The following is a 72,089-nucleotide window of genomic DNA, read 5'->3' as shown; positions in this document are numbered from 1 at the left end:
AAGATCTGGGCGCACGGCCCGCCGCCGTCCTCGAAATCGGACTGCAGGCGGGATGTCGTGAAGATGTCTGCCGATGCTTCTGGCAGCGCGTCGCCGGGCGCTGTCGTGTTTGAGGAGCTCACGTCGTTCCTCGTTGTGCCGGGGCCATACCTCGTTGTTGCATTATCGTCCAAGGAGCTGCGTTTCTACATTCGCATATGCAAGCAGATGTAGCTACTGCTACTTTGCGTAGTTGAAAAAACTATCAATTTGTCATGAGGAATGATAAATTTCGCTGAAAAGTACTTGATTGTTCGTACGGCTGCTATTTTTTTATGGATTCCTCGTTTCATATTTGTGCTGAACTGTTTGTAGTAGTACTTATACTTAATAATAATGCAGCGTGGAAGTGAATACTCCTTTTTTTTGTGAATCGGAAGTGAATACTCCAACTATATGTAATTGTAACCCCTCCATCTGATTTATATAAAACTATGTGCACTTCCAGATCATTTCTCCTGTTTTTTAGATGTCCTTTCACTTACTATAAAAAACAAAGAAGCACTGCTGCTTTGATTCAAAGGAATGTGGAGAGTGTAGAAATAGGAAAGGTGTAGGATTGAAATTTTCCCATAGGAATCAAATCCAACATAATTCCTATGTCAATCCTATGAATCAAAGAAGCCCTAAGTGGTTACCGGTGCTTAATGCACAGTTCCAAAAAGTTCATCCCGCAGTCCAAATAACTAATAATCAGATGATGTCAATTTGTGTGTATGTAGTTGTGCCTATTACCATCACAAATATAGTCTCAAATAGTATGATGGTGGAGATACACATTTTTTAACTACCATGATTTTCGGTAAATGCTTAGTCAATTTTGACATAATTTGACTTTCTAAAAATAATATAAGCCTTAAGCTTTGAGATGGAGGTACTATATTGGGTTTTCCTCGTCTTAAGCAAAATCCCTTCCCATCCCCTTAAATAGAGTACTCCAGCCTCGAGGCTAGGAGATAAGAGAGGTCACCGTTACCCTGAAGATGGACTCCACCGTGCTTCACTGCATTTTCTGCTCCCAGCCCCTCCAGCCCCCCGTCTTCAAGGTCGATCCCTTTCCCTCCCACACTCCATTGATGTTTCTTTTGTGGGTTCACTACTGCAAAAATGGGAATCCACGAACTTTGATTTGTGCAGTGCAAGGGTAATCATTTGGCCTGCGGCCGCTGCCTCAGCGAGCTTCCCGGGAACCGGTGCCATAGGTGCGTGGAACCCCGCGGCGGATTCGAGCAGGACCTGGCAATGGACGCCGTCGTATCAGCGGCGACGGTTGAGTGCCCCCACAGCAGCTGCGGGAGCTTGGTGGCCTACCACCAGGATCACGACCACAAGATTGCATGCCCGCACGCCCCTTGCGCTTGCACGGAGCCCGGCTGCGACTTCGCCGCCCCGCCAACAACGCTCGTCGCCCACTTTGCAGCGGCCCACTCGATCCAAGTGCACAAGCTCCCGCCGTACAACACGACCAAAGTGTTCCAGGTGCCGGTGCCGGTGCCGGGTTCGCCGTGCCTGCGGATCATCGCCGAAGGGGAGGACGGCGCCGTGTTCGCCCTGATCATCGGCGTGCTCGGTTCGACTTCGACCACCATCGTGTCTACCGTGTGCGTTAGGGCGGCCGCGTGCGTGTGGCCTCTGTACACGGCAAAGATGTGGGCGAATGGGCCGGCGTCGTGCTCGTTGGCGCACGCGAGGAGCAGGGCGGACACCGTGAGTGTGTCTTTGGAGGCGTCGAGCTGCGCCTTGCCGGGCGACGTCGCGTTTGATGAACTCACGTCGTTCCTCTCGGTGCCGCCGCTATACCTGGTGCTTGGTGGACCTTCCAAGCTGCTGCGTTTCTACATTCGCATCGAGAAGGAGAACAATTAATCCTCAAAATAAGTACTCAGTACCTTCCAAGCTGCTGCGTTTCTACATTCGCATCGAGTAGTATAGTGCTAATGCGGATGTAACCTCTAGTAAAGTACTAGTACTAACACTGTCTGAGTTGTACTATTATTTCAGTTTCGCTTCTATTGTTGGGTAACATCATCAGGAACATAACTTGAACTTATTGGTTTCAAATATGTGACAACAAAAGAAAAAGAACAAGAAAGGGAGTAACTGTTTTTCGTCCTGCTAATGCAACCTTGAGGTGACCGGGACAACTTTGTACAAAGCATCGTGCTCATATACGTACTCTACAAAATCATCAGCAGTGGAGTACCTCGATAGGTGCCATGTCCATGGATCGACAAGACAAGACACACACATAGACTGGGTCACTGGGAGATGGATATTACTACTGGATAGCTGTCCTGACGTGATAGGATGCCTACCTTCCCAACAAAGGTATCCAGTCCCATCCATTGATTATTTTATTATGGACGGAGAGCATTCTACTAGAAGAGATGTCATGTCTTGGGGCAGAGGTTCGGCTTAATCATGGTTTAGATATGGCCATGACTTTTGTCATTTAAGGCACCACCTATGGGAACCACAAGATTACTGAAACAGCAACTACATTACTTGACTCTAATGTAGATGTATCTAGACATATTGTAGCTATAGATACTTCCATTTTAGCATCAAGTAATGTGGATCGGAGGGAGTAATACTATACAATATACTCAGTATAAGGTTAAGTTTGGCACACGCTGGGACGCACATATTTGTTAGAAGTACACACATGCAAGACAGAGCACAGAGTAAAATAATTACTATTTACTTATGGGCAACCAAAAGCTTGTACGTGTCCACTATATATATGGGCATGGACTACACTTATTGCTTGTGGACGAGGATAGCTGTTGTGGACAACACAGTGGATGCTGTTAGAGTGAAACGGCACACTTATTATGGATCGTAGGGAGTATGCAAGATAAAAAAAAAGATCTACCATACATATTAGTATTATTATCATCAGTTATGTACTCATGACACTGGGAGCATACACACACGATCGTATACATACTAGTACTGTACTACTTTTAAAACTACTTGCAAGATAAAATATAGCTGGATGTACAGAACTACTTATCACTGGGTGCATACACACACGATCGTATACATACTAGTACTGTACTACTTTTAACACTAGGCGGTCTTCCTCTTCAGCTTCCACAGCCTGTACCATGTTGCTCTTCTTCTTCTTCTTCTTCTTCTTCTTCTTCTTCTTCTTACTCCCGCTGTCCTGGAATTCCGCCAATTTTTGTTGACCCTTCTCAAAGTTCACTATTCGCCTGTATACCTCATATGTCGCGTATGCGTCGATGCTTGCATACAGGATATGCTTCATGGACAAGGGCACCTGCTTCCACAGCTTGTGTTCCTCATTCGTAAGTTTTTTCATGATAGATTTGTACTGGCTGTCTATAATGGCCGCAGCATAGTCAGCCAACGAATCCTTATTGTTACTAGTGGAATCGGCAGGCTTCCACCTTTTCTGGATGTCCACGAAGTTCGCCACTGAGAGGTTGCAACGCCCAAGCCTGGTAATGTCGTTGCCGATGTCAACACCTGCAAATGTTATGTTAGGCCGGCCAAGAAAGTCAGCGAGTTTGGGGCAGGGCTGGTCGGCCGAGGAAATCTGGTACAGGAGGCAGTCTGTGCCCATGCACAACTGTATGAGGGCAGCCTTCTGTTCAGGCCCATAGGTGTACTCTACGTCTAGGCCAACAATTTTGTACGAGTCTTCTTTCTCCAGTATCAACTCGATTTTGTTGATGTGTTCCTCCACCTTAGACGCCATATTGGTATAGTTCGCCGTAATGGTGGTTGTTCCATGAGCGAGGAAAGTGTGTCCTTGGTAGAACGCTTCCATGGAGGGTAGCGAGAGAGGGGCACAGGCGAGAGTGTCAGGGAGAAGACGAAATGAGGAAGACGAATGTTAACCGCCACGCCAGGGCCTGCAAACCGCCCGTCGCTAGATGCATGCATTTGGACGGTTTTGAAGATGACGGGCCATAGGGCACGAATGCAGTTTCCCTGTTAAAATAATAATAACCGCCCACGTACTTAATTAATTGTATGCTTATTTGTTTCTCGAGAGGAGCCTAGTTTTTTTCTACGAAACTCTGAAGATCTATTAAAAATCATCAACATTAGTACAAAGAGATTCAAAATTAATATTACCTTCGTCTAAAAGGAGGTGTCTTAGTTTTGTCTAATACGGATGTATATAGACATATCTTAGTTGTAGAAATTACAAATATGTCTTCTTTGCACCACTTAGCTACCACTACAAAGTACAAACACTAACGCAAGGTAGATCAGCATCATGCAATGTAGACATTACAGTATTTTTGTACTACTGTACTTGTCTTCCCTGGTCTATGATTCAATATCTAGTATACTGTACTGCTTATACACCAGGGAGATTCAAAATACGAGTTGAGCGCCAAAACTCCCGCCTCCATACACATATTTCGAATTCCCTTTCGACCCCTATTACCAATGACGCAAAGGCAGACAAGTGAAGCCGGCGTTGGTTGGGGTCTCGTTCGTAATTTACACATCCCCTCTGATATATATAGTCTACCGCCTTCCATTCGTCTTCCCCATTTCCGCAAAAAATCTGTCGCAATACTCCAGGCCCATCATCTCTCACCTGCCGGACCACCGCACCGGAATATCCCAGCCGTACTTAGCCGGCATACCACCTCACCTACCTGAGGCCACCGACTCCCTCGTCCGCAGCACCAGATCCGCTTCACCAACGCCGCCGTGTACTGCATCGGATCTGCTTCACCGGCTGCTACATCCGCAGCACCAGATCCGCTTCACCAACGCCGCCGTGCACTGCACTATCTGAGTTCACCGACTCCCTCGTCTGCCGTACCTGATCCGCTTCACCAACGACGCCGTGCACTGCACCGGATCTGCTTCACCGACTCGCTCGTTTCAGATCTGCTTCCCCGAACCCATCATCGACCGCCCCAGATCTGCTTCCTCGACGCCGACGCCCACCGCAACCGCAGCACCCCCGCCGTCGTCGACGTGACCCGCAAGGATGCCGAGTATGACTACACGAAGCCGCCGTCGAGGTAACCAGACCCCCTCCCCCCTACACGTTTTGGTCTGTTACCATAGAAGGTTCAAGCATGTCTTGGTCAACTAGAATGTGTCTATATACTGATTCGTCCGTCTAAAAAAGCATCGACAGAGAAGTCCCATAGATCCAGCTCCGCCCCGCTCTCAATGCGCGTGGCAGATGGCAGGATCCTGCGCATTTGCCCATGCCACTCCTTGAGCTCTCTGTCTTGATGTGCTTCACACACAGGGCTTATAATACTAGGAAGCTTGTGCCTCACATACACTTACACACAGGGCTACTACTACTAGGAAGCTTTATTGGATATCTCAGTGGTACAAAGCTTACTTACATGGGACGGGTGATACTCTATTTAAACTTTTGTACATGACCCTTTAGATTGTTGCCATGTGCCAGAATCCAAACCCTATACCATACTTCTAGAATACTCTACAAACTCTAGATATTTCATACTACTCGTAAATATCTTACTCTAGAACATTCCCCATTCTACAGTTCTCTCTACATACCTTGGATACTTCATGACTAAGCTAGCTCCTTTACTAGCCAACCACATTGATAAGATTACTAATAACAATCCCCCCCATAATCTTGTCATATAAACTATCTTTACTATTAAATTTAAAATAGGCCGCGGTGGTTGGTGATGGTACGTCAAACGTGTATACAACTCACCCCGAACATAAAAAGTAAGGTCAGCGTGACCGGCTCCATGAGGAGTTCTTATCAGGATTAGTTAGGTCACGACCAAAATCCAATCCGTAGCACTAGGTAGCAAAATCAGCATCCCTTTCCTAATTCTAATCGGTAAGACAAGCATAGATCGGTTCAGCCACACATCTTTTCGTTCGCTCCCCTTTTTATTCTCTAAGGAACCCTCTCCTTAACGAGCGTAGATTGATGGAGATGGTTTTTGTACCGGTCAATCTTTATATCCTTTACGGCATAGTTACGTAAAGATCGGCAGGTGATCCGTCCTTTCTCCTCTGCCGTAGTTCATCAACGCGTGTCCGGCAATCCCGGTTAGATCGACACAATCGGCAAAAAAGAAAAAGGCCAAAAGAGACCCATTGATTAGGCTCCTCTTGCCGTGCTACTTTAAATTTTCTAACTTTTCTTTCATTCGCAAACATACAGTGACAACCTATATGACTCTAGGTTTCTTTTCCTAATTTTTGCACGTGCATGCATTTTCCCTTTAAAATTCGTAGGACATACAAATCTCAACACTTATGCTACTAAAAATCCTTAAAAAAACAAAGCTTTCATACCCTGCAGCTTTTAAGAGGTTAGTGACAAGAATCAACCACATGTTTTGGAGCGCAGTGACATTCTCCCTAAAAAAAACCATGTTTCATGCGTGGGTGTTTCATTAATAAAGAGAAATATCTGTTCAGTTGGGGCCACGTTTCGACGTGTGTTCTCGACAAATCAGTTTCTCAGACAAAGTATCTCGAAGGTGTTCATAGAGATTGCATGTGCATTTGTGCGTTCGTAGGAGCGAGTATGCATTTAGTGAGCATTTATATTGTACAGTGTTTTGTTAAAAAAGATGGTGTAAAACGGGCACCTTTTACGATATACTCCCTCCGTCCCAAAATGTAAGGCGTCTAAGGATTGGTCAAAAGTCAAACCTTACAAACTTTGACCAAATATTTTAAAAAATATTTACATCTACAATATCAAATTGACATATTAAGAAATTATACTTTAGGGTGACTCTATTGATAATGATTTAGTATTGTAAATATTTATATTTTTGTGTGTAAACTTGGTCAAACTTTAAAAACATTGACTTTTAACTAATCCTTAGACGCCTTATTTTTGGCACGGAGGGAGTATCATTCAATAAATACTATGAATTATTCGATCGTTTGTTCAAACATGTTAATTAGATCGGTCGATTGATCAACTCGGATCGGTCGATCGAGCATCAGAGTTGTCTCAGTGATGACAAAAAATAATGCACATTGTATGATACCACAGATTCTAAAGAAAAATGAGGACCATGTGGCCACACATCCTGGACATAGACATTGCGACTATATTCCATTTATTCTATATTTGGAGGGAGCCATCTTTCGTTATTAACCTGTTGCAACACACGGGTATTATGCTAGTATCCCCTAATCCAGATCACATGGACCATGCACTTCATCTTGTGATGGCATCACACCGACTCACGTCAAGCAACGACGCCGCACCCTGCTTGTTAGCCTGACACCGACTTCATTTTAGATATCATGTAGTACATGTCAAGTACCAAATCACTGAGAACCAACTTTGTGTTTGGATGGTTAGGAGGGCGTGGCACCCCAGTTTAACGCTTTGGTGTCTCAAAAATGGAGGAATATTCTTACGTGGGATGCGGCGTTCCCGATGACATTGTGGTGCTAGTGGTGACTTCGTCAATCTCAATACCCGTCGGAGCAGTTTCTTGGATGCGGTTTCTGAAGGTGCTCGAAGGGGTAGTGTGTGTGCTTGAGTGATGAGTGTATGTATGTACGTGTGAGCGTCTATGATTGTACTGTGTGTTGCAAAAAATAGTATTAATTTTGTCTTGTTCATACTAAGACTAGCAAAGCGTTCCCTGCTCTATAAACTCTCAAGAAACACCCCTATAATATCAATCTAGTTCGTCCTAATGTTAGAACAGTAATTGCATGCTATGTAATTCATCTATTTTTGTTAGGAAACCTACATGTTTGTTTGCTTTTCTTATTCTCAGGTGACAGGTTGTGTGCTGGGACCATAGCCGCCGTCTGTTTTGTTCGTTGCAAAATGTTGTTTTATATTCCGCCATTCTGTGCTCTTCTGTGTTCACAAGGTTTTACATTATAATTTCCATCTGTTTTGTTGTAAACAATGACGGTAAATGCCAATTACTATTTCCTTTCTGCTATCCTTTTGCCATCCTGTAGTACATGTGTGAACTCATTGCTCTGGTACATTTAAATTCTTCATTGTTTTTGTTCTTCAAGAGCTGCAACCCTAACTCTTTGCTGTAATTTCATGTTGCACTATCACATGGAACACAGCAAATCGTGGAGTGAATCACCCCTATAATCCGGTAAGTACCTTTCATTTTTGTATTGATATGCTTATCGTGCTGGAACCAGTTTGTGTTTAACACATTTACTCTCCATATAGATAGGATAACTGGTTTGAAATAAATCATGCTATTTGTATGACTGCACGTCTTCGTTCATTTTCCTGCTAGCTTCTCAAACTTGTTCTATTTCCTGTCTAATCTTTTTTTGTTTGATCGTGATTAAACCAATTTAATTGTTCTGCTTAACTTAAATGATCTGGCATTTTATTCCAGCCACATAATGTTTGATTGCTCATGCACTTCCTCATACCGTTATGTCTTCTGGATTTCTTCCATAATGATAAGAATGTTTTGCTTGGTGAATATGAGTCAGATGATGATTCAATTGGTTATTAGTCCTTGATTCATTGAGTTTACTGATGATTAAAACATATAAACCTTGCGACTATCTGGCATGCTTGTTGTGGGATATAATCAGCATATTTGTTTTTTGTAAGACTTTTTTCGGATTTCACTGTTGATTAATCCAATGCCACCTTCTGTAGTAGGAAATCCACCTTTAGTAGGGGTATCATAAATAAGATTTGTTGTTACTTTTTGGCTGACCCATCTTTTATTTTTAGGCACAAAATGGTTCATTTGTTTGTTTCTCCTTCCCTTATATTGCGCTCATGGGTTAAACATTGAAATAATATGTCAGTTTATACGAATCCCAGAATGGTTGCTGTCTAATCTGTCTTAATTGGTCCTGCTCGTTTATATTTGGCACCAAATGGATATATTTCTCTTTTATCTGAGGCATTCCCATGGCTGGCCGATGATTAAAATAATGAAATTTAGGGGGTTGGAGATTCTCCAACTGCACAATGTCTGGCTAGTTTTGTCCACATGACCACTTTTGTGGAACTTAAGGGATCTGAAGCACCCCTTCCAAGTGTCAATTTTAATAGACAGCTGTTATGCAGTTTCCTGACTTATTTTATTAGGCAGACTGTCTAGTTACTTGATTTATTTTGTTCATATTTGCCATCCGGTTGCTCTGCCTGTTGCATTGGGGTTGATAGCTTGCTTTGTTATATTATGCCTTGTGCTTTGTGAAAATCTGCCATCTGTTTTGATGCTTTGCAAAAATCTGTGACAACTAATAATATGGTTGTTTTCTCAAATTGTATGGTTCTGTAACTTGCACTGTCTTGTTTTCAGCCCCTGAATAGAGCAAGGAAGGCAGATGGCAGGGCATGTACATCAAGTGTCCAGGTCTTTCCACAGCACAGCCGTGACAATGCGAATTCATCTGATTGTCAGATGATAGCTACTGTCCCAGCCATTCCAGCGCATACAATCGCTGCCTTTGCACACGAATCAATTGATATAATTCAGCAGCAAAGAGATGAAAGAGATTCAAATATCATCATAACAGTCAATGAGATACATGAATTGAAAAATAGGCAAGCTTGGATTGAGCAGATCCTTAATAATCTACTCTGCAGATCTAATGGAAAGCCAGCTGTTACTTGCACTCCGATGAATTCTACCTAACAGAAATGCAGTTTTGCCGATGATGCCATTTGTATGGCTTGTGTCATTTGAGTTATTTCTACTTGTTGTAATTGAGAATTTTTGCTGTTATTGTAATCCTTGAGCATTTTTTCCTGTTATTGCTATAGTTTGCAATCATTGTAACAAATTTTCAAAGTAATGATTATTTTATCTTGCACTCGGCCTTAAACAGAACTACTAGTATGGTCTCACAATTTTTTATCATTATACTATGCAAGATTTAGCGGTCGCCCCAAATTCAGAGCACCCATAGCGATTTGGGGCCCGGCGTCGTTTTAGGGCTCGCACCGGTGCGCTCCAAACGGCGCCGGCTATTTGTGGAGCCGAGTAGAATCGCCGGCATCCCCGAGCCGGCCCCTTCGCCAGGGGCGCGAATCAGGCGCTCCGGGTGCCTCGCGGAACGACGGTTTTCGCTGGTGGAGGCGCCTTGTTAGCGAGAGGACGCGACGGTTCGCATCGACTGGCCACGACGCGGGAAGGTTGGTCGTCGGCGTTTAAATGGCCTCCCGCGCGGAAACCGAGGCAGCGACTGGCCACGCGGCGTCCAGTCGCCGTAAATGTGGCTAGTTGCCACCGCTAGATATATAGGACGTACGCCGTCCACCACCGCCGCTCCTTTCTCCACTCTCCACATCAAGATGCCGCGCCGTCTGAAGACCACCTACTCGATGCTTGGCCTCAACGGCCGCGCGCTGCCTCCACCACCACGGCAGCCGGAGCCGGAGTCGGAGCCGGAGCTGCAGGCCGACGACGAGCACAGCTCCGACGAGGACGAGGACCCACGGTTCGAGTCCTGGCACGATGTCTACGTAGCAGAAGCGGAAGCAGAGGCGGCGGATCGAGGAGTCAGCGCAGTCCGGCTGCCGCCGCAGGCCCCCGCCGACCTGGAGCAGGCGGCGGATCGAGGAGTCAGCGCAGTCCGACCCGGAGCAGGCGGCGATCCTCGCGTCGCTGAACGCACAACGATACCAGCGGTTGAGGGAGGAGGAGCGCGAGTTCGTCAACGACGCGAACCTCGAGCACGTCCTCGAGATATCGCGCCAGCGAGCGGTCACGGAGGAGGCGGGACGCCGCCTCAAGGAGGCGGAGCGACAAAAGCTCGCAGAGCTCAACGCTCATCGCCACCAGGACGCGTTCGCTCGCCAGCAGGCGAGGCGCGCCGAGATCGAAGCTTCTCGGGAAAGGCTGGAAGCGCGGGGACAGCGCCGCCAGCAAGCCCCTGCGACGCCGGCCGCCATGCTCCAGCGCCAGATGCGCGAAGCAACGGAGGAGAAGCGGCACGGAAGCAGGCGGCAATGGCGAAGAACAACGACGAGGCAGGGCCGTCGAGCGCCCCTACCGACGGCCAGTAGACCAGGATTAAGTTTATGTTTAGTTATGTTTAAATTCGAGCTACTTTGGTATAAATTTTCGTATGAATTTGGGTTTTTAGATATCAATTTAAATTTTAAAATCTATCGGGGCTGCCGTTTTGGGGCCGCCGGTGTAGGAGCAGCGTCCCCAAATAGAGGATGCTGTGCCGGTGGAGATGCTCTTATAGATAGATGATGATCATGGTAACAGAAAAAATCGTCAACGTGATGATGATTTGATGTTGCACTCGACCTTGAACATAAGTACTAGTACGGTCTCACAATTTTTTTAATCATTATACTTTGCAACATTTAGCAGATGCGCCAAATTCAGACATAGATCATGATCATGGTAACAAATTTTCAACATGATGATGATTTGATGTTGCACTCGGGCTTGAACAGAAGTACTAGTACGGTCACTCAAAATTTTAGCATTATACTTTGCAATGGATGCACCAATTTCAGAGATAGATCATGATCAGGGTAACAAATTTTCAACGTGATGATGTTTTGATGTTGCACTCGGCCTTGAACTGAAATACTAGTACGGTCTCACAATTTTTTATCACTATAATTTGCAAGATCTAGCGGATGAGCCAATTTCAGAGATAGATGATGATCATGGTAGTAACCGGTATTTAATGTGATGATGATTTGATTTTGCACTCGGCCTTGAACAGAGGTACTAGTACGGTCTCACATTTTTTAATCATTATAGTTGGACCTTAGCCAAATTCAAAATCTCATAGCGGCAAAACTTCCCGCCCACAAAATACAAAAATTTGACACGCTTCCAAATTCCCATTCTACCCCTGCGGAGATGACAGAAAGGTCGGTTGGTGGTGGGGGGGGCGGTGGGGGGTATGCCCGTCATTTTTTTGGATCACCACCTCCCTAGCCCGGAAACCCTCCCAGAAAAAATTCATTTCCCTCAGACCACCCACCGGAACTTCCCAAGTCCCTCTCTCCCACCTCCACGACCACCGCACCGGAACATCCCCGCCGGACTTCCCTGGCCTACCCGAGCCCTCGCGATCCTCGTCATCCGGCTGCCTGCCGGAGCCGCTTCATCAACGCCGTCATCAACCGGACCGGATCATCCCCGCCGTACCTCGAAACCATATCCTCATCCAGCAGTCTACCGCAGTCGCTTCAGCTTAGCCGCTTCGCCGGATCCGTCTTCCACCGCATCGGATCTTGCTCACCGACACCGCTGTGCATGAACCGGATCTGCTTCACCGGCGCTGTGCATGATCTAAACTCTTCTACTGTCGCTTTTCTATTGCTTGCCTGCAAGTTCTTGTTTAATCTTGGGGGAACCTGTTTGTGCTAACGGCCTTGCAATTACGTTTTTGCAGATGAGATGAGTAACCATGAAGTGTAATGGCCGTCTCTCCAACCCCAAGTAGCACATGTTGCGTACTTCATCACCGGATCTATCAACCCCAGGAAGATCTATTGTGACTCCCACAGAGTGCTTCTCCTAATGTAAGTCCCTTGTTTTAGCGCCATGTTCTATGTTCAGATGCTTGTTTGTCTGAAGCTCTTTTAGTTCATTCCTAGCTATGACCGTAACACGTTGCTATTTTCAACTTCATTGCTAACTTTAAGCGATTGAACATTTTGGTTTGCATTCCCTGCTCTGTAGATGTACCCATCATAACTTCTATCTTGCTTGTGATCGTTGTTACAAAAATTATAGGTATTATAGTAACATCTGCTATTATTTAGTTCATGGCCAATTTTAAGTAATTGCACATGTTGGTTCGCATTCCCTGCTCTATAGCTTTTGGCATCGTAACTTCTATATTTGGTTTACATTCCCTGCTCTGTAGATCTAGCCATCATAACTTTATCTTGCTCAGTCGTTGTTACAAAAATTATGGCCTGCTACTATGTTGTTTGTGCCAATTTTTTACTCCATGAACATGTTGGCTTGCATTCCCTGTACTACAGGTGATGCCATTGTTTTGTATCTAGTTCATTGTAAGCTAACAAAGTAAGGACTTAGTTTGGCATGCTATCACTCTGCTATCTAGCCTGTAGTACAAATAAACTTGTCATACTACTAGATAATAATTTTGTGTTCCATCTTGTTCTTCAAAAGCTGCATTATTGACTTGTTTCTCTGACTTGGCATGACGCTCACATATGGAAAGCTGAACATATTGGTTTGCATTCCCTCTTATACAAGTTCACAGGTGATCCCACTATATTCTGTATCTGGTCCATCCTAAGCTCCAGCATTAACTATCCTCTATGTGTTGCTCATTACAAGTTTATATCCCGAAACATCTTGATTTGCATCCCCTTCACTATAAGTTCAGGAGTATTATTTAGTTCACGGCCAAAATGAAGTAATTGCACTTTGCACATGTTGGTTCACATTCCCTCCTCTTTAGCTTTTGCCATCGTAACTTCTATTTTTGGTTTACATTCCCTGCTCTGTAGATGTAGCCATCATAACTTCATCTTGCTCAGTCGTTGTTACAAAATTTATAGCCTGCTACTATGTTGTTCATGCCAATTTTGTACTCCCTGAACATGTTGGTTTGCATGGGACTCGACAGTAGTAAGTCTATTTGTTTCATTCTAACATGCTCTGTTATATTGGCTGTTGGTATGCGGCATGCACTCTTTGTTTGCTTATTGTGCGCATTACAATGATCTTGTTATAACGACGAAATGATGAGTTCCAAATTCTTTGGCAAACAATATTGTAGTGTCTTTGCCTTTCCATTGTTGCTGTCTTAACTTGTAATGTCTTTGTTTCAGATATAGGTGCTGCATGGACAACTTAAAAGATTTCCGGATCCCTTCATTGTATTGCTAGGTTTAATTACCATTCAATTTCTCTGGGTTCTGTAATATTTTTTCAATGCCTTGCAGCTGATGTAATATTTAGTTAGTTTTTATAGTTCTTTGGCGCATTTTTTCTTTGGTGCTTGTGGTAAGTGAGGCTATCCGACAGAAATCAATGCTGCGTAAATATTCTCAGTATCTAAATCACGAATTCCCATCCCTTAAACGGCCCAATTAAGCGAACTCACATATGTGCCGGCCCGCAAAATCCTAAAGCGCATATTACGCCGGCATATAAACAGCAACTAAACGGGCTGGCCCACTTACTTATTGGGCCAGCCCACTTGATTTACTGTGGATATTGGGCCGGCCCACTTGCTTTAAGGTGGACCCCACCCACTACTGGGCCGGCCCACTAACTAGTTGGGCCAGCCCAATTGCTTTTGTCGTGGACCCCACATACTAAATGGGCCGGCCTTTTAAGACGAAAGTGGGACCCACCTTTGTTTTTGGCCCGGCCCACTACCGTGTTGGGCCGGCCCACTTGCTATATGGTGGACCCCACATACAAAATGGGCCTGCCTTTTAACAGGAAGGTGGGACCCACCTGTGTTTTTGGCCCGGCCCACTAGCATGTTGGGCCGGCCCACTTGCTATATGGTGGACCCCACATACTAAATGGGCCGGCCCTTTAACAGGAAAGTGGGACCCACCATTGTTTTGGCCCGACCCACTATCTTGTTGGCCGGCCCACTTGCTATATGGTGGACCCCACATACTAAATGGGCCAGCCCTTTAACTGGAAAGTGGGACCCACCTGTGTTTTGGCCCGGCCCACTATCTTGTTGGGCCGGCCCACTTGCTATATGGTGGACCCCACATACTAAATGGGCTGGCCTTTTAACAGGAAAGTGGGACCCACCGGTGCTTTAGGCCCGGCCCACTGGCTTGTTGGGCCAGCCCATTTAATCTAATGTGGACCCCACGTACTAAATGGGCCGGCCCGATAGCAGGAGAGTGGGACCCACATGCTAATTGGGCCGGCCCACTAACTTCTTGGGCCGGCCCAGTTGCTTTAATATGGACCCCACTTTGTAAATGGGCCGGCCCGATAACAAGAAAGTGGGTCCCACATGTCTTGTGGGCCGGCCCTTTTGCCTGTTGACCGGTCAAACGAGTGCATTCGGCCCGGCCCACATGCTTAGTGGGCCGGCCCATTAAAATTTTGACCAGCCAACCTTAGAGGTTAGGCCCGGCCCACGTAACTAATGGACCAGCCCAGCTATATAGTTGACCAGTCAAATTAAGTCAGCTGGCCCGGCCCGCAAACTTAATGGGCCGGCCCGCTTAAGACGTGGCAGGCCTCGTGTGGGCCTACCATCTACCACGGGGTTTCAGCCGGTTAACGCCGTTAATCGCGCGATTAACGGCGTCTGCCACGTGTCAGTTTGCATGACGTCAGCAGTCAACGGGCTCCCGGAAACACTTGCGCAACGGTCCGATTTTCCGTGGCGGAAGGGCGCCCAAGCGCGACGGACCGAAAAAAACGTCGTTGGACTTTGCCTGACGCAGTTTCCACAACAGAACCCATATCGTCGGGTTAGGCCCATGGGCGACGAAAAATACCCCTTAGCGGACGATTTTGAGACGTTGTCTATCAGAACTTTTCTTGTAGTGTCACGAGACATCATATGGAACATGATCAGAGGTGATATGATGATGAATAACAATCTGAACATAAACCTTGGTTCAACGGTTTCACTCAATAGCATCAATAACAAGTAGAAATCAATACCGGGAGAGTTTCCCCTATCAAACGATCAAGATCCAACCCAAATTGTTACATCGGTGACGAGGTGCAGCGGTGGAGATGGCGGTGATGATGATGGAGATGATGGTGATGATGATGGAGATGATGTCCAGCTCGATGACGATGACGATGGCGTCGATTTCCCCCTCCGGGAGGGAATTTCCCCGGCGGATTTCAGCCTGCCGGAGAGCTCTTTTATCTCTGGTGTTTTCCACCCCGCAGAGGCGGCTGTGACTCTTCGCGACTACCTTCTGGAGCTTAGGTTTTCGGGACGAAGATGTACGCGAAGGAGAGGAGGCCAGAGGGGGCTATGGGCCCCCTCCTCACAAGGCGGCGCGGCCAGGCCTTGGCCCGCGCCGGCCTATGAGGTGGGCCCATGGCGGCCCTCCTCGGCTCCCCCTTCTGGCTCCCTTCGTCTTCTGGAAAAATAGGATTTTTTATATAATTTCCGTCAATTGTTGATCTTCCGGAATATTGCATTCTGATGGCGCTTTTTTCAGCAGAATCCTGACTCCGGTGCGCGATCCTCCAATAATCATGAAACATGAAAAATAGATGAAATAACATAAGTATCATCCCCAAATATGAAATATATCAATGAATAACAGTAAATTATGATATAAAATAGTGATGCAAAATGGACGTATCAACTCCCCCCAAGCTTAGACTTCGCTTGTCCCCAAGCGAAACTGAACTCGGTAAACAAGACCACATGTTTATGGAGTGAAGTGTCGATAAATAAAATACGGACAAGGAGCATCATATTAACTCACACAAGACATTCTAGTGAACAACTTCCTCATATAATTCAACTTGAAACAAGTAGAAGGTAATCACAAATAAAGGTGCATAAGAAATCATAATTGGTGATGGAAAACTTTGTTCTTGGTCAGAGAACAGTTAACAGATTATACTTATCTATTGAGCGGCGCTCTCATATTAAAGCTTATGATAAACTTGCATACTCAATCATAGTAATCTCCTCATAATCATTGATAACTTTCAAAGCTATATTCATTCAGATAAAACTTGTACTTAAACAAGGAAGAGTAAAAGGCATGATTAAGTAGATCACAATATAGATGGATGGATCACAACAACTCAATTGCTTGCTTAAGATGGAGGGAAATAGGTTTACTAACTCAACATAAAGTAAAAGATAGGCCCTTCGCAGAGGGAAGCATATATCAAATCATGTGCTAGAGCTTTTTGAGTTTTGAAATCATATAGAGAGCATAAAAATAAAGTTTTGAGAGGTGTTTGTTGTTGTCAACGAATGGTAGTGGGTACTCTAACCCCCTTGCCAAACAGACCTCCAAAGAGCGGCTCCCATGAAGGACGTTATCTCTACCAGCAAGGTAGATCATCCCCCTTCTCTTTTGTTTACACATGTACTTTAGTTTATTTAAGGATGACACTCCTCTCAACCTTTGCTTTCTCAAGCCATGGCTAACCGAATCACCGGGTGCCTTCCAACATTTCACATACCATGGAGGAGTGTCTATTGCAAAATTAAGTTGCTTACTGATGAATCAGGGCAAAACATATGAAGAGAATTATTAATGAAGGTTGATTAATTGGGGCTAGGAACCCCGTTGCCAGCTCTTCTTGCAAAATTATAGGATAAGTGGATGAAGCCACTAGTCCATTAATGGAAGCTGCCTATCAAAACTGAAAGATAAAACACCACATACTTCCTCATGAGCTATAAAACATTGACACAAATAAGAGGTAATAATTTTTGAATTGTTTAAAGGTAGCACATGAAGTATTTACTTGGAATGGTAGGGAAATACCACATAATAGGTAGTTATGGTGGACACTGGTGGCATAGGTTTGGTTTAAGGGTTTGGATGCACGAGAAGTATTCCCTCTCGGTACAGGTCTTTGGCTAGCAAGGTTAATTAGCAAGCATAACAGTTGAGGGAAACAAACAAATATACATGTGATAGAAACAATCATGCATCTTCCTTGTAAGCACAAACAAATTTAACTTCAGAATACTAAGCTAGGAACTAGCAAGAAAGATAATAATATATCTACATGTACTTCCTCTTTTCTACTTAAACTCAAGGTGTTGTTGCTATTGACCAATGCTAAGTTTGCCAAAACCAAATAGATTTACTCAATGCTCCCAAAGTGATACCAATACTAACAACAAGATCAATCATATAATAGAGATTGCAAAGTAAAATAAGATGTGCAATATGTAAACGATAAGACTTCTCATTAATATTCCATAACGATAACTCACACCAAGGGATACATAGATAACCAACTAAAGAGAGATACTTCCATACCGCAACACATCTTATATGATAACTTCCCTACTCATGATATGACACTACTTGATAGTAAAAAGGTAAAAGATAGTGATGATGTGATACCGCGGCACTCCCCCAAGCTTGGAACAAACCAAGGGGGTGCCAATACCGATGATGAATTACTCCTTCGGCGGTGGTGATGATGAATTCCTGATAAGCTTCTCAACAAGCTCTTTTAGCTCGTCAATCCTGTACGTGAGGTTGCGGATCATCTCCGAATTGTGCTCGACGCGGTTAAGAAGTATGTCCAACGGCGAGTCCCAACTCTTAGAGTTGTTTCCCCACTCTTCAGCTTCAGGCTTCATTCTTCCTGCAGTGTTAGAACGATCTATATCCCAGTTGCTGGGCAGCACTGCTTTGGGGACCCTTTCAGTTTGACTATTATGAATTAGAATGTGGAAGGGGTGGTAAGTGCCTGGAGGAGATGTCCTTGGAGCTAGGTAGTGACGTGGGACTCTTCCTCCGATGCTAATCCGTGCGCTTTTCTTGGCGTTGAACGGATTTGACACCACTCCGATGCTTGTGACGGTGGCACGCGGGTATACTCGCGGAACTTCCTCAAATTCTTCTTCATTCTCCTTGAATTCTCCTTTCAACTAGGGATCTTGAATATCTTCCTCCGAAGGCTCCTTGTCCTTGTTGTTGAAGACCATGGTGCTTCTAGATTAAAGACAGATCCTGACAGAAACAGCTCGAAACAAAACACGACGAGAAAACAATACACGGACCTCCAGGGGTCCGGGGGATTATATAGCAAAAAATTTCACGACAAAAGGAAAGTACCAGGTCGAACCAGAGTCGGAGAGGGGCAACGAGGGGCCCTCCTCACAGGGCGGCGCGGCCAGGCTGGGGCCCGCGCCGGCCTGTGGGGGCACGCCCTCGTGCGTCTCCTCCACTCCGTTTCGATCTCGTAATTTTTCATATTTTCCAAAAGTTGCAAAAACATTGTTCGGAAAGTTAAACGCGGACTTTTTCTTACTAGAACTGTTACCTATTCAAAGTCGAACTCTGCAGGACTGTCAACTTGGCCTTTGATGAAGGCTTCTGGAGTTACCACTTGAATAACATCAACATCTTTATTATAAGAATCACCAGAGATATAATGCTTGAGTCTTTGTCCATTCACCACTTGTGTGGCATTACCTTGCAGAGAGCTAATTTTAATTGCCCCTGATCGATACACCTCATCAATGACATATGGTCCTTCCCATTTTGAGAGTAATTTCCCTACGAAAAATCTGAGACGAGACCGATACAATAGGACTTATCTCCAACATTAAATTCTCTTTTGATAATTCTTCTATCATGCCATTTCTTAACTTTCTCTTTAAAGAGTTTAGCATTTTCATATGCTTCACTTCTCCATTCATCTAGAGAACTCAATTGTAGCAATCTTTTCTTACCGGCAAGTTTAGGATCTTTATTTAGTTCTCTCACAGCCCAATAAGCTTTGTGCTCTAGTTCTAAAGGTAAATGACAAGCTTTCCCATAAACCATTTTATACGGTGACATACCCATGGGATTTTTATAAGCAGTTCTATAAGCCCATAGTGCTTCTTTCAATTTAATAGCCCAGTTCTTTCTAGATTTATTAACAGTCTTTTGCAAGATAGATTTAATTTCTCTATTTGATAATTCTACTTGCCCACTAGTTTGAGGATGATAAGCGGAAGCAATTATATTATTAATACCATATTTAGCAAGAGTTTTTCTAAAACCACCATGAATAAAATGAGAACCTCCATCAGTCATAATATATCTAGGAACTCCAAATCTAGGAAAAATAATATCTAAAAGCATTTTTAAAGAGGTCTCACCATCAGCACTTTTTGTAGGTATGGCTTCCACCCATTTAGTAACATAATCAACAGCGACAAGTATATGAGTGTTACCTTCTGAAGAAGGGAAAGGACCCATGAAGTCAAATCCCCAACAATCGAATGGTTCAATAACAAGAGTATAATTCATAGGCATTTCATTGCGTCTGGAGATATTACCAACCCTTTGACATTCATCACAAGATAAAATAAACTTCCTTGCATCTTTGAAGAGAGTTGGCCAATAAAAACCTGATTGTAGAACCTTTTGCGTGGTTCTATCTCCGGCGTGATGTCCTCCATAAACACTACCATGACACTTACTCAATATCTCTTGTTGTTCATATTCGGGAACACATCTTCGTAGAATACCATCCAATCCTTCTTTATATAAATGTGGGTCATCCCAAAAATAATGCCTCAAGTCATAAAAGAATTTCCTCCTTTGCTGAGCTGAAAAGGTTGGAGGCAAGTACTTGGAAACAATAAAGTTAGCATAATCAGCGTACCAAGGACTATCTCGCAAGTTCACCTTTATTACAGCCAATTGTTCATTTGGAAAACTATCATTAACAGGAACAGGATCATAAGCAATATTTTCCAATCTAGACAAATTATCAGCAATAGGATTATCTGCACCTTTCCTATCTATAATATGTAAATCAAATTCTTGCAAAAGAAGTACCCATCTAATAAGCCTTGGCTTAGCATCTTTCTTTTCCATAAGGTATCTAATTGCAGCATGATCAGTATGAATTGTAACTTTTGAATCAACAATATAAGATCTAAACTTGTCACAAGCAAAGACTACAGCTAACAATTCCTTTTCAGTCGTAGCATAATTTCTTTGAGCGACATCAAGAGTTTTGCTAGCATAATGAATAACATTCAATTTCTTATCTACTCGCTGTCCAAGAACAGCACCTACAGCAAAATCACTAGCATCACACATAATCTCAAAAGGTAAATTCCAATCAGGAGGTTCAACTACAGGAGCAGTTGTTAAGGCTTTCTTTAGAGTTTCAAAAGCTTCCTTACAATCATCATCAAAAACAAAAGGTACATCTTTTTGAAGAAGATTTAAGAGGCTTTGAAATCTTAGAAAAGTCTTTAATAAATCTCCTATAAAACCCAGCATGACCAAGAACACTACGAATACCTTTAACATCCCTAGGATAGGGCATCTTCTCAATTGCTTCAACTTTAGCTCTATCAACTTCAATACCTCTCTCAGAAATTTTATGTCCCAATACAATTCCTTCATTAACCATAAAATGGCACTTCCCCCAATTAAGAACAAGGTTAGTCTCTTCACATCTCTGCAATACTTTATCAAGGTTTCGCAAGCAATTGTCGAAAGAATTCCCATAGACAGAAAAATCATCCATGAATACCTCTACAATATTCTCACGAAAGCCATGAAAAATAGCAGACATGCATCTTTGAAAAGTAGCAGGAGCATTACATAAACCAAAAGGCATACGCCTATAAGCATAAGTTCCATAGGGACAAGTGAAAGTGGTTTTCTCTTGATCTTTAGTTTTAACAGCAATTTGTGAAAACCCAGAATAACCATCAAGAAAGCAAAAATGAGTATTTTTAGACTATCTTTCTAACATTTGATCAATAAAAGGTAAAGGGTAATGATCTTTCTTAGTAACTTTATTAGCTTTTCGATAATCAATGCACATTCTATACCCTACAACTACTCTTTGAGGGATGAGCTCATCATTATCATTAGGCACAACAGTCATTCCTCCTTTCTTAGGAACACAATGCAAAGGACTAACCCATCTACTATCAGCAATAGGATATATAATACCAGCTTCAAGAAGTTTTAATACCTCATTCCTTACCACATCCTTCATCTTCGGAATTAGACGGCGCTGATGTTCAACAACAGGTTTTGCATCATCTTCCATATTGATAGCATGTTGGCAAATAGAGGGAGAAATCCCTTTCAAGTCATCAAGAGTGTAGCCAATAGCTCCTCGGTGTTTCTTCAATATTTCCAATAACCTTTCTTCCTCAATATCTGAAAGCTTAGAACTAATAATAACAGGATATATTTTCTTTATCATCAATATGAGCATACTTAAGATTATCAGGCAACGGTTTTAAATCAAAAACATGATCTTTCTTTGGTGGTGGTGTTGTACCTAAATCTTCAACCGACAAGTCATGTTTAAGAATAGGTTGATGAAGGAAAATTCCCTCAAGCTCATTTCTTTCTTCCCTAAAGACTTCACTCTCACTATCCTCCAAATGTTGCTGCAAAGGATTATTAGGAGCAAGAGCAATAGACGCACACTGTTCAACTCTAAAATCATTATTAGGCAAATAAGCTTTATAACGAGTTTTGGCAAATTTAGAGAAATTAAACTCATAAGATTCACCAGCAAATTTAGTCATAATTTTTTCCTTCTTGCAATCTATAACAGCTCCACAAGTATTTAGGAAAGGTCTACCAAAAATAATAGGACAATACTTACTAGCAGCAGAACCAAGTACCAAAAAGTCAGCAGGATATTTAATCTTGCCACATAGAACTTCCACATCTCGAACAATACCAATAGGAGAGATAGTTTCTCTATTAGCTAGCCGAATAACCACATCAATATCTTCAAGTTCACAAGAACCAATTTCATGCATGATCTCCGTATAAAGCTCATAAGGAATAACACTAATGCTTGCACCCATGTCACATAAACCATAATAACAATGATCACCAATTCTAACAGAGAGCATAGGAACACTGGCTTTCCTAGACTTATTAGGATGCGAAACAATATTAGAAGCATCTTCACAGAAAATAATATGACCATCTTCTACATTTTCAGTCACAAGATCTTTAACTATTGCAACAGCAGGTTCAACCTTTATTTGTTCTTCAGGTTCTATAGGTTTCTTTGCACTTTTATTAACCGCACTAGATATAACAGAGTACTCCTTCATTTTAGCAGGGAAAGGAGTTTTTTCAATATAAGCTTCAGGAAGAATATGATCAACAGTTTCAATTATAGCACATTTATTTATAGATGAATCAATTTTATCTTTATATGGTTCATGGTACTTATCAAAATTCTTCCTAGGCAATTCAAAGTGAGAGGCAAAAGGTTTATAGAAATTTGCAACGACTTGAGAATCAAGACCATAAGTAGCACTCATATTATGAAATTTATCAGTATCCATAAAAACTTCAATGCTTTTATAATCATAGTTTATACCTGACTCTCTATCTTTGTCGTTCTCCCATCCTTCAGTATTCTCCTGGATCCGATCAAGAAGGTCCCTTTTAAACTCTTCTTTGTTGCGTGTAAATGATCCAGAACAAGAAGTATCCAACAAAGTCTTATCTTGAAAAGACAATCTTGCATAGAAATTATCAATAATAATATTACCAGGAAGCTCATGAATGGGGCATTTGAGCATTAAAGACTTCAATCTCCCCCAAGCTTGGGCCATACTCTCTCCATCATGAGGCAAAAAATTATATATGCGGTTCCGATCTTTGTGAATTTCACTTGGAGGATAGAATTTGGAATAAAATAAAGGCACAATGTCCTCCCAATCAAGAGAATCCCTATTCTTCAGCAATTTATACCAATGCGCTGCTTTACCAGACAACGATATAGAGAATAGTTTCTTCCTAACTTCATCCATAGCAATACCTGCACATTTGAATAACCCGCATAATTCATGTAAAAACAGTAAATGATCACCAGGATGGACAGTTCCATCCCCTTCATAGCGGTTATCCACAACACGTTCAATAATTTTCATAGGTATTTTGTATGGAACCTCTTTCTCACCTGGCACCTCATCCACTACCTTTGCAGTAGTAGTAGATTTTCCAAAGAGGAATTCAAGAGAAGACCCCTCCATAATGAATTATAGCAGCAGGCAGAAATAAAAACAACACGTACAATAAAGGTTTCCCTTACCAATTCCACTTACCAATAGCGCTTCACTCCCCGGCAACGGCGCCAGAAAATAGTCTTGATGACCCACAAGTATAGGGGGTGTATCGCAGTACTTTCGATAAATAAGAATGTCGAACCCAACGAGGAGCAGAAGGTGTTGACTGATACGTCCAATTTGCATCACTATTTTATATCATAATTTGCTGTTATTCATTGATATATTTCATATTGGGACACAATACTTATGTTATTTCATCTATTTTGCATGTTTCATCATTATTGGAGGATCAAGCACCGGAGCCAGGATTCTGCTGGAAAAAGCACCGTCAGAAGGCAATATTTCGGAAGATCACCTGTGGAAGGAAATTATACCAAAAATCCTATTTTTCAAGATGACGGAGGAAGCCAGAAGGAGGAGCCAGGAGGAGCCAGGGTGGGCCCACACCATAGGGCGGCGCGGCCCAGGCCCTGGCCGCGCCGCCATGTGGTCTGGGGGGCCCACGACCCCTTTCGCCTCCTTTTCTTCGCGAAATCCTTCGTCCCGAAAACCTAAGCCAGAAGGGGTACCTCACGAAGAGTTACAGCCGCCTCTGCGGGGCGGGGAACACCAGAGAGAAAAGAGCTCTCCGGCGGGCAGGAATCCACCGGGGAAATTCCCTCCGGGAGGGGGAAATCGACGCCATCGTCACCGACGTCAAGCTGGACATCATCACCATCACCATCATCATCATCTCCACCATCATCACCGCCGTCATCACCGCTGGACACCGTCACCGCCGTAGCAATTTGGGTTTGATCTTGATTGTTTGATAGGGGAAACTCTCCCGGTATCGATCTATACTTGTTGTTGATGCTATTGAGTGAAACCATTGAACCAAGTTTATGTTCAGATTGTTATTCATCATCATATCACCTCTGATCATGTTCCATATGATGTCTCGTGAGTAGTTCGTTTAGTTCTTGAGGACATGGGTGAAGTCTAAATGTTAGTAGTGAACTATGGTTGAGTAATATTCAATGGTGTGATATTTAAGTTGTGGTGTTATTCTTCTAGTGGTGTCATGTGAACGTCGACTACATGACACTTCACCATTTATGGGCCTAGGGGAATGCATCTTGTATTCGTTTGCTAATTGCGGGGTTGCCGGAGTGACAGAAACCTAAACCCCCGTTGGTATATCGATGCAGGAGGGATCGCAGGATCTCAGAGTTTAAGGCTGTGGTTAGATTTATTCTTAATTACTTTCTTGTAGTTGCGGATGCTTGCAAGGGGTATAATCACAAGTATGTATTTAGTCCTAGGAAGGGCGGTACATTAGCATAGGTTCACCCACACAACACTTATCATAACAATGAAGATTATTTAGCCGTATGTAGCGAAAGCACTAGACTAAAATCCCATGAGTCCTCGAGAACGTTTGGTCATTATAAGTAAACAAACCGGCTTGTCCTTTGTGCTACAAAGGATTGGGCCACTCGCTGCAATTATTTCTCTCGCATTTTACTTACTCGTACTTATTTCATCTGTTACATCAAAACCCCCTGAATACTTGTCTGTGAGCATTTACAGTGAAACCTTCATCGAAACTGTTTGCCAACACCTTCTGCTCCTCGTTGGGATCGACATTCTTACTTATCGAAGATACTACGATACACCCCCTATACTTGTGGGTCATCAAGACTATTTTCTGGCGCCGTTGCCGGGGAGTGAAGTGCTATTGGTAAGTGGAATTGGTAAGGAAAACCTTTACTGTTGTGCTGATTTTATTTCTACCTGCTGCCATAAGTCATTATGGAGAGCTCTTCTCTTCAATTTCTATTTGGGAAATCTACTACTACTGCAACGGTAGTAGATGAGGCGCCAGGTGAGGAAGTGATACCATATAAAATACCTATGAAAATTATTGAACGTGTTATGGATAACCGCTATGAAGGGGATGGAACTGTCCACCCCGGTGATCATTTACTGTTTTTGCATGAATTATGCGGGTTATTCAAATGTGCAGGTATTGCTATGGATGAAGTGAGGAAGAAATTATTCTCTTTATCGCTGTCCGGTAAGGCGGCGCATTGGTATAAATTACTGGATAATGGGGATTCTCTTGAATGGAATGATATTGTGCCCCGGTTTTATTCTAAGTTCTATCCTCCAAGTGAAATTCATAAGGATCGGAATCGCATATATAATTTTTGGCCTCATGATGGAGAGAGTATTGCCCAAGCTTGGGGGAGATTGAAGTCTTTAATGCTCAAATGCCCCATTCATGAGCTTCCTGGTAATGTTATTATTGATAATTTCTATGCAAGACTTTCTTTTCAAGACAAGACCTTGCTGGATACTTCTTGTTCTGGATCATTTACACGCAACAAAGAAGAGTTTAAAAGAGACCTTCTTGATCGGATCCAAGAAAATACTGAAGGTTGGGAGAACGACAAGGATAGAGAATCAGGTATAATTTATGATTATAAATGCATTGAAGCTTTTATGGATACTGATTTATTTCGTAATATGAGTGCTACATATGGTCTTGATTCCCAAGTTGCTGTAAATCTTTATAAAGCTTTTGCCTCTCATTATGAATTGCCTAAGAAGAATTTTGATAAGTATCATGAACCATATAAAGATAAAATAGATTCATCCATTAATAAGTGTGTTGTAATTGAAACTGCTGATCATGTTATTCCTGAAGCTTATATTGAAAAAACTCCTTTTCCTGCTAAAATGAAAGAGTACTCTGTTATAAATAGTGCGGTTCATAAAAGTGAAAAGAAACCTAGAGAACCTGAAGAACAAATAAAAGTTGAACCTCTTTGTTGCAAGAGTTAAAGATCTTGTGACTGAAAATGTTGAGGATGGTCATATTATTTTCTGTGAAGATGCTTCTAATATTGTTTCACATCCTAATAAACCCAAACAAGCTAGTGTTCCTATGCTATCTGTTAAAATTGGTGATCATTGCTATTATGGTTTATGTGATATTGGTGCAAGTGTTAGTGCTATACCTTATGAGCTTTACACGGAGATTATGCACGAAATTGATTCTTGTGAACTTGAAGATATTGATGTGGTTATTCAGCTGGCTAATAGAGAAACTATTTCACCAATTGGTATTGTTCGAGATGTGGAAGTTCTATGTGGTAAGATTAAATATCCTGCTGACTTTTTGGTACTTGGTTCTGCTGCTAGTGATTATTGTCCTATCATTTTTGGTAGACCTTTTCTAAATACTTGTGGAGCTATTATAGATTGCAAGAAAGAGAAAATTTTGACTAAATTTGCTGGTGAATCTTATGAGTTTAACTTCTCTAAATTTACTAAAACTCCTTATAAAGCTGATTTGCCTAGTAATGATTTTAAAATGGAGCAGTGTGCATCTATTGTTCTTGTTCCTAACAATCCTTTGCAGCAACATTTGGAGGATAGTGAGAGCGAAATTTTTAGGAAAGAAAGAGATGAACTTGAGGAAATTTTTCTTCGCCAACCTATTCTCAAGCATGATTTACCGGTGGAAGATTTGGGTACAACACCGCCACCAAAGGAAGATCCTGTTTTTGATTTAAAGCCTTTACCTGATGATCTTAAATATGCTCATATTGATGATAAGAAAATATATCCTATTATTATTAGTTCTAAGCTTACAGAGTTTGAAGAAGAAAGATTATTGCAAATATTGAAGAAACACCGAGGAGCTATTGGCTACACTCTTGATGATTTGAAGGGGATTTCTCCATCTATTTGCCAACATGCTATTAATCTGGAAGATGATGCAAAGCCTGTTGTTGAACCTCAGCGTCGTCTAATTCCGAAGATGAAGGAAGTGGTAAGGAATGAGGTATTACGACTTCTTGAAGCTGGTATTATATATCCTATTGCTTATAGTAGATGGGTTAGTCCTGTACATTGCGTTCCCAAGAAAGGAGGTATGACTGTTGTGCCTAATGATAATGATGAGCTCATTCCTCAAAGAGTGGTTGTAGGGTATAGAATGTGCATTGATTTTCGAAAAGTTAATAAAGTTACTAAGAAAGATCATTACCCTTTACCATTTATTGATCAAATGCTAGAAAGATTGTCTAAAAATACTCATTTTTGCTTTCTTGATGGTTATTCTGGATTTTCACAAATTGCTGTTAAAGCTAAAGATCAAGAGAAAACCACCTTTACTTGTCCCTATGGAACTTATGCTTATAGACGTATGCCTTTTGGTTTATGTAATGCTCCTGCTACTTTTCAAAGATGCATGTCTGCTATTTTTCATGGTTTTTGTGAAAGTATTGTAGAGGTATTCATGGATGATTTTTCCGTTTATGGGAATTCTTTTGATAGTTGCTTGCGAAACCTTGATAAAGTTTTGCAGAGATGTGAAGAAACTAACCTTGTTCTTAATTGGGAGAAATGCCACTTTATGGTTAATGAAGGAATTGTATTGGGACATAAAATTTCTGAGAGAGGTATTGAAGTTGATAGAGCTAAAGTTGAAGCAATTGAGAAGATGCCCTATCCGAGGGATGTTATAGGTATTCGTAGTGTTCTTGGTCATCTTTGGGTTTTATAGGAGGTTTATTAAAGATTTCTCCAAGATTTCAAAGCCTCTTACTAATCTTCTTCAAAAGATGTACCATTTGTTTTTGATGATGATTGTAAGGAAGCTTTTGAAACTCTTAAGAAAGCCTTAACAAGCTGCTCCTATAGTTGAACCTCTGATTGGAATTTACCATTTGAAATTATGTGTGATGCTAGTGATTTTCTTTGTAGGCGCTGTTCTTGGACAGCGAGTAGATAAAAAACTGAATGTTATTCATTATGCTAGTAAAACTCTTGATGCTGCTCAAAGAAATTATGCTACAACTGAAAAAGAACTATTGGCTGTAGTCTTTGCTTGTGATAAATTCAGACCTTATATTGTTGATTCAAAAGTTACTATTCATACTGATCATGCTGCAATTAGATACCTAATGACAAAGAAAGATGCTAAGCCGAGGCTTATTAGATGGGTACTTCTTTTGCAAGAATTTGATTTACATATTGTAGATAGGAAAGGTGCTGATAATCCTGTTGCTGATAATTTGTCTAGATTGGAAAATATTGTTTATGATCCTGTTCCTGTTAATGATAGTTTTCCAAATGAACAATTGGCCGTGATAAAGGTGAGCTCGCGAGACAGTCCTTGGTATGCTGATTATGCTAACTTTATTGTTTCCAAGTACTTGCCTCCAACCTTTTCAGCTCAGCAAAGGAGGAAATTCTTTTATGATTTGAGGCATTATTTCTGGGATGACCCACACTTATATAAAGAAGGAGTGGATGGTATTATGCGAAGATGTGTTCCCGAATATGAACAACAAGAGATATTGAGTAAATGTCATGGCAGTGCTTATGGAGGACATCACGCCGGAGAAAGAACCGCGCAAAAAGTTCTACAATCAGGTTTTTATTGGCCAACTCTCTTCAAGGATGCGAGAAAGTTTATTCTATCTTGTGATGAATGCCAAAGGGTTGGTAATATCTCCAGACGCAATGAAATGCCTATGAATTATACTCTTGTTATTGAACCGTTTGATTGTTGGGGATTTGACTTCATGGGACCTTTTCCGTCTTCAGAAGGTAACACTCATATACTTGTTGCTGTTGATTATGTTACTAAATGGGTAGAAGCCATACCTACAAAAAGTGCTGATGGTGAGACCTCTTTAAAAATGCTTTTAGATATTATTTTTCCTAGATTTGGAGTACCTAGATATATTATGACTGATGGAGGCTCTCATTTTATTCATGGAGGTTTCAGAAAAACTCTTGCTAGGTATGGTATTAATCATAGAATTGCTTCCGCTTATCACCCTCAAACTAGTGGTCAAGTAGAATTATCAAATAGAGAGATTAAATCTATTTTGCAAAAGACCGTTAATAAAACCAGAAAGAATTGGGCTAGTAAATTGAAGGATGCACTATGGGCTTATAGAACTGCTTATAAAAACCCCATGGGAATGTCACCTTATAAAATGGTTTACGGAAAAGCTTGTCATTTACCTTTAGAGCTAGAACACAAAGCTTATAGGGCTGTTAGAGAATTAAATAAAGATCCTAAACTTGCCGGTGATAAGAGGTTGCTACAATTGAGTTCTCTAGATGAATGGAGAAGTGAAGCTTATGAAAATGCTAAACTCTTTAAAGAGAAAGTTAAAAAATGGCATGATAGAAGGATCATCAAAAGAGAGTTTAATATTGGGGATAAAGTCCTATTGTATCGGTCTCGTCTCAGATTCTTTGCAGGGAAATTACTCTCGAAATGGGAAGGACCATATGTTGTCGAGGAGGTGTATCGCTCAGGAGCAATCAAGATTAGCTCTCTCCAAGGCAATGCTACGCAAGTGGTGAATGGACAAAGACTCAAGCATTATATCTCGGGTGATTCTTATAATGTTGATGTTGATATTATTCAAGTGGAAACACCGGAAGCTTTCATCAAAGGACAAATTGACAGTCCGCCAGAACTCGACTTTGAATAGGTAACAGTACTGGTAATGAAAAGTATGCAATTTACTTTCCAAACAATATTTTCGCTGTTTTTGGAAAATATGAGAAATTACGAGTTCGAAACGGAGTGGAAAGGACGCACGAGGGCGTGGCACCATAGGCCGGCGCGGCCTAGCCAGGGCCCGCGCCGACCTAGGGTTTGGCCACCCCGTCGCCCCTTTTCGACTCTGGTTCGATCTGGTACTTTCCTTTTGTCGAGAAATTTTTTGCTATATAATCCCCCGGACCCCTGGAGGTCCGTATATCGTGTTTTCGACGTGTTTTGTTTCGAGCTGTTTCTGCCAGGATCTGTTTTTAGTCTAGAGGCACCATGGTCTCCAAGAACAAGGGCAAGGAGTTTCCAGATGAAGAAGATCGAGATCTTGGGTGGAAAGAGGAAGACAAGGACGTCAAAGAAGAGGATGAAGAAGAGGTGGAGGAAGATTCGCGCGCACACCCGCGTGCTACCATTGCAAGCATCAAGGTGGTGGACAACACTTTTAGTGCAAACAAGAGCGCAAGAATTCGCACTGGAGGAGCGGTTCCACGTCATTATCTAGCTCCGAAAACATCTCCATCAGGCACTCATCACCCCTTCCACAATCTAATTTTCAATAATCAAATTGAAGGGACTCCCAAGGCAGCATTGCCTAGCCAGTGGGATATAGATCGCTCTAACACTGCAGGAGAAAAGGAGCCTGAGGCTGAAGATTGGGGAAATAACTCCAAGAGCTGTGACTCGCCATTAGACAGACTCTCTAACCGCGTCGAGCACAATTCAGAGATGATTCGCAATCTCATATACAGGATTGACGAGCTTCAGGAGCTTATTGAGAAGCTTGTCAGAAATTCATCACCACCATCGCCGAAGGAGTAATTCATCATCGGTATTGGCATCCCCTTGGTTTGTTCCAAGCTTGGGGGAGTGCCGCAGTATCACATTATCACTACCTTTTACTTTTATTGTCAAGTAGTGTCATATCATGAATAGGGAAGTTATCGTATAAGATGGGTTGCGTTTGGAAGTATCTCTCCTTTAGTTGTCTATGTATCCCTTGGTGTGAGTTATCGATATGGAATATTAATGAGAAGTCTTATCATTTACATATTGCACATCTTATTTTAGTTTGCAATTTCTATGATTCATCTTGTTGTTAGTATTGGTATCACTTTGGGAGCATTGAATAAATCTATTTGGTTTTGGCAAACTTAGCATTGGTCAATAGCAACAACACTTTGAGGTTTAAATAGAGAAGAGAAATACATGTAGATGTTTCGTTGTCTTTCTTGTTAGCTCATAGTTCATTATTCTGAAGTTAAAATTGTTTGTGCTTACAAGGAAGATGCATGATTGTTTCTGTCATATGTATATTTGTTTGTTTCCCTCGACTCTTATGCTTGCTAATTAACCTTGCTAACCAAAGACCTGTACTGAGAGGGAATACTTCTCGTGCATCCAAACCTTCAACCAAACCTATGTTATTTGTGTCCACCATACCTACCTATTACATGGTATTTTCTGCCATTCCAAGTAAATACTTCATGTGCTACCTTTAAACAATTCAAAACTTAGTATCTCTTATTTGTGTCAATGTTTCATAGCTCATGAGGAAGTATGTGGTGTTTTATCTTTCAATCTTGTTGGGCAATTTCCACCAATGGACTAGTGGCTTCATCCGCTTATCCAATAATTTTGCAAAAAGAGCTGGCAATGGGATTCCCAGTCCCAAATTAATTAAACTAAATAGACACTCCTCCATGGTATGCGATTGATGGACGGCACCCGAAGGATTCGGTTAGCCATGGCTTGTGTAAGCAAAGGTTGGGGGGAGTGTCATCATCATCATAAAGCTAAAATAAAAAGGCACTCCTTCATGGTATGAGATTGTTGGCAGGCACCCGAGGATTCGGTTAGCCATGGTTTGTGAAAGAAAGGTTGGAAGGAGTGCCACACAAAATGAAAATATTATGGGAGCCGCTCTTAGGAGGTTGTCTGCCAAGGGGGTTAGAGTACCCGCTACCAGTCGTTGACAACAATAAACACCTCTCAAAATGTTACTTTTATTATCTCTATATGATTTCAAAACTGAAAGAGCTCTAGCACATGATTTAATCCCTGCTTCCCTCTGCGAAGGGCCTGTCTTTTACTTTATGTTGAGTCAGTAAACCTATTTCTCTCCATCTCAAGCAAGCATTTGAGTAGTTGTGATCAAACCATTATATTGTGATTTGCTACATCATGTCTTTTATTCTTCCTTGTTTAGTACAAGTTTTATCTGAATGAATATAGCTTTGCAAGTTATCAATGATTATGAAGAGACCATTATGATTGAGTATGCAAGTTGTGCATTATAAACTTTAACATGAGAGAGCTGCTCAATAAATAAATATAATCTATTAATTGTTCTCTTACCAGGAACGGAGTTTGCCATCACCAATTATGATTTCTCATGCACCTTTACTTGTGATTACCTTATACTTGTTTCAATATGAGTTATAAGAGGTTGTTTACTATAATGTCCTGTGTGAATGAATATGATGTTTCTTGTCCGTATTTTATTTATCGACTCTTCACTCCATAAACATGTGGTCATGTCTATCGAGTTCAGTTTCGCTTGGGGACAAGCGAAGTCTAAGCTTGGGGGGAGTTGATACGTCCAATTTGCATCACTATTTTATATCATAATTTGCTGTTATTCATTGATATATTTCATATTGGGACACAATACTTATGTTATTTCATCTATTTTGCATGTTTCATCATTATTGGAGGATCAAGCACCGGAGCCAGGATTCTGCTGGAAAAAGCACCGTCAGAAGGCAATATTTCGGAAGATCACCTGTGGAAGGAAATTATACCAAAAATCCTATTTTTCAAGATGACGGAGGAAGCCAGAAGGAGGAGCCAGGAGGAGCCAGGGTGGGCCCACACCATAGGGCGGCGCGGCCCAGGCCCTGGCCGCGCCGCCATGTGGTGCAGGGGGCCACGACCCCTTTCGCCTCCTTTTCTTCGCGAAATCCTTCGTCCGAAAACCTAAGCCGGAAGGGGTACCTCACGAAGAGTTACAGCCGCCTCTGCGGGCGGGGAACACCAGAGAGAAAAGAGCTCTCCGGCGGGCGAGGAATCCGCCGGAAATTCCCTCCGGGAGGGGAAATCGACGCCATCGTCACCGACGTCAAGCTGGACATCATCACCATCACCATCATCATCATCTCCACCATCATCACCGCCGTCATCACCGCTGGACACCGTCACCGCCGTAGCAATTTGGGTTTGATCTTGATTGTTTGATAGGGGAAACTCTCCCGGTATCGATCTATACTTGTTGTTGATGCTATTGAGTGAAACCATTGAACCAAGTTTATGTTCAGATTGTTATTCATCATCATATCACCTCTGATCATGTTCCATATGATGTCTCGTGAGTAGTTCGTTTAGTTCTTGAGGACATGGGTGAAGTCTAAATGTTAGTAGTGAACTATGGTTGAGTAATATTCAATGGTGTGATATTTAAGTTGTGGTGTTATTCTTCTAGTGGTGTCATGTGAACGTCGACTACATGACACTTCACCATTTATGGGACTAGGGGAATGCATCTTGTATTCGTTTGCTAATTGCGGGGTTGCCGGAGTGACAGAAACCTAAACCCCCGTTGGTATATCGATGCAGGAGGGATCGCAGGATCTCAGAGTTTAAGGCTGTGGTTAGATTTATTCTTAATTACTTTCTTGTAGTTGCGGATGCTTGCAAGGGGTATAATCACAAGTATGTATTTAGTCCTAGGAAGGGCGGTACATTAGCATAGGTTCACCCACACAACACTTATCATAACAATGAAGATTATTTAGCCGTATGTAGCGAAAGCACTAGACTAAAATCCCATGAGTCCTCGAGAACGTTTGGTCATTATAAGTAAACAAACCGGCTTGTCCTTTGTGCTACAAAGGATTGGGCCACTCGCTGCAATTATTTCTCTCGCATTTTACTTACTCGTACTTATTTCATCTGTTACATCAAAACCCCCTGAATACTTGTCTGTGAGCATTTACAGTGAAACCTTCATCGAAACTGTTTGCCAACACCTTCTGCTCCTCGTTGGGATCGACATTCTTACTTATCGAAGATACTACGATACACCCCCTATACTTGTGGGTCATCATTGACAAGCAGTTTCGATGAAGGATTCACTGTAAATGCTCACAGACAAGTATTCAGGGGGTTTTAGTATAGCAGATGAATAAAGTACAAGTAAGTAAAATGCGAGAGTAATAATTGAAGCGAGTGGCCCAATCCTTTTTAGCACAAAGGACAAGCCGGTTTGTTTACTTATAATGACCAAATGTTCTTGAGGACACACGGGAATTTAGTCTAGTGCTTTCGCTTCATATAGCTGATTAATCTTCATTGTTTTGATAAGTGTTGTGTGGGTGAACCTATGCTAATGCACTGCCCTTCCTAGGACTAATACATACTTGTGATTATACCCCTTGCAAGCATCCGCAAATACAAGAAAGTAATTAAGATAAATCTAACCACAGCCTTAAACTCTGAGATCCTGCTATCCCTCCTGCATCGATATACCAACGGGGGTTTAGGTTTCTGTCACTCCGGCAACCCCGCAATTAGCAAACGAATACAAGATGCATTCCCCTAGGCCCATAAATGGTGAAGTATCATGTAGTCTATGTTCACATGACACCACTAGAAGAATAACACCACAACTTAAATATCATAACATTGAATACTAACCAACATAATTCACTACTAACATTTAGACTTCACCCATGTCCTCAAGAACTAAACGAACTACTCACGAGACATCATATGGAACATGATCAGAGGTGATATGATGATGAATAACAATATGAACATAAACCTTGGTTCAACGGTTTCACTCAATAGCATCAATAACAAGTAGAAATCAATACCGGGAGAGTTTCCCCTATCAAACGATCAAGATCCAACCCAAATTGTTACAGCAGTGACGAGGTGCAGCTGTGGAGATGGCGGTGAAGATGATGGAGATGATGGTGATGATGATGGAGATGATGTCCAGCTCGATGACGACGACGATGGCGTCGATTTTCCCCTCCGGGAGGGAATTTCCCCGGAGGATTCAGCCTGCCGGAGAGCTCTTTTCCCTCTGGTGTTTTCCGCCCCGCAGAGGCGGCTGTGACTCTTCGCGACTATCTTCTAGAGCTTAGGTTTTCGGGACGAAGATGTACGCGAAGGAGAGGAGGCCAGAGGGGGCTGTGGCCCCCCTCCTCACAAGGCGGCGCGGCCAGGCCTTGGCCCGCACCGGCCTATGAGGTGGGCCCATGGCGGCCCTCCTCGGCTCCCCCTTCTGACTCCCTTCGTCTTCTGGAAAAATATGATTTTTTCATATAATTTCCGTCAATTGTTGATCTTCCGAAATATTGCATTCTGACGGCGCTTTTTCCAGCAGAATCCTGACTCCGGTGCACGATCCTCCAATAATCATGAAACATGCAAAATAGATAAAATAACATAAGTATCATCCCCAAATATGAAATATATCAATGAATAACAGTAAATTATGATATAAAATAGTGATGCAAAATGGACGTATCAGACCACTGAAAGAGAGAACAAGGAGATCCGAGGACTTTGGCCACTGCCCTAGCAAACACCTTTCGCTCGCCCTCTGGAGAGAAGGGAGGCCTGTTGCGAGAGAATGAATACAACCAAAGAGAGAGGCCAAGAACTTGTTAAACCATATTTGGATTAGAGAGAGATACTCAGGCAACACCACCGAGCACGAAGAACTCCACATTGCTCGATGTCTCCCAAATGCATCAAGTAGGACTATGTGGTTGTCGCTCTTGTCAATGGTGTCCACTCGTTCTTCAGGGGAAGGAAGCCCCGAAGAATGGATTACCAAAGCAAGAGAGCGAGAGGATTTGACCCGTAGGATGTTGCCTGAGAGGACGCCCTTTGCTTGCCCTTCGAGGGGAGCAAGCCTTGAAGGAGGGAGGACACCGCGCGAAAATGAAGACAACCATGGTGAAGAACCAAGAACTCACTAAACATGCATTCGAAGGATGGATCAAGAAATTTAGAGTTTGACAAAGCAAAGAGCACCAAAGATGTGAACATCACAGAGAAGGGAGGCCAACTTTGGATGAGGGTGACATGGGCACCGCACGGAAAGGAGGGAAGATATGCCGACATGAGTGCCAAGGAGAAGGGAAATACACCCCGCCCTCACCGGGAGAGAAAGAGGTCCAATGCAACGCCTCCATGGAGGTGAGCGTCTTTGACAGGCTTTCACCTAGAGCATGATCCTTCCAGGGGTAAGCGGACATGTATGAGGTGGTAGGTGAAACTCCAAGCCCCACACCTCCAGGGAGGTGCAGGAGCGCTGTCGCGGAGGCTCACGCATGAGGACAAAACACATATTTCTCCGGAAGCAAGCACCTAGCCACACTCACATCAACACAAAACAGGTCCCCACATCACCACTAGCACCATAGATGGATGAGAATGGGTGGGACGAGGAGTATCTCCATTAGCAGAACCCCAGTAGGGGCGGGAGGAGGCCGGAGACCTGGCACAACCTAGATATGGAGCTCCATATCAAGCGTGCCACCAGCGGCTTACATGCCCATGGCAAATGAGTCATGGAGCGAGCCAACGGAACCACGGAGGAATTGTATAGGGGCATGGCTGCGTGCATCGAGGCATAACCAGAGCCAACGACACTGGGGAGGAATTGTATAGGGAATGATGCGTGCATCGGGGCATGCTCAGCTAGCACGGAGGCCACGGAGACCGAGCCTCACGCAAGGGACGAGACATGACGAGCAGCAAGTTCCGCGTAGAGCCCAGCAAGAAAGAGGTTGCGACCTAGGGTTATGTAACGTAATGTATAGGGTGTGACTAGTTTTCAGTCGACTCAGAACTATCTTAGTACCAACCACAAATCAAATCTAACAGCTTGTAGCATTTTTCTTAGTTGCATCCTCACTTGGAATTGAAAAAAAAATCAGTTGGAACCCCATTTTGCAACTGAAAAACTTAGTTGCAACTCATATGCACACATTATGGTGCAATTGAGCGGTGTAGTACATGTCTACATAGTGGGAACGACAGTTCTACACCGTCTAACGCGTGGGTGGAGTTGTTGTTCAAGATGATAAGGCATGATGCACAAGATGCTCTGTCGGGAGAAAACGACGACGTTTGAAGCGGTGCGCCTAGTATAAATACACCCCATGGGCACGCCAAACTCCATCATCACCAAGCACACAAGAGAAGCGTCAAGATCTACAAGATCTACATCTTCAAGATGAGGGCACCCCAACATCAGTTCTGCCAAGGATGGGCAGGAGAACGTCCATGTTGCAGAGATTTTCAAAGATGTCTTAGGCGCTCGCCTCAAGGGACTTCCACGGAAGCCCTGATTTGTTCCTGGCGGGCGGCCCAGGAACCCTTGGTGGAGCACCCGCAGCTCTGTGTTCCCCCGTTAAAGGGCGGAATCACGTGAAGAGGCGCTACGCGGGAAGGAATATTCCTCCGGCGTTGCGCATCCATCCCTCCGCTCGTGCGTTCTCGGGGCCTGAATACGTGCCCCCTGGAATGCATGGCGGACACGTGGTGGAAAATCCATGGGAAGGTCACATGCGCATTTGGTCATTAGGGATAGTGTGCCATGCCACCCTAAGCGTGGAAGCAGGGTAACAAGAAGGCTCAAGGATGCCGTGTTGGAGCCAGTGGTGAGGCACGCATGCTGGATAGCTATGCTGCCAACTTGCCACCTCTCCTACCGGTCGCCACCTATTGGAGTAGATGTCATGTATGCAAGTAGCCCATGTGGTAACCCCTTGTGATATAAAAGGAGGTCCTTGGCACCATGGCTAGGGGTTGAAGAGTTGGACAAGAGAAAGAGTTGTATTCCGGTGTGGGAAGGAGGGGAAGGAAGAGGGAGTCTTAGCTCCTTGCGTAAGGAAGAACACCTCTATAACCATACAAGCAAGACGTAGGGGTTCACATTATGCATCCCGAATCTAGGTGAAAGCCCTCGTGTCTCTCTTTTTTCGCTCGATCCAGGGTAGCAACACCTCATGCCCATTACCGAACAAATACGGGGGTGGGAACCCCCCGTGTGCGTGTTTCCGAACACACGACAAGACTTGACTGAGCACTAACTTAATTCTTAGCTAGACGAGATCTAACAAATCCGTAATACGTATATCATTGGATTAACCGTTGATCAAATATCAAGTTTAAACGATCAAAATATGTCATGCACTTCCAATCGCACACATACGCAGAAGAACATTGAACACCCGGTTTACTTCACAAAAAGCCATACCGAATCGGTACGGGTGTTCCAGGGACAGAGGCGATCGGTAGGCAACCAAGCTAAACCCATCTAGGGTTTCCTTACCCCTCGTTGGTGACGCGGATAGTCCGCTCCACCTTCAGTGGGCTTGGGGCATGGAGGTGTGACGGGCCACGAACCCTCGCCAGTGGGAGGGTTCTCCTTTTTTGTTTAGGTTATTCTCTGTGTCTTTTTCGGGATGGTGAGGCGGATGCTACATCCTGTGATCAGAATAAGGTCATCCCCTCCCTATGCTCGCTCCGGTGGTGCGTCTAGCGTCGACGGAGGGCGCGTAAAGTCATGTACCTGGAGGATCTCTTGTGATCTGGTCGATTTTTATGCTCGTTGATGTGTTTTCACGTCAGCCTCTTCTGATCTACGCTTGCCAGCTCTGGTGCGTAGGTTCTTCAGGCATTAGTACAACGACATCTCGTTTATTTACTATAACAAACTCTACTATGATTTGTTTTCTAGGCTCCGATGATGGAGGTGCGTTTCGAGTCGTGCTAGTGTGTGCAGTCATCTTTAGGTGGTCCAAAGATATATTTATAATTTTTATTATATTAGAACTGTTTGTACTGCATTATTAATGGGGCGGAGTTTCTCAATTTATTTTTATTTCTTAATCAGCACTATGAACTACTCCCTTTGTTCATGTTTAATCGACGTAACCTAAGCTATTCCATGTGCACCACTCACGTCGATTTATTCCGAACGGAGGGAGTGCTACTGTACCGCACCGGTCCATGGACCCTGTGCACCTAGTGTCCTAGTGTTTCCCACCTCCAACCCCACGCGCGCACACGCCTACCTCGTCAGTCGTCAGCGGCTACCTCTTCCTCTGAGCTCTGGCGGATCATTCCTCACTTCGACCGATTCGGCACAGCCATACCAACCAGAAGCAGCTGCCCTGTTCGTCCGTTCGGGGGCGACGCAGCGGCGTGATACGAGGCACTGAAAAGGCAGACTCTCTTCTCCTCCTCGCATTAGTCTCCTATCGGTCGAGCATCTCTGGAGTTCCTCCAATCAAGAACCCGGAGCAGGTCAGCACTCAGCAGGTCAGGTTTTAATCTGGAGATTTCATTTCCCTTGTCTGTCCATTATTCGTTGCGTGTTCTCGTGGTGGACACTCTCGATTCCCGCTGGTAGTGCCATCGACTCGACTCTCCTCGACGATCCAATCTAGTTTCTTCTTGAACAGGCCTGGCGGTGGCGTTACTGTTTTTCTTCCATTTCATTGCTTGTGAGGTTTTTTTTTTCTTTTTCACCATGATGGTAATGTCCAGATGTCGATCTGTTTAATCGGGTCTCATTTCGTTGATCACGGGGAGGCATCTGTTTGATCTTTAATCTGTACTATAGTAGTACTAATTAGTGTTGATTAAACATTGAGATAATACATATGGTGTCAAGTCAACTACGCTAAGGTCGCAACTAGCATACGCATCTCGCTGATATAGATTAATTACTAATATCTACTCCTGATATAGATTAGTAATATATGTGCCTGCCTTCAATTGCAGCATCTGTGCTTCTAAATGGCCGAAGAGGTGGTCAAAGAGGTTAACACTTCAACCCCTGCACAAGCTGAGTCCAAGAGAGATATTTTCCCGGTAAACATTACTGGAATTATACATGGCAACAGTATTCCACCCTATCTTAGGAGGAAGGAGAAGCCAGATCCACATTACCGCAGAGCATCCACTGGCTCTTGCCATGACACCTGCAAATTTGGTACCCATCATTCCTCTGAAACTAAGAAAGACGGGGCCTCTCGTCCCTGGCGTCAGGACCGCGCGAATGCGAGGCAGGGAAAACAAGACCAGGCTGAACTCGTACCACCAGGAGGCAAATCAGGAAAGAAGGACCCGGGGCCGAAGAATGTTTCACATGTAAACAAGGGCAGTGGCTCTGTTAAGCCTGGTTTTACCAAGCAAAAGCCACCACTGAAAGTAGTACCTGGTCATTCTGAAAGCTCTCCGTGTATAGAGTTGCCGGATGAAGTATCTGAAGACAAGTGCCTGATCATGTCATTCGATGATCAGTCAAACTGCGGAGATGAAGAATTGTCAGAGGGTGCTGTAAGCATTGATCTGGAAATGCCATTGGCCATTCAGGACAATGACGAGTCTGACGATCATGTTATGGACTCCACGTTACCCTCCAAGGATGTACGCAAAGCTATGGAACAGTCACTTGTGGATCATGTCTCCGGTCATTCGGCAATTGAATGTGTAAGTTCGGAGAAGAGGAGTGATCAGACTGTGATGGCACCAGAGAAGCACAAAAAAATAGAGCATGAGACTAAATCAGAGAGTTTCTCTCGGGGATCTGTAAAACCAAAGACGAAAGCAACATTGACTGCAACTAGAAACACGGTGTTCAGCCACAAAACCGGAGTAAAGTCACAGCAGAAGGTTGCAGGCACATCAGTTGAAAGCTCTGACAGACCAAGGACAATAGCGAAAAGGGCAGATGTTAGTGCTACTAGCAAGTTCAATGGGGATAAGAAACCGCAGTTGATTGTGGCATCAACTTCTCTGAAATTGAAGGAAATCAAAACACCATCACCAGCTAGTGCGACAGATTCCAAATCTACTAGGTTCTCAAAGCTGAAGGCTTTAGCAACCAAAATTGCTCCAGCCCCATCACCTACTTCAGGAAAACAGACAGGTAGAAAGATGGCAGAGGAGAATGTTGCAAGGAAAGATTCTCTACTTGGCCAAAAAAAGGGAGAGGAGAAGGTTACAATATTGAGTCCACTGAAGCTGTCTCGTTCTATAAACATGTCAGCCAAGTCTCTTTTAAGCCCAAGGATTAGAGCAGCCAAGAAAGCAACTTCTGCTTCCCCAATGAAGAGTAAGAAGGTTTATGGGATAGAAAGTTCTTCTGTTCACAAGGAGAAAATAGTGAAGACAACTTCGCCAAAAATACGAAAACCAGATGTTAACAACAAAGAGAGGAAATCTCACAAAGGTACATTTTATCTGTACCTTAAAAATCTTGAAAATGATGATTGCAGCACAGGTTACGAAATTCCTCATAGTACTATAGGATTGACGTCACAATTACTAATGCTAATAAACAGTCCATAATTCAACTTGCATGATTATACTGTCTTTCACCAAAGAATTATTTTTCAAAATATTTCAGAAAAGGCTGTTGTTGCGAAAACTGAAGGTGCAGGAAGGCCAATGCCATCATCCACATCCTCAGCCTCAAGCACCCTGAGGCAGTTACCTCGCAAGCTAACGTTTCGCCGAGCCAAGGTGCTAACTAAACTTGCTAGCAGCTCTGACAGCAATAGTCCCAGACGAGTCCGGTTCAGGCCTGCAAAGGCTACTGATGATAGAAACATAAGCAAAGATCACACCAGAGGAAGGGTCACCAGGAAGAGGGGCGCTGTAGCTTCTGTTGCATCTAGAGATTCAGGCGCTTCACGAGCTGAAGTCATTGTCCTGAGGCATCAGGACACCAATGAGAAGAAGAGCGAGCAGCGATCCTTAAACAAGGTTATCAAGGAGACGGCAAATAGGCTCGTCGAGGCAAGGAAGAGCAAGGTGAAGGCACTCGTAGGTGCGTTCGAGACCGTGATCTCCCTTCAGGAAAAGCGAGGCCGGTCCAGCTCCGTGAGCGTTTCCTGACCTGAAGCGTGCCATCATTTACGAACCTGTGAAATTTGTGCAAGTGTGGGGTGTCTCTGAAGTACTCGTGTTAGAGGTTTTCTATAGGAAGTTGCTGTGTCCTACTCTGCTTTGTGTTACAGATTTGAAGTTTCTACCAAATAAGAATAAATTACGGTGGTGATAAACTTAACGAAACTTTGTCTCAGTTTTCCAAAACAAAACAAAAAATACTCCTTCCACTTACTTTTGTCTTAAGTCGAACCCATTTAAATTTGACCAAGCTGTAGGAAAATATGTCAAAATCTACAATACCAAATCGATATTATCAAATCTTTCATGAGATATGCTTTCAGAACATACTCTTTGGTATTGAATTGATCTGTTATGCTGGGTAATGATAGATAGCAAGGTGTCAATTCTGCACGAAAAACCCACAGAGAGGTCGATATCGTGTGACACAGCCAGGTGATCCACAACCTTCTGGCTGTCTTTATAGGTGGTTCGAATCGTGGTCACACATCTTTGCACTGCTGTCACATTCGGTCTACGAATTTTCCCTGTTGCTTCACATTTTTCTGGACGTTTTACGACCATGCATGTAGCCTTCAGGATTATCCGACAAATTCAGACACTGTGAAGGAAGATGGTTTTAGAATTCTGCAAGAAGTTGGACACCAAGATAAAAACTGTGATGTTCGGCCAGTATAGCTTCTGAATGAAGCTGCTGAAGCAGTTCAGGCACAGATTATTCAGAGAGAACATCTTTTTTCTTCATGTGTATATATGTTTTGTGATGACACTGAAAGTGATTAGACCAAGTTTGCTCGGCCAGATCATCTGGGCAAAATTTTGTACAGAAGGAAAGAAAGAGTACAAACTGTTTGGGTCAGAAGCTATGCGACATTGCTATTTGTAGTTTTCGGAGACCATTTCCACAAGCTTGTCGTGAAGAGCAGCGTTTGTCGACAAGATACCGCCCGTGGGGTAGATGATTCTACGCCCGGTTCTGTCAGCTGCAAAATCCAATGGCTTCCCGCTCCAGTCACAGGTCTGTCAGTTTAATCAAGTTACAGGCTCAGCGTGTTTACCATAATTTTAAATATCAATAGAGCAATTAATTGGACATCTCCTGTATCCCTTGGCTTAGCAAACAGGCGTACCTGACCTCCGGCTTCCTCAACACAAATTACCCCAACAGCGTGATCCCAAGTCTGTGTCAACAGACGGAATAGAAGGATCAGTACAACTGCAAAAACCTGTCATTGCAGCACAAAAGGTAATTCAAGCAAGAGGTGACCTTGAGCAGTTTTGCCGCCCGTGCTAGGAGGATGAAAACTGACATTCTCCCACAAGCTACCATGAGATACTTGGACAAGCTAAAGAAAACAGCAATAATAGGAGTTACGATGGCGCATGATTCACTAAGACCATGTTTGAACTGTTTAGAGAAAGAATGCAACAAACCTGCCACCGCAGGAATTTTGGAGGAGAATCTTGTTCTCATCTCTTGGTTCAGATTCATCCATCGTTGAATCGAAGTGGGCAGACAAGGGCATCATATCCCATGTGTGGCTATCGACGATGCAGAAGCATGCCATGTGCACAACTGAACATGGATCAACAGAGCATCTCTTCCAAGCATCTAGTGGTGTTGTGAACTGGCCAATCCCAGCAGACAGGGGCCTAGACCAGGTGCCACAACCTACATGGGACACCATAAGCATGCCATCGCCATGGCAGGCCGCGGCGCTTTCGTGTTCCTTGTTGCCTATGGTAGTAGCATCGCTCCAATTTGGACATCCCATCACTCCTACTGCTAGCTTTCCATCCACCACTAGAGCCAAACCCACCTAAGAACCAAGCCAAAAAAAAAAAAAAACCAGAATGACCAAGATGTAACTCTAAGAAATCAGAGTAAGGGGAAACAGAAATGGCATTCAGAAATGCATTTTCTATGGGAATAACTTTTTTTTGTCCGAATGGGAATAACTTTTTTTGTGCTTGCAGAGATATGCATACAATGGATACAAAGAGACATACCACATACAGCGTATCGTTTCCTTTCAAGAAGCCCTTGGTACCATCAATTGGGTCAAGTATCTACAAAAACCACACATCATCAAGTCTGCAACCAAGATGTATGGTAAACCAAACTTCCATATATATAGCTTACCCAATAAGTAGCAGGCTTTGAATCAAAAGAGACAGCTTCCCTGCCACCTCTGTCAATGGCTCTCAACACATCATCATGAGTCAAAGGTGAGCCATTGTTACTCACATTTCTCGCGACAAAGCTTGAGATCGAATCAACGATTCCAGCATCGGCATCGGGCGACCGCAGAAACGTCGAGTCCTCTTCGGCCACCAGAGGTATCGATGGAAACAGTTGCTGCAGCTCTTCCATTGTAATTAAGGTGGCATCGATCAGACAGATGTGGGAAGTGCATATCATACTGATTAGCTGAACTGAGGAAGCGAAGTGTGTGAGTTTTACCGAAGCTAATGAGTGCTTGAACTCCGAAATCCGCGGTAGTCACGTGGGTTTGGTCATTCTTCTCGACGACCCTCCTCTTGTCTCTGTCGTTTGAAAGCAGCGTTGCCTTCACCTGTCAAGGCAATCGATTTGTTCAGGGTTAGTCAAATCCAGAGGAGAGGGGAGGAGGAGTTGGTGAACTCACGTCCACGCAGAGGCGGCAGGCGCGCTCGACGGAGGCGACGGCCGCGGCGAGCTCGCGGTGGTGCGGGGCGTGGCTCGGCGGGAAGGGTAGCGCGCACGCCTCGTGTACCGCCGCAGCCGCTGCTCGTACGGAGAGGCGGGAGGGAGGATGCATCGGCGGGGCGATCAGGCTGCGCCGCCGCCCGAGGAGGAGGCGGTGCCGCGGAAGCGAGAGGTGGAGGAGCGGCATGGGTGTGTGGTGTGGTGTGTGGCGGGAGCGCACGCAAAACGGCGGATTCTTTTGCAGAAAATACGTGTTCCTATGGATCGCAAATATACGCTACAGGATAGGCCTTCAGGTTCAGGGACGCACGAGCTACCAATAAAATTATAGCTTTCGGAAGTTCCATTCTTAGCAAATTTCAGGGTGTCACTTTCAACAAGATTCTTACTATCACTTTCAACAAACTCCCCGAGATTCCACCAAGCATTTCGACAACAAAACCATAAAAGTTGCCCAAAAAACGGCGGATTATTTTGCAGAAAATAAGTGTTCCTATGGACTGCAAATGCACTATTAAAAGCAAGATTTATGGGTGTGACTATTTCTTGCTCGACGAAGAACTAACTTCGTTTTTAGTCAGATGATGTAATTAAATTTTAGTTGCAACTCATGTTACAACTCATCACTAGTATGCTGAGCATGGAGTTAGCTAAGAACTAGCAAATCCCAAATTTTATTGCTTCATCATTTTTAAAGAAAAATCAGGGTGGTCTTTCCCGCTTCCATTATACCAGAATAATGAAGCTATGCATGTCTCCTTGCTCTCTTACAGCTACGAACTTCCTAAATAGTCCAACAATGCATAAAAACAAGTTTTGGGTAGCCCCAAGTCAGCATTACATTTTCCTACACGAGAGCAAATTGGGGAACAAAAGAAAATGCATTCTTCACAGCTCCATTGCCTCCTGTCCTCTCTAACCGAAGTTGAGAAGTTATATTCGGTCTTTTTTCCTACCTTAGGTCCGCGAAATCCTATATCCAACCCATGTATACCCGTCTGTATACATACGGTGCCGATACGATGTGTTAGAAAAAAAAAGTCACGTGACCGGGTAACTATTCCAGTTGCAAAACTACCACCCCACGTCGTGCATGAGTGGTTTTGAAACCTGTTGCCGGCGTACGCATCCGCTGGGATCCGACGACGGAGCCGCCGGACGAAGGAATCGCTACACCTACATGGATCCTGCTAATTAAGGATGCAACGCGCGCCGGTCATCTTGCCATCGCCGGTGATATTGAAGTTGCTCCAGATCCGTCAGTCCATCGATGGAGCGTACCCTATATTCCCGACAAGGCTAGGGTTAGGGTCTCCGCTCGATTCTATCAAGGTGTTGGGACGGTCAGGTTGAGAATGCAGCCATGGTTAGGTTCTCCTGCTCCGTACACATGATGTCACACACGTACAATACAACCTGGGCCATACGGGCCACTATAGGGCTACGTTGAGATTCCAAGTGCAGAGTGTTATATCAGCAGAGTATCTTCCCCACAAGGGTGACTCAAGGGTTTATATCGAACTCTCGAGGAACTGGACAAAGAATATTCTCTTCTCTCTTCTTCTAGCAATCCTGCAAGTAAAATAAAAGCCTTATGTCCCCAACTCTACTGTGTGGTTGTCAAGCATAAGGTTTCACGTAAGTAAATAAACACAAGTAAAAATAAAGCAAGTAAAACTAGAAGAAATAAAGGAACTAAGTAAAAAGCTGTAAAGGGGTTGATTGTTATTGGTGTTTTTGGTGCAAATAAGAAAAGTAAATATTTTGTATTTTCAAATTAAAATAGTGCTGCAAGTAAAAACAAGATAAATGCAAGATAAAGGCGTTTCTTATGATAAAAAGTGGACCAGGGTTCATGGGTTCACTTGACTATTCTCTCTTTTAAGTTGTAGTGGACAAATAACAATTCACAAATGAGATATGAGGATGTAGAACAATAACATGAGTAAGATACGCATTCATATGGGCATCACGTCCTAACATAGAGATGATGCAACACAACTCTCTTATATTTCACAAAAAGAGAAAACTCCATGCAATCTTGAATTAAGAATTAATAGAGTATAACCTTAAGTATTTTGACATGATGTTTAAATATCAAATATGCTACCTTGACCAAACGAGATCATCACTTTTGTCACGTGACAAACATAGTACATGCATTTACTTTATCCCTAGTGAAGTAGCAAAAGAAAAGGCAAAACCATAATAGATCATGAATTTGTATCACTATTCAATCACTAAAACCATACTACTCCATCTAATACACACATCACCCCACATACGCTCTTACATAGATGTTGCATCGGAACAAATACTTTAGAACGGGGTACATAATATGCATCTACTAATACATCTTACACATAATACAATCAGATCTCATAGCACAATATCATAGAATAAGGATCCACCACATAAGTATTACAAATATGGCCATAGTCATGTGAGGCAGCTCATATGGCACTAAGAACTATGAGGAACATGAGAGAAATAGATCAAGCTACTGCCACAAACCCATAGTCAAAAGGTGGCCTGCTTTCCCTTGATCATGGAGATGATGGTGAAGACTTTGGAGAAGGTGGAGATTCCTCCGGCAGTGATCCCGACGGTGTTCCCCCTCCGATCTTCTCTGCTGCAGTCTCTGTTTTCGTGGCGCTCTCCTCCCGAAAACTCTTCGGGCCATATATATAGCGATTTTTAGGTCAAAATATGTCGGTGGGCGAAAAGATCACGCGCTTTGGACGATCGACGACCGAAAGAGGTCAGGTTGCTCACGCTACCTTGTTATGCACGCCGCGTGGGCTCTTTTGGGCCTCAGTCCCTTCCAGGTGAGGTTCCAGTGCTCAGGGTGCTTCTTCCGATGAAAAAATGACACTCCAAAAATCTCAGGTCAATTTGACTCCGTATAGGTCTCTGAAAGTGAAAAATACACAAAACAGTGTTTTCTATTACCAGAGTTATAAACCAAATAAAAGAGATTATTGATAAATCCCCATAAATCAATGTAAAACATGGTATTATCATAATATATGTTAGAAATATGTGATAATTTAATATGATGAAGGACAAAGTTCATGTATGCATTTTACATAATAATTTTGTGTGACATCGGGTTCTTCAAAAGATGCAACATTAACTTGTTTCTCTTACTTTGCATGGCACTCACACATGGAATTATGAACATATTGGTTTGCATTCCCTCTTCTACAAGTTCACAGGTGATCCCACTATATTTTGTATCTGGTCCATCCTAAGCTCCAACATTAACTATCCACAATGTGTTGCTCATTACGATTTTTTTTTATCTCGAAACATATTGATTTGCATTCCCTTATCAACAAGTTCAGGAGTGATGCCATTATAATTCCTATCTGGTTCATTCCTAGCTATTACACTAACATCCTTCTATTATTGAGTTTATGGCCAATTTTAAGTAATTGCACATATTGGTTCGCATTCCCTGCTCTATAGCTTTTTTCCATCGCAACTTCTATTTGTCTCATTGTTTGTTAAAAAAGTAAGAGACTCATATTACGTAGTTCATGCCAATTTTGAAGCAACATGTTACTCTGTATATTCCTTGTACAAGTGATACCGTTATTATTTGTATCTAGTTCGTCATGAGCTACTAAATTAACCACCTACTATTAGTTCATTCACTACCCTCTATGTGTTGCTTGTCATGAATTTTAAGTCCTTGAACACGTTGATTAGCATTTCTTGTACAAAAAAGTTCATATTATAGTTCCTATATGGTTTATTACTAGCTATGACAGTAAAATGCTGCTATTATTTAGTTCATGGCCAATGTAAGAAATTGAGCATGTTGGTTTGCATTCCCTGCTCTATTGTTGTTGCTATTATAACTTCTATCTCTGGTTCATTCTTTGTTACAAAATTAAGTGTCTACTATTATGGAGTAGTTCATGTCAATTTGAAAGTAACTGGACATGTTGGTCTGCTATTGCTGCGCTGAAAATGATATCATTATTGTATCTATCTGGTTCGTCTTAAGCTAGGCCTGTTGCTCTAGTTCAAGTACGTATACCTTTTGTATTGCTCTAGGCCTATACTTCCTCTGTCCGGGTGGGGGCCTAGTCTAAGAAACATTTATCCCATTTTACCTCCTCTCTAAGGACTACTTTGCATATAATTTGGACTAAATATTTTCCTCTAATTACTCTCCACCTCTTCATTTTCCATTTTTTTAGCTCAACTTGAGCATACGGTGGGGTGGGAGCCAATCCAATTGCAATTCTTCATTTGTTTATTACTGATCGTGTCTTGATGTAGAGTAACAAATGACTTCCTTTAAAAATAAGAGAAACATTGGACATCTTCAACGAGCTTACTGATACCTTCTATCTGGATTATGGATTGTAGTATTGTAAGATTTTTCCCTAGAAGACCTAGGTTTAATCGAATCTTGGGAAGCACTCCTAAAATGGTTTGAAGGAAACGTATACAAGACTTGCTAGTTAATTTAGTCTTATGTTTACTAGACCTTTTTCTAGTTTACTTTGTTTTTGGGATGTATTCAAATGATAAAAGATAGGCCAAGGTCAAGGATTCTCCTGCATCTATGCATACATATAGAAATGAAGCCCAACAATGTGTAGGAAATAAAATAGTGATAATAGGTTTGTGGGCAGCACATCCGTACATACTATTGTCCCTAAACCAGAGGTAACAGCAGCCTCTTGATCCAACCATCGTCCCCACAACCACGAATAACAACAGTTATTAAGTGAAACAAACCAAAGCATTAAGATAGATGATTGTGTCGTTTATCCCAAGCGAATCACTAAATGTGTACCGTTACTTTCCCCTTTCTGTCACTGAGGTTTCGAGATAGCACGTTGTTCTCCACTCAACTCACCTCTTCCCTTCATCGATCCCAAGAGACTTGGGTACCTGCAAGTCCTCGAATCGAGGCAAAGAGGAGGATACAAGATTGCAAAGCTCATATTCAATCTCTACACAAAACTCATAAGTTTAGATACATATAAACGCTGCGAGGATTCACTCCAACCTGCAGCCCGTGAGGACTACTCATGCATGATAACAAGATCAAAGATAGAAGTCATTGTGGCAAATACTTGGATTGAAATCACAATATTCTTACAATGGTCGTCAGTTCTCAAGGAGATCTCTATTACAAGGTGATGGCTATGGATATGGAGGGGAATGGAGATCAAATGGATGAACTATGGTGACGGATCTCCTTCCGGTGTGTTACAGACGGATCTGACAGATGGCGGCTCTGTTCCACGATGAATGATTCTCTTTCTAGACTGGCTCCCTTCACGAAAGTTATAGGGTTTGACCTCGGGAATGCTCCGGCACCCAGTACGGGCGAACGATACGGGCGGGGCTTGCCCGTACCGATGTCCACTATTGCTTGTAGAACCGACTTTGACCCCCAAGTTGACTTTGATGTGCTTATACTGAGATTTTTTTTCAATAAGCGCGGTTCCAATCGCCATAAATACTTGATTACCTACACACCATACAAAAAGAGAAAGGATTGCACTTCTTTGCAATAATTAGTTCATCAGTGGCACATTTAGAGAGATGTTTAGTCAACTTCTTGACTTTGCAAAGGGTTTAAATGTGAGGAAAAATGGCGTATTTCACAGCCATCATGCACCAACAAGGTGGGCTGCATGGGACTTGACAGAGAGGTATTGTAAGTCCATTCTTTTATTCCGACATGCTCAATTATATAAGCTACAAAATAATTTAATTGCTTGTTTATCTTGTACTTGATGATTAGAACTATCATATTTTTTATGTTGGTAAAGCTCATACATATTAAAAGGAATCTCACAGCTTATCATTTACCATATGCCTTAATATATTCTGGCTGTTGATATGCGGCACACACTCTTTGTTTGCTTATTGGTAGTCTATATTAGTCTCATACTGATAGACTATATGTGTGCATTACAATGCTCTTGTTATATCAAGGAAATGGCGAAATCCAATTTTTTGACAAACAACATTGTAGTGTGTTTGCCTTGCCATTGTTGCTGTCTTAACTTGTAATGCCTTTGTTTCGAACAGTGGTGCATGAACAACATAAAGGATTGCATAACCAGTTATGTTCATTGTGTAGTTGATGTCTGTGTTGCAGCTGTATTGCTAGTTTTAATTACCATTAAATTTCTGAGGGTTATGTAATATTTTTTCAAAGTTTTACAGCTAATATAATATTTAGTTAGTTTGTACAATTCTTTCACGCGTTATTTCCTAACTGTAATTATTACACGTTGGTGCTTGTGGTAAGTGAGCCTATTGGGCCAAAATCACGTGTTGCATAAATATGCTCATAATATGAAGGGTTGTAAATGGGCCCTTTTAATGGGCCAAATTAATGCACAAACCTCCTGCCTTGCTTCGGCCCAATTAAGCAAAATTACATGTGGGTCGGTGCGCAAATTCTTCTTAGTACGCATTACATGAGTCGTCGTGTTCACATAGCAAAATGCAGATGGGCTGGCCAGTAAATCACAATGAGCCTCATGGATCTCGGCCCAACAAGATTATTGGTCTTAAGTGGGCCGTCCATTTATACTTAGTGGGCTTGCCATCAGTCCTTTAACGGCCCAACCCATGCAACTTAATGGACTTTCTAATAATCCTAACTAGGCCAACCCAAACCGCAAGTTGACCAGTCAAACATTTTTGGGCCGGCCCATTTACTAAATAGGCCCTCCAAGTTTACCTTTTGACTGGTCAAACAAAGAATGTTGGCTCAGCCTGCCACCTAAGTGGGCGGCCTAATTATCTAGTTGAGCGGTCAAACCAATACATTCGGCCTAACTTGCATACATTGTGGGCTGGCCCATCTAGATGTTTGACCGGTTAAACCAACTCTGCTGGGCCGGCCCACGAACTAAATGGGTCGGCCCATTTATTCTTTGACCGGTCAAACAAATACATTAGGCCCGGCCCGCATACCTAATGGAGCGGCCCATTTATTTAGTTGACCGGTTAAACTAAATCAGGTGGCTTGGCCCACAAACTATACGGGCCGACCCAATATTTCTTATTAGGTCGGTGATGACGGCTACTAGCAACGCCAAAAAGATCTTGATACGTTGGGACTCCAAGTGCAGAGTGTTGTATCAAGGAAGTATCTTCCCCACAAGGGTGACTCGAGGGTTTATATCGAACTCTCGGGGAACTGGATTTAAAAGTATTCTCTTCTCTCCTCTTCAAGCAATCCTGCAAATAAGTAAATGTCTTGTGTCCCCAATTCCCTCGTGTGGTTGTCAATAACAAGGTTCCGCGTAAGTAAATAACACAAGTAGTAATAAAACAAGTATTAAACTAAACTCGATAAAACAAGTAAGTAAAAACTGTAAAGAGATTGATTGTTTTTGGTGTTTTGGATGCAAATAAGAAAAATAAACATTTTTTTTCTATTTTTGGAATAAAATAGTGTAGCAAATAGAAAACAATGTAAATGCAATATAAAGGTGTTTCTTATGATAAAAAATGGATCGGGGTTCATGGGTTCACTTGACTACTCTCTCGTAAAGTTGTGGTGGACAAAAAACAATTCATCAATGAGATATGAAGGTACAAATAATATTATATATAAGATCAGAATTAATATGGGCATCACGTCCTAACATAGAGATGATGCAACACACCTCTCTTATGCTCCACAAGAATGAAACTTCATCAATCTTGTATTAATAATTAACAGAGCATAGCAATAAGTACTTTGACATGAAGTTTGAATATCAAATATGCTACCTTGAACAAACAAGATCATCATTACTATCACATGATGAACATAGCACATGCCCATTTACTTAATCCCCAGTGAGGTATCAAAAGAAAGTCAAAACCATAATAGCTCTTGAACATATTGTCACTATCCAATCACTAAAACCTTGCTATACTCCATCTAACATACACATCACCCCACACATGCTCTTGCATAGATGTTAGATCAGAACATAAACTTAAGAACGGGGTACATAATATGCATCTATCAATACATCTCACAAATATAATAAGATCAGATCACCATATAACAATATCATAGAATAAGGATTCACCACATAGGTATTACAAATATGGCCATAATCATGATAGGCAGCTCATATGGCACTAAGTACAATGACACTACGCCACATATTATTTTTAATGACAAACAACTTTTGTCACCTAATATACCAAATTTTTCATGTATTACTCTCAGATGACAAAATGTGTTCGTCATTAGGTTCGTCATGGAATCTCCGTCATAGATTACTTTCTGGTGATAGATTATATTTGTTTGTCATTGTCAAACCTAGAATGGATGACGATTATTTATCCGTCATCTATGATGTTCATGGATGACAAACATATTTGTCATCTTAGATAGGAAAATATTTCATTGTCTAAATTATTATATGATAAATGCTCCGTCATTGTCAGATAGTCGGTGAAATCAGCCCAATCCATTACTATGCGCTAGGCGGAGCCCAATAATTCAGCCTGTTTATGTTTTTTTCTTAATAATTCTAGAAGACTTATTTTCTAGGCCTTAGCCTTTTCACAAAACATTTTTTTTTCTAGTTTCGACATGTTTATTTATAGCTGGCCCCACCTGTCAGATGGGTCCCAATTGTCATAGTGCAAATCATTTCTCCACTGGTTGTCCACTTGTCAGGTTTTATTTTCATACAATTCACAACAATTTTCCTAAATAGAGAATACATGAAATTCAAAAATTCTTCTGATAACAGCCTTAAATAAGTATATTACAACATTTCGATGATTCAATAAGGCATACATATAAACACATCCCAGGTACAAAATAGAGTAAACTGTCATATGATTGCCCAATAAATAACATCTACAATCTCGGGAAAGCCACTTCCGAGCACCATCTCGGCCCATCCCAGTGACAAAGGATTAATTTGTCAATGCCTACAGATCGTAGACTAGGGTTTTGCTGGAAGTAGAGGGCAAGTAGATCTCGAAGGTTTCAGCCAAAAAGTACTCGCTGATTATGAAAACTAGGGTTCTGTTGACAGTAGATTCGATCCTTTCTTCGTCCCTCGACTCCCCCTTATATAGAGGGTGGAGTCGAGGGTTTCGTAATACACAAGTTACAGAGTTCAGGAGGGTTTCGTACCCAACCCGTAAAATTACAAGTCTCTATATTTCTTAATACAATCTATCTTTCCTTAACACTAAATGGGCTTCCGAATCTTCTTATTCTTCGAGTCTTGGGCCTTCAGTAAACCCCGGGTACCATCTTTGGCAGGCCCATTGGGGATGCCTATGTCACCCAGCACCATCCAAGGAAGGATCCCCATAACTGACCAGAGCAGCGCTCCATCACCACCAGGAACTCACCCCCATGATCACTAGAACTGGCTAGAGTGCACAACACAGCCCCAACAACTCACCCAGACTTGGAAACAACACCCAGACTTGGACGAAGCAATGCGCCATCGTCCCAGGACCACATGAAAGCAAGAACTGGCCTGAGCAGCGCCTCGCTGCTAGGTGCACAAATTGCTTTGCGCCATCAGTACCTTTGGAATTAGAAAATGCAGAGAACAAACAACTTTTGTTATAGTACGACCAAAATATGGACCCACAACTAGTAGGATGACAAAAGCAGTAGAATGACAACCGTGTACTGATAACCCACAAGTATAGGGGATCGCAACAGTCTTCGAGGGAAGTAATACCCAAATTTATTGATTCGACACAAGGGGAGACGAAGAATACTTATAAACCTTAACAACTGAGTTGTCAATTCAGCTGCAACTGGAAAAGCACTAGTAACAGGGGTGATGTGAAAGCAGCAGTAATATGAGAGAAATAGTAACAGTAACACAGCAGCAGTAGCAGTAACACAGAGGCAATGGCACCAGAAAATAGTTGATACTACTTCTAATGGCATATAGGACCGAGTGAGTATTTGATGATGAAAGATGGACCGGGGTTCCCAGCTATCTACACTAGTGGTAACTCTCCAATAACAAGTGTTGGGTGAAAAAATTACAGTTGGGCAATTGACATAATTATTATAGCATTAAGACAGAACATCCAGTTTATTAATCATGTAGGCATGTTTTCCATATATAGTCATACGTGCTCGCAATGAGAAACTTGCATAACATCTTTTGTCCTACCAGCCGGTGGCAGCCGGGCCTCAAGGGAATCTACTGGTAATTAAGTTACTCCTTTTAATAGAGCACCAGAGCAAAGCATTAACACTTGGTGAAAACATGTGATCCTCGTATCTAAGCCATCCCCTCCAGTTATCCCAGTTGCTGTCACTCTGGGGCCTCGGGTTCTGGACATAGACATGTGCAAACAACTTGTAGATACAATCTAAGCAATAATTATAGAGCTTAAATCTAAGATCATACCACTCGTGCAATAGTGACAAGCATTAAACACAACAAGATTGCAGCAACAATAACTTCACAAACTTTATAGATAGACTGATCATAATGTAACAATTCATCGGATCCCAACAAACACAACACCGATTACATCAGATGGATCTCAATCATGTAAGGCAGCTCATGAGATCATTGTACTGTAGTACATGGGAGAGAGAGTACCAACTAGATAATGCTAGAACCCGTAGTCCATGGGGGAACTACTCACGGAGCATGATGGAGGCGGTGGCGTCGATGGAGAAGGCTCCGGGGGTCGATCCCCATCCCGGCAGGGTGTCGAAACAGGAACTTCTGACCCCCGAAACTAGGTTTCGCGATGGCGGCGGCGCTCCGGGAGTCTTTCTGGAGTATGATCGATCTATCTCGGGTTTTCGTGTCGTGGGGGAATAAATAGGCAAAGGGGCGATGTCGGTGGGCGCCCGAGGGGCCCACCCCATAGGGCGGCGCCGCCCCCCTCCTGGCCACACCAGTGGATGGGGAGGAGGCTGTGGGCCTCCTCTGGCCTAGCCCTTTTGACTCCGTGGGTCTTCTGGCGAAATAGAATTTCTGTAATTTTTCTGGATTTTTCCGAGCACTTTGGTTTTTGGGCCTTTACAGACATAATAAACAGAAACTGGCACTGTGGCATCTTGTTAATAGGTTAGTCCAATAAATGCCATAATATGATATAAAGTGCATATAAAACATGTAGCTATTGGCATAAAACTAGCATGGAACATAAGAAATTATAGATACGTTGGAGACGTATCAAGCATCCCCAAGCTTAGTTCCTACTCGTCCTCGAGTAGGTAAACGATAAAAAGAAAATAATTTCTGAAGTGACATGCTACTAACATAATCTTGATCCAATAATGATGTAAGGCATGTGAACTGAGATCAAATCATTCAAAGCAAATGTCTATAGTTTGCTAACAAAAAGATAATGACTAAACAACTGAATCATATAGCAAAAACTCTTCATGAATAGTACTTTCAAGACAAGCATCAAAAAGTCTTACATAAGAGTTAACTCATAAAGCAATAGATTCTTAATAAAAGGTTTTGAAGCAACACAAAGGAAGATTTAAGTTTCAGCAATTGCTTTCAACTTCAACATGCATATCTCATGGATAATTGTCAACACAAAGTAATATAATAAGTGCAATAAGTAAGCATGTAAGAATCAATGCACACAGTTGACACAAGTGTTTGCTTCTAAGATAGAAAGGAGTAGGTAAACTGACTCAACATAAAGTAAAAGAAAGGCCCTTCGCAGAGGGAAGCAGGGATTAAATCATGTGCTAGAGCTTTTTAAGTTTTAAAATCATATAGAGAGCATGAAATAAAGTTTTGAGAGGTGTTTGTTGTTGTCAACGAATGGTAGTGGGCACTCTAACCCCCTTGTCAAACAGACTTTCAAAGAGCGGCTCCCATGAAGGACGTTATCTCTACCAGCAAGGTAGATCATCCCTCTTCTCTTTTGTTTACACATGTATTTTAGTTTTATTTATAGATGACTGATGTCTACGGGTGCTTCTATTCTTGTAGACAGTGTTGGGCCTCCAAGAGCAGAGGTTTGTAGAACAGCAGCAAGTTTTCCCTTAAGTGGATCACCCAAGGTTTATCGAACTCAGGGAGGAAGAGGTCAAAGATATCCCTCTCAAGCAACCCTGCAATCACGATACAAGAAGTCTCTTGTGTCCCCAACACACCAAATACACTTGTCAGATGTATAGGTGCACTAGTTCGGCGAAGAGATAGTGAAATACAAGTAATATGGATGTATATGAGTGGTAATAGCAATCTGAATAAAATATGGCAGCGAGTAAACATGCAACAGAACAGTAAGTAAGTGGTGTTTGTAGTATTGGAAACAAGGCCTAGGGATCATACTTTCACTAGTGGACACTCTCAACATTGATCGCATAATAAATAATAACTTCTCTCATTTGTGCTACATATACTCTTTTTTGATAATGAACACCATTCGTTGCGTAGGATTACACGAACCCTCAATGCCGGAGTTAACAAGCTCCACAACATTCGATGTTCATGTTTAAGTAACCTTAGAGCATAATAGATCTTTGCAAAATAGACCGAGTACTAACATAGCATACACACTGTCACCTTTACACTATGAAGGGGGAATAAATCACATCAATACTATCATAGCGATAATCAACTCCATAACCTACAAGAGATTATGATCATAATCTACGACAAGAACTACACAATGCACACACTGTCACCATTACATCATGCAGGAGGAATAGACTACTTTAATAACATCACATGAGTAGCACATAGACTAGTAGAGATACAAAGCACATTGCAATCATAAAGGGATATAAATAAGCACTTCACTATGCCATTCATAACAGTGAATAAGTATTCTGTGAAATATAGCCTAAGAGACCCACACGGTGCACACACTGTCACCTTTACACACGTGGGACAAGGAGTCTCCGGAGATCACATAAGTAAAACCCACTTGACTAGCATAATGACATCTAGATTACAGGCATCATCATATGAATCTCAATCATGTAAAGCAGCTCATGAGATTATTGTATTGAAGTACATGGGAGAGAGATTAACCACATAGCTACCGGTACAGCCCCGAGCCTCGATGGAGAACTACTCCCTCCTCATGGGAGACAGCAGCGGTGATGAAGATGGCGGTGGTGTCGATGGAGGAGCCTTCCGGGGGCACTTCCCCGTCCCGGCGGCGTGCCGGAACAGAGACTCCTGTCCCCCAGATCTTGGCTTCACGATGGCGGCGGCTCTGGAACTTTTCTCGTACCGTGGCTTATTCGTATCGGGGTTTTAGGTTAGGGACCTTATATAGGCGAAAGGGGAGCCTCGGAGGGGCCCTGGTGGGGCCAGACACCAGGCCGGCGCGCCCCCCCTCAGGCCGCGCCGCCTTAGTGTGTGGGGCCCCTGTGGCCCCCCTCTGGTCCCTCTCGGGTGTTCTGGAAGCTTCCGGTGAAAATAGGGTACTGGGCGTTGATTTCGTCCGATTCCGAGAATATTTGCTTACTAGGATTTCTGAAACCAAAAACAGCAGAAAACAGGAACTGGCACTTCGGCATCTCGTCAATAGGTTAGTTCCGGAAAACGCATCAAAACGATATAAAGTGTGAACAAAACATGTAGGTATTGTCATAAAACAAGCATGGAACATCAGAAATTATAGATACGTTTGAGACGTATCAGCATCCCCAAGCTTAGTTCCTACTCGTCCTCGAGTAGGTAAACGATAACACAAATAATTTCTGAGGTGACATGCTACCAATATAATCTTGATCAACATTATTGTAAAGCATATGACATGAATGAAGTGATTCAAAGCAACGATCTATATTTTGACAAATAGATGACATATAGCAAAACTTTTCATGAATAGTACTTTCAAGACAAGCATATAAAAGTCTTGCATAAGAGTTAACTCATAAAGCAATAAATTCAAAGTAAAGGCATCGAAGCAACACAAAGGAAGATATATGTTTCAGCAGTTGCTTTCAACTTTCAACATGCATATCTCATGGATATTGGTCAACATAGAGTAATATGATGAATGCAAATAAGCAAGTATGTAAGAATCAATGCACAGTTGACACAAGTGTTTGCTTCTAAGATGGAAGGAAGTAGGTAAACTGACTCAACATAAAGTAAAAGATAGGCCCTTCGCAGAGGGAAGCAGGGATTAAATCATGTGCTAGAGCTTTTCAAGTTTTGAAATCATATAGAGAGCATAAACGTAAAGTTTTGAGAGGTGTTTGTTGTTGTCAACGAATGGTAATGGGTACTCTAACTACCTTATCAACCAGACTTTCAAGAGCGGCTCTGATGCGCGTAAATGTACACGTCCGTTGGGAACCCCAAGAGGAAGGTATGATGCGCACAGTGGCAAGTTTTCCCTCAGAAAGAAACCAAGGTTTAATCGAACCAGGAGGAGCCAAGAAGCACGTTGAAGGTTGATGGTCGCGAAATATGATGCGGCGCAACACCAGGGATTCCGGCGCCAACGCGGAACCTGCACAACACAACCCAAGTACTTTGCCCCAACGAAACAGTGAGGTTGTCAATCTCACCGGCTTGCTGTAACAAAGGATTAAGCGTATCGAGTGGAAGATGTTTGCAAACAAAACAGTAAAGAACAATTGCAGTAGATTGTATGCTATGTAATTAAAGAATAGGACCGGGGTCCACAGTTCACTAGAGGTGTCTCTCCCATAAGATAAAAGCATGTTGGGTGAACAAATTACAGTCGGGCAATTGACAAATAGAGAAGGGCATAACAATGCATATACATGATATGATAAATATAGTGAGATTTAATTGGGCATTACGACAAAGTACATAGACCGCCATCCAACTGCATCTATGCCTAAAAAGTCCACCTTCAGGTTATCATCCGAACCCCATTCAGTATTAAGTTGCTAAGCAACAGACAATTGCATTAAGTATGGTGCGTAATGTAATCAACAACTACATCCTTAGACATAGCATCAATGTTTTATCCCTAGTGGCAACAGCACATCACAACCTTAGAACCTACTGTCACGATCCCAGGTGTCAATGAAGGCATGAACCCACTATCGAGCATAAATACTCCCTCTTGGAGTTAAGAGCAAAAACTTGGCCAGAGCCTCTACTAATAACGGAGAGCATGCAAGATCATAAACAACACATAAACAATAGATTGATAATCACCATAATCATAGTACTCTCTATCCATCGGATCCCGACAAACACAACATATAGTATTACAGATAGATGATCTTGATCATGTTAGGCAGCTCACAAGATCCAACAATAAAGCACAACAAGGAGAAGACGACCATCTAGCTACTGCTATGGACCCATGGTCCAGGGGTGAACTACTCACTCATCACTCCGGAGGCGACCATGGCGGTGTAGAGTCCTCCGGGAGATGAATCCCCTCTCCGGCAGGGTGCCGGAGGCGATCTCTGAATCCCCGAGATGGGATTCGCGGCGGCGTCTCTGGAAGGTTTTCCGTATCGTGGCTCTCGGTACTGGGGTTTTCGCGACGGAGACTTTAAGTAGGCGGAAGGGCAACGCGGGGGGCCACACGAGGGGCCCAGGGGGCAGGCCGGCGCGGCCAAGGCCTGGGCCGCGCCGCCCTATCCCCTGGCTGCCTCGTGGCCCCACTTCGTTATCTCTTCGGTCTTCTGGAAGCATCGTGCAAAAATAGGACCCTGGGCGAAGATTTCGTCCAATTCCGAGAATATTTCCTTACTAGGATTTCTGAAACCAAAAACAGCAGAAAACAGCAACTGGCTCTTCGGCATCTTGTTAATAGGTTAGTTCCAGAAAATGCATAAATATGACATTAATGTGCATAAAACATGTAGGTATCATCAATAAAGTAGCATGGAACATAAGAAATTATCGATACGTTGGAGACGTATCAGCATCCCCAAGCTTAGTTCTGCTCGTCCCGAGCAGGTAAAACGATAACAAAGATAATTTCTGAAGTGACATGCCATCATAATCTTGATCATACTATTTGTAGACATATGTAATGAATGCAGCGATCAAAACAAAGGTAATGACATGAGTAAACAAGTGAATCATATAGCAAAGACTTTTCATGAATAGTACTTCAAGACAAGCATCAATAAGTCTTGCATAAGAGTTAACTCATAAAGCAATAAATCAAAGTAAAGGTGTTGAAGCAACACAAAGGAAGATTTAAGTTTCAGCGGTTGCTTTCAACTTATAACATGTATATCTCATGGATATTGTCAACATAAAGTAATATAACAAGTGCAATATGCAAGTATGTAGGAATCAATGCACAGTTCACACAAGTGTTTGCTTCTTAAGGTGGAAGGAGATAGGTAAACTGACTCAACAATAAAAGTAAAAGAATGGTCCTTCAAGAGGAAAGCATCGATTGCTGTATTTGTGCTAGAGCTTTTATTTTGAAAACATGAAACAATTTTGTCAACGGTAGTAATAAAGCATATGAGTTATGTAAATTATATCTTACAAGTTGCAAGCCTCATGCATAGTATACTAATAGTGCCCGCACCTCGTCCTACTTAGCTTGGACTACCGGATCTTTGCATGCCATGTTTCAACCAAGTGTCACAAAGGGGTACCTCCATGCCGCCTGTACAAAGGTCTAAGGAGAATGCTCGCATTTTGGATTTCTCGCTTTTGATTATTCTCAACTTAGACATATCCATACCGGGACAACATGGACAACAGATAATGGACTCCTCTTAAATGCATAAGCATGTAGCAATGATTATTATTCTCATATGAGATTGAGGATATATGTCCAAAACTGAAACTTCAACCATGGTTCATGGCTTTAGTTAGCGGCCCAATGTTCTTCTCTAACAATTTTGCATGCTCCAACCACTAAAATGATAGATCCTTCAGACAAGACGGACATGCATAGCAACTCACATGATATTCAACAATAGTTGATGGCGTTCCCCAGAAGCATGGTTATCGCACAACAAGCAACTTAATAAAAGATAAAGTGCATAAGTACATATTCAATACTACGATAGTTTTTAAGGCTATTTTGTCCCATGAGCTATATATTGCAAAGGTGAATGATGGAATTTTAAAGGTAGCACTCAAGCAATTTACTTTGGAATGGCGGAGAAATACCATGTAGTAGGTAGGTATGGTGGACACAAATGGCATAGTGGTTGGCTCAAGGATTTTGGCTGCATGAGAAGTATTCCCTCTCGATACAAGGTTTAGGCTAGCAAGGTTATTTGAAGCAAACTCAAGGATGAACAGGTGCAGCAAAACTCACATAAAAGACATATTGTAAACATTATAAGACTCTACACCGTCTTCCTTGTTGTTCAAAACTCAATACTAGATATTATCTAGACCTTAGAGAGACCAAATATGCAAATCAAATTTTAGCAAGCTCTATGTATTTCTTCATTAATGGGTGCAAAGCATATGATGCAAGAGCTTAAACATGAGCACAACAATTGCCAAGTATCACATTGTCCAAGACATTTTAGAATTACTACATGTAGCATTTTCCAATTCCAACCATATAACAATTTAACGAAGAAGAAACTTCGCCTTGAACATTATGAGTAAAGCCTAAGGACACATGTGTCCATATGCAACAGCGGAGCGTGTCTCTCTCCCACAAAGTGAATGCTAGGATCCATCTTATTCAAACAAAAACAAAAACAAAAACAAACCGACGCTCCAAGTAAAGAACACAAGATGTGATTGAATAAAAATATAGTTTCAGGGGAGGAACCTGATGATGTTGTTGATGAAGAAGGGGATGCCTTGGGCATCCCCAAGCTTAGACGCTTGAGTCTTCTTAAAATATGCAGGGGTGAACCACGGGGGCATCCCCAAGCTTAGAGCTTTCACTCGTCTTGATCATAGTATATCATTCTCCTCTCTTGACCCTTGAAAACTTCCTGCACACCAAACTTCAAGCAAACTCATTAGAGGGTTAGTGCACAATTAATAATTCACATGTTCAGAGGTGGCACAATCATTCTTTACACTTCTGGACATTGCATAAAGCTACTGGACATTAATGGATCAAAGAAATAAATCCAACATAGCAAAAGAGGCAATGCGAAATAAAAGGCAGAATCTGTCAAAAACAGAACAGTCCGTAAAGACGAATTTAAAGCTGGCACCAGACTTGATCAAATGGAAAAACTCAAAACTAATGAAAGTTGCGTACATATCTGAGGATCACGCTCGTAAATTGGCAGATTTTTTCGAATTTTCTACAGAGGCCTGTGGCCAGATTCGTGACAGACAGCAATGCTGTTTCTGCGCAGCGATCCCAAATATAACATCAACTTTGACATAGAAACTTTACTTGGCACAAAAACATGATAAGGAGAGGTTGATACAGTAGTAAACAACTTCCAAGACTCAACAAAACAAAAAATTGCTGTAGTAAAAACATGGGTTGTCTCCCATAAGCGTTTTTCTTTAACGCCTTTCAGCTAGGCGCAGAAAGTGCAAATCAAGTAACATCGAGAGTAGAAGCATCAACATCATAACTTGTTCTAATAATAGAATCAAAAGGCAACTTCATTCTCTTTCTAGGGAAGTGTTCCATACCTTTCTTGAGAGGAAATTGATATTTTATATTACCTTCCCTCATATCAATAACAGCACCAACAGTTCGAAGAAAAGGTCTTCCCAACACAATAGGACAAGATGCATTGCATTCGATATCCAAGACAACAAAATCAACGGGGACAAGGTTATTGTTAACCGTAATGTGCACATTATCAATCCTCCCCAAAGGTTTCTTTTTAACATTATCGGCAAGATTAACATCCAGATAACAATTCTTCAATGGTGGCAAGTCAAGCATATCATAAATCTTTTTAGGCATAACAGAAATACTTGCACCAAGATCACATAAAGCATTACATTCAAAGTCATTGAATTTCATTTTAATGATGGGCTCCCAACCATCTTCTAACTTTCTAGGAATAGAAGTTTCAAGTTTTAGTTTCTCTTCTCTAGCTTTTATGAGAGCATTTGTAATATGTTTTGTAAAGGCTAAATTTATAGCACTAGCATTAGGACTTTTAGCAAGTTTTTGTAAGAACTTTATAACTTCAGAGATGTGGCAATCATCAAATTCTAAATCATTATGAGCTACAGCAATGGGATCATTGTTCCCAAGGTTGGAAAAAATTTCAGCAGTTTTATCACAAGCAGTTTCAGCAGTTTTAGCAATTTCAGGCAGTTTTGTTCGCTTTGCACTAGGAGTAGAAACATTGCCAACACCAATTATATTTCCATTGATAGTAGGAGGTGCAGCAACATGTGAAGAATTAGCATTACTAGTGGTGGTAATAGTCCAAACTTTAGCTACATTATTCTCTTTAGCTAGTTTTTCATTTTCTTCTCTATCCCACCTAGCACGCAATTCAGCCATTAATCTTATATTCTCATTAATTCTAACTTGGATGGCATTTGCTGTAGTAGTAATCTTATTATCAAGATCATTATTAGGCATAACTTTCAATTTTAAAAGATTAACATCAGAGGCAAGTCTATCAACTCTAGAAGCAATAATATCAATTTTATCAAGCTTTTCCTCAACAGATTTGTTAAAAGCGGTTTGTGTACTAATAAATTCTTTAAGCATAGCTTCAAGATCAGAGGGTACACTCCTATTATTATTGTAAGAATTCCCATAAGAATTCCCATAACCATTACCATTAGCAGAAGGATATGGCCTATAGTTATTACCAGAGTTGTTCCTATAAGCATTGTTGTTGAAATTATTATTTTTAATGAAATTCACATCAACATTTTCTTCTTGAGCAACCAATGAAGCTAAAGGAACATTATTTGGATCAACATTAGATCTACCATTCACAAGCATAGACATAATCACATCAATCTTATCACTCAAGGAAGAGGTTTCTTCAACAGAATTTACCTTCTTACCTTGTGGAGCTCTTTCCGTGTGCCATTCAGAGTAATTTATCATCATATCATCAAGAAGTTTTGTAGCCGCCCCCAATGTGATGGACATAAAGGTACCTCCAGAAGCTGAATCCAATAAATTCCGCGAAGAAAAATTTAGTCCTGCATAGAAGGTTTGGATGATCATCCAAGTAGTCAGTCCATGGGTTGGGCAATTCTTTACCAAAGTTTTCATTCTCTCCCATGCTTGAGCAACATGTTCAGTATCTAATTGCTTAAAATTCATTATGCTACTTCTCAAAGATATAATTTTAGCGGGAGGATAATATCTACCAATAAAAGCATCCTTGCATTTAGTCCATGAATCAATACTATTCTTAGGCAAAGATAGCAACCAATCTTTAGCTCTTCCTCTTAATGAGAAAGGAAACACTTTCAACTTAATAATATCACCATCTACATCTTTATACTTTTGCATTTCACAAAGTTCAACAAAATTATTGAGATGGGCAGCAGCATCATCAGAACTAACACCAGAAAATTGATCTCTCATGACAAGATTCAGTAAAGCAGGTTTAATTTCAAAGAATTCTGCTGTAGTAGCAGGTGGAGCAATAGGTGTGCATAAGAAATCATTATTATTTGCATTTGTGAAGTCACACAACTTAGTATTTTCAGGGGTATTCATTTTAGCAACGGTAAATAAAACAAACTAGATAAAGTAAATGCAAGTAACTAAATTTTTGTGTGTTTTTGATATAGAGAGCAAGACAGTAAATAAAGTAAAACTAGCAACTAATTTTTGTGTGTTTTGTTTAGGTGCAGCAAACAAAGTAGTAAATAAAATAAAGCAAGACAAAAACAAAGTAAAGAGATTGAGAAGTGGAGACTCCCCTTGCAGCGTGTCTTGATCTCCCCGACAACGGCGCCAGAAAACAGGCTTGATGCGCGTAAATGTACACGTCCGTTAGGAACCCCAAGAGGAAGGTATGATGCGCACAGTGGCAAGTTTTCCCTCAGAAAGAAACCAAGGTTTAATCGAACCAGGAGGAGCCAAGAAGCACGTTGAAGGTTGATGGTCGCGAAATATGATGCGGTGCAACACCAGGGATTCCGGCGCCAACGCGGAACCTGCACAACACAACACAAGTACTTTGCCCCAACGAAACAGTGAGGTTGTCAATCTCACCGGCTTGCTGTAACAAAGGATTAAGCTTATCGAGTGGAAGATGTTTGCAAACAAAACAGTAAAGAACAATTGCAGTAGATTGTATGCTATGTAAAGAATAGGACCGGGGTCCACAGTTCACTAGAGGTGTCTCTCCCATAAGATAAAAGCATGTTGGGTGAACAAATTACAGTCGGGCAATTGACAAATAGAGAAGGGCATAACAATGCATATACATGATATGATAAATATAGTGAGATTTAATTGGGCATTACGACAAAGTACATAGACCGCCATCCAACTGCATCTATGCCTAAAAAGTCCACCTTCAGGTTATCATCCGAACCCCATTCAGTATTAAGTTGCTAAGCAACAGACAATTGCATTAAGTATGGTGCGTAATGTAATCAACAACTACATCCTTAGACATAGCATCAATGTTTTATCCCTAGTGGCAACAGCACATCACAACCTTAGAACCTCATCATCACGATCCCAGGTGTCAATGAAGGCATGAACCCACTATCGAGCATAAATACTCCCTCTTGGAGTTAAGAGCAAAAACTTGGCCAGAGCCTCTACTAATAACGGAGAGCATGCAAGATCATAAACAACACATAAACAATAGATTAATAATCACCATAATCATAGTACTCTCTATCCATCGGATCCCGACAAACACAACATATAGTATTACAGATAGATGATCTTGATCATGTTAGGCAGCTCACAAGATCCAACAATAAAGCACAACAAGGAGAAGACGACCATCTAGCTACTGCTATGGACCCATGGTCCAGGGGTGAACTACTCACTCATCACTCCGGAGGCGACCATGGCGGTGTAGAGTCCTCCGGGAGATGAATCCCCTCTCCGGCAGGGTGCCGGAGGCGATCTCCTGAATCCCCCGAGATGGGATTCGCGGCGGCGGCGTCTCTGGAAGGTTTTCCGTATCGTGGCTCTCGGTACTGGGGTTTTCGCGACGGAGACTTTAAGTAGGAGGAAGGGCAACGCGGGGGGCCACACGAGGGGCCCAGGGGGCAGGCCGGCGCGGCCAAGGCCTGGGCCGCGCCGCCCTATCCCCTGGCTGCCTCGTGGCCCCACTTTGTTATCTCTTCGGTCTTCTGGAAGCTTCGTGCAAAAATAGGACCCTGGGCGAAGATTTCGTCCAATTCCGAGAATATTTCCTTACTAGGATTTCTGAAACCAAAAACAGCAGAAACAGCAACTGGCTCTTCGGCATCTTGTTAATAGGTTAGTTCCAGAAAATGCATAAATATGACATATAATGTGCATAAAACATGTAGGTATCATCAATAAAGTAGCATGGAACATAAGAAATTATCGATACGTTGGAGACGTATCAGGCTCCCATGAAGGACGTTATTTCTACCAGCAAGGTAGATCATCCCTCTTCTCTTTTGTTTACACATGTACTTTAGTTTTATTTATTAGATGACACTCCCCCCAACCTTTGCTTACACAAGCCATGGCTAACCGAATCCTCGGGTGCCAACCAACAGTCACATACCATGGAGGAGTGTCTATTTGCAAATTTAAGTTGCTTACTGATAGATCAGAGCAAAACATGTGAAGAGAATTATTAATGCAAGTTAATTAATTGGGGCTGGGAACCCCATTGCCAGCTCTTTTTGCAAAATTATTGGATAAGCGGATGATGACCCACAAGTATAGGGGATCGCAACAGTCTTCGAGGGAAGTATTACCCAATTTATTGATTCGACACAAGGGGAGACAAAGAATACTTGGTCATGACTATTACATGACCAATCTCATCCAATCCCTACCATCCCCTTCAGCCTACAGCGGGGGAATTACTCACACATGGATGGGGGAAACATGGCTGGTCGATGGAGAGGCGTTGGCGGTGATGGCGGTGATGATCTCCTCCAATTCCCCGTCCCGGCGGAGTGCCAGAACGGAGACTTCTGGCTCCCGCGACGGAGTTTCGCGATGTGGCGGCTCTCTGGAGGGTTTCTGGCGAGTTCGACTTCTCCCCGTGCGTTTTTAGGTCGAACCCGATAAGTAGTCCGAAGGGGGGCGTCGGAGGCCAGCCGAGGGGGCCACACCATAGGGCCGCGTGGGCCCCCCCTAGGCCGCGCCGCCTTATGGTGTGGGGCCCTCGGGCCTCCACCTTACTTCTCCTTGCAGCTCGTCGATTCCGGGAAAATAGGGCCTTCGCATAAATTCCGAGGATTTTCCCGAAAGTTGGATTTCTGCACAAAAACGAGACACGAGAGCAGTTCTGAAAACAGCGTTAGTCTGTGTTAGTTGTATCCAAAATACACAAATTAGAGGCAAAACAATAGCAAAAGTGTTCGGGAAAGTAGATACGTTTTGGACGTATCAACTCCCCCCAAGCTTAGCTTATTGCTTGTCCTCAAGCAATTCAGTTAACAACTGAGCGATAAAAGAACTTTCACGAACACATTTGCTCATATGATGTATATATTCTCATGCTATGGCTAATACTTAAGCAGTTCATAATGAGACACATGCAAATAAGATCATCCAACAGCTATGTCAATCATGGAGAGGTACCAACAATTAATAATAATCATCATGAATCATGTATATAAGCAGGATTGCAATGTTCATAAGAGAATATGATAAAGTGGTATCTTACTTGCCCGTATTTGATCGGCAAAACATAAATGCCGAGGCACCTCTGGAGTTCATAGAAAGACTAGAAGTAGTGATTGTCAAAGATAAAAGCATCAAAGTTATACCACAATCAATCATATTTTGAGACAAGCATATTATACTAAGAATGACAGTTGTGCTCTCAAGATAGTGCTCGAAGAAAGAATGGAGACACAACATAAAAGTAACAGATTGACCCTTCGCAGAGGGAAGCAGGGATTAACATGCGTTAGAGCTTTTCATTTTTTTAAAACAGGAGTAAAATTATTTTGAGAAGTGTTTGTTGTTGTCAACGAATGGTAATGGGTACACTAACTACCTCATCAACCGGACTCCCAAGAGCGGCTCCCATTTTATTTATTTTTGGGTGGCACTCCTTCCAACCTTTCTTTCACAAACCATGGCTAACCGAATCCTCGGGTGCCTGCCAACAATCACATACCATGAAGGAGTGCCTTTTTATTTAAGTTTTATTATGATGATGACACTCCCCCCAACCTTTGCTTACACAAGCCATGGCTAACCGAATCCTTCGGGTGCCGTCCAACAATCACAAACCATGGAGGAGTGACATAGGCATCCCAAATGGGCCTGCCAAAGATAGTACCCGGGGTTTACTGAAGGCCCACTACCCGAAGAATAAGAAGGTTCGGGAGTCCAAGATATACTAAGGAAAGTTAGAATTGTAATAGGAAGTGTTATTTGTAATCTGGCGGGATGAGTTAGAAACCGTCCCGGACTCTGTAACTTGTACAAAACAAAACCCTCGGCTCCACCTCCTATATAATGGGGAGTCGAGGGACAAAGAAAGGATCGAATCTCATCAACGAACCTAGTTTTTATAATCGTCGAGTACTTTTCGCCTAAACCTTCGAGATCTACTTGCCCTCTACTTCTAGCAAAACCCTAGTCTACAATCTGTAGGCATTGACAAGTTAATCCTTTGTCAATTGGCGCCGTCTGTGGGAATTAGAGGTTGCAAGGAGCTGATCTCGATGGCACGTTCAAGATCTTCGACTTCATCAACAGCAAGCAACGCGATGGATCGAGGTAACAAGGGAAAAACTGATCTATTCAATTTTATTCCTCACCCGCCCTCCCGTATGGATGCATGTGCCTATCTGGAGGAGCCCATCGTCATGACGTTCGGAGAATTCCGATTTGGCGTCAACAAGGAAGGATCCTACCGCCTCGAAGTTCCGATCTCGTCGGAAATCTCAGCGGTCGATTCTAACTTTTCGTCGAGTGACGAGGAGTTTTCGTCGCCATACTTCGTCAACAGCAAGGCAAGCGGAAAGCTCGCCAAGATCTTCAGCAACACATCCTTCGAGTCGTCTGCGGACTCCTTTATAAGCAGCGACTCCGACAGCGTCGACAGCTTCGACTTCATCGACAAGTCTGCTTCCATCGGAAAAGTCTTCACCACTCTATATGGTGGTGTCACCAATCCTGATAAAAATCAATGCGCAAAATATCATCAGATCTATGTGATAGAAGGGGCAGGCCGATCAGAGCCAGAAACGTCGGAGGCTTTCGACGAATTGGGAAATCCATACGTCGATCCCGCTGATCTCAGACATGGCTTAGGCACTAAATATGTCGGGTCCTCACCTCGAGAAAGAGTACAGCTCCCGCAAGAAGCGTGGGATAGGGCTGCAAAGGCCATGGATGGTTCAGAACCTATGACCACCACTGCTACTGTACAAGAACTTCAAGCATATCAATATAGACTTGCTCGAGTAAGTAGAGAGTTGGAAAAACAGACAGCATCACTAAATAGAAGAAAGGAGGCAGCTTCTGCATCAAGCAGACGCCGAGCAGATTTAAGTCGACAATCAAGAACCTCGGGAGACAGTCACAGAGAAGCTCGGAGGAGAGCAATGTCTCGGTTGCAAAACATACCCGAAGCAGAGAGAGGAAACATAATCCAAAATCTCGACATGTCCTTTATGTCGATCGATGAAAGGGGAAATATCATCCCAAAAACGCCAGAGGCAGGTTACATGGCAACACAAGCTTACATCTTGGCGTCCAGACCACCTCCTGGGGACCCAAGAGAACCATTGTTCAATATGGCGATGACTGGAGTAGGAGTAATGGGAACAGCGTTTGCAACAACGCCTCCCGAAGAAAATCCTAGGCAAAATAGTCCACGACCCACCGCAGCAGTCCAAGACCCCCCAAGAACAAGTGGAGCAAGAGACACAGCGGTCCAAGTAAGGGTAGACAGAGCGCGACAAGAAAGAAGAGAGCGTCAGCTCTCACCAGAGCTTGCCGACGAAGATATGTGTGGGCTCCCGTGTTTCACGAGAAGAGTTCGAAAAACTCGAGTCCCAAAAGGGTTCAAGTTACCCGAGAATTTCAAGAAGTTCGACGGCCTGCAAGATCCCGAGGATTGGCTCGTGGATTATCTCGAGATGGTAAAGCTGGTAGGAGGAACCAGAGCAACAACTATGCAAAGTATCCAAGTTCACCTGAGCGGTGCCGCGAGATCTTGGATAAAGAAACTCCCCCTAAATTCCATCGACAGCTGGGATAACTTTGAGGACATCTTCGTGAAAAACTTCCGATCTACCTGCAAGAAACCTGCGTCATTGGAAGAGTTGAGGGCGTGTCGACAAAAGCACGACGAGTCGATGAGGAAGTATATACAGCGATGGAACATCATAAAGAACTCGGCAGAAGATATATCTGACGAGAGGGCAATAGATGCGTTCGTGGCAGGAGTTCGCCGAGCAGATTTCATCGAGGACTTAGGGAGAACTAACCCTAAGACAATATCAGCACTCATGGAGATAGCCAACAAATGGGCAGATGGAGAAGACGCAATATACAACAAGCGACACAGGTCGCCAGAAGAGGATCGTGGTCGAAGTTATCAAAATAGAAGGCGATTTTCTCGCCAGTTCTACAATAACGATACTCCCGGCCATATATCGGCTGGTTTTCGAGGAAATCCTGGAGGAAATAGTCGAGATGATTATCAAAGGAGTAATGAGCAACAAGGCGACAATAGAGGTGATTTCCGTGGCAACAGGCAAAATAGTGGACCAAGGATTCAAAGACCTTATGTGTCTCCCGAGGAGATGATGAACGGTCCGTGTCAAATGCACTTTTACCTCGACAACAATGGAAAGAGGCAGTCAGGACATCTCCAGAAAGACTGCCGAAATTTTCAGGCAATGTTGCGAGCCGCAGGGATTGCAAATGCCCAAGCAAATAACAGAAATCCTCGGGAGCCAAGGAGCGAAATCCACCTTCCACCTCCTCCCGCAATTACCGAAGAAAATCGACACCAGCTCAGAATCGCGGCAGCACCATATCCACCTCCTTATGTTGACCCCAACTCTAACGGTGCGGTCTCGATGATTCAGAAAGCCAGGCCATCAAACAGGGCGCAGAAGGTAATCTCGCGACAAGTGTTCATGGCAGAGAAGATGCCTCCACCAACAGTCGAGTACCTAAATTGGTCGGGGCAAGACATCGGCTTCACAA

At 42.7% G+C, this 72,089-nt stretch overlaps 2 protein-coding genes across 2 annotated transcripts; one reads left to right on the top strand and one right to left on the bottom strand.

Moving 5' to 3' along the window:
- The first annotated feature begins 40,073 nt into the window (after positions 1-40,073).
- On the top strand, positions 40,074-42,404 carry LOC127299105 (uncharacterized). Its single transcript, XM_051329003.2, has 2 exons — positions 40,074-41,546; positions 41,724-42,404. Exons 1-2 carry the CDS (start codon positions 40,109-40,111, stop codon positions 42,212-42,214), a joined length of 1,929 nt encoding a protein of 642 aa, XP_051184963.1. The 5' UTR covers positions 40,074-40,108; the 3' UTR covers positions 42,215-42,404.
- Positions 42,405-42,941: 537 nt separating this feature from the next.
- LOC127299104 (putative 3'(2'),5'-bisphosphate nucleotidase, mitochondrial) lies at positions 42,942-45,134 on the bottom strand. Its single transcript, XM_051329002.2, has 8 exons — positions 44,875-45,134; positions 44,691-44,802; positions 44,370-44,593; positions 44,237-44,296; positions 43,661-44,046; positions 43,494-43,572; positions 43,357-43,407; positions 42,942-43,246 (listed from the first exon to the last, which is right to left on the bottom strand). The coding sequence occupies exons 1-8, from the start codon at positions 45,100-45,102 to the stop codon at positions 43,103-43,105; spliced, it is 1,284 nt and encodes a 427-aa protein (XP_051184962.1). The 5' UTR covers positions 45,103-45,134; the 3' UTR covers positions 42,942-43,102.
- Between the last annotated feature and the right edge of the window lie 26,955 nt (positions 45,135-72,089).

The sequence above is a fragment of the Lolium perenne genome, chromosome 5, assembly GCF_019359855.2.
Source record: "Lolium perenne isolate Kyuss_39 chromosome 5, Kyuss_2.0, whole genome shotgun sequence".
In the NCBI taxonomy this organism is placed as follows: domain Eukaryota; kingdom Viridiplantae; phylum Streptophyta; class Magnoliopsida; order Poales; family Poaceae; genus Lolium; species Lolium perenne.
Note: the sequence above shows the minus strand (reverse complement) of the source record. Positions and strands in the feature narration are given on the sequence as shown.

Bases quoted from the DNA above. Each gene is read 5' to 3' on its own strand.
- LOC127299105 (XM_051329003.2), top strand. From the start codon at position 40,109: ATGGCCGAAGAGGTGGTCAAAGAGGTTAACACTTCAACCCCTGCACAA. The intron at 41,547-41,723 runs GTACATTTTATC...AAAATATTTCAG, and splicing joins AGAGAGGAAATCTCACAAAG to AAAAGGCTGTTGTTGCGAAA.
- LOC127299104 (XM_051329002.2), bottom strand. From the start codon at position 45,102: ATGCCGCTCCTCCACCTCTCGCTTCCGCGGCACCGCCTCCTCCTCGGG. The intron at 44,594-44,690 runs GTAAAACTCACA...TTACAATGGAAG, and splicing joins TCAAGCACTCATTAGCTTCG to AGCTGCAGCAACTGTTTCCA. The intron at 43,247-43,356 runs GTACGCCTGTTT...TTAAACTGACAG, and splicing joins TTGAGGAAGCCGGAGGTCAG to ACCTGTGACTGGAGCGGGAA.